Here is a 72,089-nt window from a genome sequence, read left to right on the forward strand (position 1 = left end):
ACCTTATCTGTATATATCCTGTTCAGATATCTCACTGGAAACACCTGAAGAAGGTTATCAAATTGCTGCTGATCTCGTAGCTTTCTTGAATATTAAACACTGCTATCTCTTGTTCTCACTTTATGGACATTTTGTTTTCAATTCGTCTAAATTATAGGTGACAAATATTTAAGGCTCATATCTAGTGCAATCGAAAAGGCTTTAAAGGTATCTGCGCCTCTCTGAAAAGTCATGTTTTGTTTTTAGCATTCGTATGTTGTTTATTAGTGCTGATTGATTATATATTAAATGGAGATTGTATTCTGAAACCCTTTTCAGCTTAAGGGAAGTGCTGACAATAGAAGACAACATGTGCATGGTTGCAGTTTGGTACGAGCAAGGAAGTTTTACGGTTACCATCCCACGGAGGAGCTATTTGTAAAAATATACTTGTATCCTGATGGTTCTACTTTTGTTGAGATTGGTTTTATTTTCTTTATTGTGGAAGGACCTTGACATAGTAAAGATATTACCCGCACGAAGTTGCTCGCGTTGCTAAACTCCTTTTGGTATCCAAGAAAACTTGTGTTGTGGCTCTTTGGGCTTTTGATTGTTTCATGAATATTATCGTTTGATGTTTGCTTGCATAATTGTTGGATTGACGGTATATATAATACACTGAATATGCACTACTGATTATTTGAACCACACTGAGTATGAACCCCCCTTGTTCTGCTAATGTCGGTCTTAAACATCTTTCTACTGGATTATTTGACTGTTGCTGTTCACCAGTATGATTTAATTTTTAATGTTTTACTCGAGGTTGCTTACTTGTGCAATATTTATATTTTTCAACTGAAGTCTGAAACTACTTGTTTGCAGGATGGTGCAATATTGGATAAAAGTTTCCAGCCGTATGAATCACATATTCCTTACCTGCTTCAGTTTATGGTTAGGAAAATTATTATCTTGATAGTTCATGTTGTCTATATAGGCAAAGATAGAGTAGTAACTTGTAGAATTGGTGCTATCTTCTTTATACCATGAAACTGGGCAAAAGAAGTAGATGATTCCTATAATAATTTTGTAAATTTTGTAGATCGACCACAACTTATATGGAATGGGTCAGCTACACGTATCAAAGGTGAAATTCCGCCATCCTTTACCTGATGGTTTCACCCCGAAAAGGGATCACTCTGATGACCAGAGTCAAACTGTTATAGCGAAGATTACCAATGCTTCTGCTAACTCTCAGGTCCCGTTCCTAACCAATTTAATTACTTATATGCATACTGAGGGTTCTTATCATCTGCTATGCTTGTAAATTCTGATAATCATTATTATTATAATAATTTAGCTGTGGGAAATTTCCTTTAGGCAGACCCAACTAGTGATGCATTTCTGGATTCTCCAATCTGGATATCTTCCACAATTCCCAGTGGGTGGATGTGGCCTTATCCTACAGAGCATTGTGGCTCGTTTGATAAAGGTCTTGACCTCATTAAGCGTCAAAGCATTTGTCAGCTTGAGGGAGATGCGATTGTGGATGGTGCGCCTGATTTAGTGATACTCGTGCAATAGAAATGTTCTGGTATCATTATATATGAGATGAAGTTTACATGGTATTCTGGTTGTTTAATGTGCAGAGATATTGAATCAACAGCTGAAGGTATACTCATCTATGTCTCAGACTCGACCGGATGTGAAAATGGTTCAATCACTCATACCAATTTGGGAGGTATGTTGCTGTAATCTAGTCTCTCAAATGTGTGAAGGTTTGCTTTCTCTATCTTTTTAATAAAAGAACTTTCCCGATATAGGAGGAGTATGAAAGAACTGGTCTGCATGAAGCGACAATATCTCCTGATCCTAGCAAGCCACTTCCTGAACACGTGTTGCAGACTTTTTCACACGGACACGAACTCGAGAGTGCATTCTGGAATATGTGCAGGAAAACTGATACGGCATCATCCTATCAAAATACTCCATCAGCAGAGGCTGAAAATTTCATGCTCTCTGTAAGATCTTTAACTGATGTCGTCAACTTGGTCGACTCAGGAGAACGAGTGAGTTCCAGCTTTCCTGCTGGCGAATCTTCGAAGTGTCCTGAAGAAGTTAATGAAAACTCTCCCGCAGAAGCTGGAAGATCGCCATGCAAACAGGGTCAGGGTGAACATGAACTGGTACCAGGTAATGAGGGATTGCCAACATCTGAAATGGCTGAGGCCTCAGATTCTAAGGTAACCTCTCATGGTTTTGGATGTTCTTACCCTCAAATATTTGTATCATAATTTGCTAGATGTGGTTTTTTAAAACCAATCTCTATGTCTTAAGCATGCATAATATCATTTTCATTTCCAGATAACAGATATGGAAACCCTTGAAATTTTGAGGTGGCTTGCTTCTTCTCAAGCAGCAAATGACTTAGACACAGATGACGAATTTGTCCAGGAGTTGGTTCTTAGTCCCTTTATTCCCAAAGAGAAAATAGACAGAGTCTTAGAAAATGCTAGTTTGGATCATGAGAGCGAATCCCAAAAAGAATGTCAAGACATACTTGATTCAGTTGACCACATGGCTTATGATGAGGATTTCAAAGATCGAATGGCCGCATCCACTGTTTGTAGCTCTCTGTGCCAGACGTCGTCAGAAAATACCATTCCTCAAGTAGATGGTTCACATGATGATAACCTAGTTGATCATGTTGGTAATACAAATGAAGAAAAGATGAGCAATGAATTAGAAGGACCTTCATACCAGGTACCCGAACAAAAAGGTGCGCACCTCGATAGTAAGTTGAAAAAGACCAAAACGTTATGGGGATCCTTACCTTTTTCCAATGAAGAAAAGTTGGACAATGATTCAGAGTGTTCTAACTCTGCTGATTCATGTGCTGACAAGATACATCATACCACTTCCCATTCTTCATCTGGAAATAAAATTGACAAACTCTGTGAAATATCCACAACCAATAATAGTACACCTATTTCCAGTTTGAAAGAAGGAAAAGAGCTCATTGGAAGTTCCCTAAGGGACTTAATGAGGAAAAAGCGACGCACCGGAATTCAGCCATGTGGGACTTCTGGAGCAAAAAAGATTCTTTCGTCAAAGGACCTTAAAGCGGAGGCATATCTCTGTCCAAAGAAGCTACAATTTCATGCGGTGCATGATAAAGAACCAGTTCCAACTCATGGGAGGAGTTCATTTCCTTCAACATGCTCATCAGAGGTATTGTTCCGAGACTTGTGCAATTTTTTAGTTGTACTCATATATTACTCAAGGAATATGTGCCCCACATTAGAGTGAATCGTGAATCTTTGGTTATTAGGTGAGACCAAGTGATAAGGTGCATGTAGGAGCTTCTGCTGTAAGTGGAGTCTTTAGTTTCTCAGATCCCTGTCCTTTGCCACACGGTTCCAGCTCAAGATCTGTGGATGATTATAACCCGGGCGATTTCCCAACATCACGGCGGGTAACTGGAGTCAGATTTAACACTTGCGAAAATCCAATTACTGCAGTGGATGTGAATCTGGCGCAGGTTGACAATCATGCCAGTGTTGAACAGGAGAGACCTACCTGTTTGTCAATACATGATAGTTCACAATACAGATCCCTTCAAAGTAAAGGAGGGCCTTCTGAAGGGATCTTAAGCAAGAAACCCTGTATGATAGATGAGATTAAAGGCTTATCAGACGACCTGTCATATCAAGGTTTGATATAAACAATATATCTTTTACTGCAAAGGGGCTTCTACCTGTTCTATCATGCTTGATTTGTGTATGTGTGTGGAAATTTAGGATTACAAGTGTTTTCATGTTACTCTTGGACTGTGTGCTAAAATTAATACCCTGCATATAGTCGATGCTTTCTTCAGCTTTTTACTTGTTGTTCACCGCGTGGATTTAAGTGAACAAGATTGGAGATCTTCAACAAAAGATTGCTCATCTTCCATCTCGACACATATTGGAACTGGTGCTCATGTAGGACATTGATGGTCGCATTGCAGTCTCCATTATCCTCTATTGTTTGTCAGTTTCCTAATAAAATTGAGGAAGATGAAACCAAACTCAATTAACTTTCTAGCCAACTCTTCCACCAAATTTGTCTAGTCAGATACACGTCTCCTTCTATCTAGAGCGTGGTTGTGTTTTCTTCTCCATGGCCCATCTGTTTGGTTCTAAATCTTTGTCTAAAATCCCATACCTGGGTGTGATGGTGAGGTCTCTGTGTTGGATACTTCACTCGTACCTGTATTGTTGTTACATAGCTTTTCTTGCTTTCTTTCATCTTTTTACCTGTTTACAGCTGGGTTTCTCCCTTTTTTTTCAGGGTACTGCCAGGAGAAGAAAGAAGATCAGTGCAAGTCTGTTATAAATTTTCATCAGGAAACTGTTACCGGTGTTCCTACTCTTTACCAGAATGATGGTTCAGTCTTATACTTGCTGACAACTGTATTTTCGCCACCTTCTGTGGATAATGTGCAAAGTTGGCTTTCGCATCTGCAACCGCAAAATGCTGCAGATGACAAACCAGGTATGAAGACTATCTATGAGCAGCTCATCTCAGTTGGAAGGTCAACTCCCGTGATCTAAGTTTTTTCCCTCGGAATTTAGGTACCCTGGAGACAAATGTCCAATTATCACTGCCAGAATCATCTTCAGAACACAGTGATGGTCATGGATTTTCACAGGAGGAAAACGATACCCAGGAAAATGAGAAAATGTTGCCCGAGTCCCCAAAACCCCATGAGTTACGTAGGATAAACACACAAGGGTTTCCGGCTGGTGTTTGTCATGAGAAATCACGTGAACCAGAAATCGTGTTGTGTGCGGAACCATTTCTGGATCCATCAAGGAAAGAAGACTCTCCATCCCTTAAGACAGAAACTGTTGCCTGTCATCCAAATGAAACATGTCTTGAACAAAGTAACTTAAAAGAAAAAGAACACACGGAAACCTGGCAAGATGTCTCTCAGATTTCAGGCCCAGATAGAAGGTCGAAGCTTACTCCTCTCAGCCAAACTGGATTTCGGGATCCTGCTAGTGTTGGTGCTGGGCAGCAGCTAACTTTATTGAGCATAGAGGTATTATTTATTTTGTCATTTGCATTCTACCTTTTTAACGCGTACTTTTGTATAGCATCTAGAATATGAGTTACGTGTTTTTGGGGTGATGAGACCTCTATCCTTGAAGATGAGGATGGCTACTAAGTTTTATTCAGTATTAAAAATGTAAAGTTACAGAGGAGCCTCCTTTTTATGAAGGCTGTTGTAGCATATCATCCCTGAAAACTTCGGCTGCTGGCAGCTAGTATTACTTACTGGAGTATCATGTCTGGAGACGGACCATTTGCACAATATATTTTGTTTTGCAGTGTTCACTTGCTCCAAGTTTTGATTTTGTTCTGGTTAACAGATTCACACGGAATCAAGAGGAGATCTTCGGCCGGATCCTCGGTTTGATGCCGTCAATGTTATTTCTCTTGCGATTCAGGAGGATAATGATCATGTTCCTGAAGCTTTTGTGCTCTTGAGATCTAACATTCGGGAATCATTTAGGAGGTCAGTAATTCTACTTACAGATGTGCATTAAATTATTTTGACAGGTCTGAAATATCTCATCTTAGGTTTTTATAAATCTGATTGTTGTTTTCTTAATCTTTAATGGGTCTCTTGCTACTGTAGGAATCTTGATGGAATATCTGGCTGTAAGGTGGTAACTGTCTCTGACGAGAAACTCTTGTTCCACCATTTCGTGAAAATAATTAGATTCTATGATCCAGATGTTTTGTTGGGTTGGGAAATTCAAGGTGGTTCGATTGGTTATTTAGCTGAAAGGGCCGCACACTTTGGTTTAGGTCTATTGAGTAGCATATCAAGGATGCCTACTCCTCATAATAAAACTGCATCTGGAAATTCAGCTTCTCCTGCAAAAGAGATACCAGATAATTTGCTACCTGAAGCCCCGATGTCTGAGATGATTGTTCTCGAGGATGCAATAATTGATGATGAATGGGGTCGCACTCATGCCAGTGGTGTGCATGTGGATGGAAGAATTGTTCTAAATTTTTGGCGGCTGATGCGAGGAGATATCAAGCTTAATATGTATACCATTGAGGCTGTAGCTGAGGCAGTGTTGAGGCGCAAAATTCCATCCATTCCTTTCAGAATATTGGCACAGTGGTTTTCAAGTGGTCCTGGACGAGCGAGATTTCGTTGCATTGAGTATGTCTTAGGAAGAGCAAAGCTGAACCTTGAGATAATGAATAAGCATGATTTGGTAAGTGAACGGTTTGGTCGCAGAATAGACCCAACAAAACATACTGAAATATGAAACTAATAATGCTATAGTTGTCTTAGCTATATTAAATTACTTCTAGACCCATGTGTTCAGTTTTTGTACTTTGCAGATAAATCGAACATCAGAGCTTGCTCGCGTTTTCGGCATTGACTTTTTCTCGGTTCTTTCTCGAGGTTCCCAGTATCGTGTTGAATCTATGCTTCTGCGATTAGCACATACACAGAACTACCTTGCCATCTCGCCGGGGAACCTACAGGTTTTCTGCCTTCTCATCATAAGTCTGTTTATTGTATCATGTGGGTTTCATTTCAGGGTGAACTCTGGTTCAGTCATGCCAAATCTACCCCAGTTTCTTCTTGTAAATTTTTTTTTCACTAAAATGGAATACTGGGTGTATTCCAAGACAGTTCGCTTTACAAAGCACATATTGAGAACTATCGATGAAAGCTTTTACACTAGCAGTGTATAAATTGCCAATATTTCTTAAATTTGGATTCAGTGTGCAATGTAAATGTTACTTGGGATTGGCTGATCAAGTCGAATTTTTATCAGGTAGCTTCCCAACCTGCAATGGAGTGTCTACCTCTTGTAATGGAACCTGAATCTGGTTTTTATGCGGATCCAGTTGTTGTTTTGGATTTTCAATCTCTTTATCCATCTATGATAATTGCATATAACCTCTGCTTCTCGACATGCCTTGGTAAAGTCATTCCTTCCAAAGAAAATACACTTGGTGTCAGCAAGTATGTGCCAGATCCCCAACTCTTGGCAAATTTGAAAGATCAAATAATGCTTACTCCTAATGGCGTCATGTATGTAACTTCAAAGGTATGTTTTCACACATGGTTCATCTTGGTCTTCTCTCCAACAATTTAGTTGCCAGTGTAGTCTTGGTGGTATTATGGGTTACACTTGATACTATTTATTCACGGTACAGATCCGGAAAGGTGTACTACCCCGTCTGTTGGAGGAAATTTTATCAACTAGAATTATGGTGAAACAAGGAATGAAGAAGTTGACACCTTCACAACAAGTTCTGTCTAGGGTGAGTAGTACTCACCGACCTTGATTTTTCTCCTTCAAGTTTGCCACTAATGATGTAATTTTATTGATGTCATTTCATCTCACTTTGGACCTTGGCCGAAAGATATGTGCCAATTGCTGCAGCGGGGTTCGCCCAGGCTCTCCACAAGCCTTAGCCGCTCTTATTTAAAGTTGTCGGCATGAATTTTGAGTTCTAAGCTGATGGAGTAATTTCATCTTTTCTTGACAGATATTTAATGCAAGACAGCTTGCTCTGAAGCTTATTGCCAACGTAACTTATGGTTATACAGCGGCTGGCTTTAGTGGCCGCATGCCATGTGCTGAGCTTGCTGATAGTATCGTACAATGTGGTCGTAGAACTCTGGAGACAGCCATTTCTTTTGTAAATGCACATGAAGAATGGAAAGGCCGAGTAATATATGGTGATACTGACAGGTATTGGAACATCTGATAGGAATTTATGTACTTGTGTGAATTTCCAGACTACTTGTAGGTAGTAAACGATGTACAGTGCTTTTTTCTTGGCACATTCAACTACGTAAATCCCAATTAAGATAGGTAGTTTTTATGGTCTATCATCTGCGGATATTCTATCACTTCTATCTCGTACTTCACACCATATGTTGTTTAATTCCTTGACATAATGATATCCATTTTCTTGCAGCCTGTTTGTTCTCCTTAAAGGACGATCAGCAAAGGAAGCTCTCTTAATTGGACAAGAAATTGCATCTGTTATTACGTCAATGAATCCATATCCTGTCGCATTGAAAATGGAGAAGGTTTATCATCCCTGTTTTCTTCTTACAAAGAAACGGTATGTTGGGTACAGCTATGAGAGCCCAGCCCAAACTGAACCTTCTTTCGATGCTAAAGGTATTGAGACTGTCAGGAGAGATGGTTGTGGAGTAGTATCAAAGACATTAGAACAGTCACTAAGACTTTATTTTGAACAACAGGACATATTTAAGGTAATAGTTAATTTTTATGTCAGTTCAGCACTTGTGCTTATGATGTGTGATCTCCTACACCAGTAAAATAGCAACAGCAACATCTTTCCTGCAGTTATTTTGATTATGATCCATGAGATCTGTAAGCTAATTTCGATTTTTGTTCTTTCTTTTTTGGTGTGATACCCCTCAGGTTAAAGTATATTTACAGCGTCAATGGACACGTATTCTGAGTGGTAGGATTTCTCTTCAAGATTTTGTGTTTGCAAAGGAGGTCCGCTTGGGTACATACAGTACTAGGGCCTCTTCCCTTCCTCCAGCTGCAATTGTTGCCATGAAAGCAATGAGAGTCGATCCTAGAGCAGAACCGCGGTATGCTGAACGGATACCTTATGTCGTAATCCATGGGGAGCCAGGAGCACGTCTTGTCGATATGGTTGTAGATCCGTTGGATCTCTTGCAGCTCGATTCTCCTTTCAGATTAAACGATCTTTATTATATCACCAAACAGATAATCCCCGCTCTACAACGAATTTTTGGACTTGTGGGTGCAGACTTACACCAGTGGTTTCTGGAGATGCCACGTCCAGCTAGGCCGACAACTAGTAAACGCCAGAACCATGCACCAGACGGACAAAGAAACAGAATAGATTACTATTATCTCTCCAAACATTGTATCCTTTGTGGAGATTTAGTTCAAGCATCAACTCGTTTGTGTGAAAAGTGCTCTCGGAAAGGACCAGCTGTGGCCGCTGCTGTGACAGGCAGAACCTCGAAGCTAGAGAGGGATATCCAACACCTTGCTGCAGTAAGTTAATTCTTTATCTCTTGTACATGATGATAGAAATTACAGTTGACAGTTGAGCTTGGTGGGGAATTGGACGGAAGTGATCTCCTTGTCTGATATACTCAGGCCTAGCCTAAATCTACTCTCAGGTAGAAAGCCTCAACTCTCAACCCAAGCATGCCACATTGGCTTTGGCACGAAATGAAATTTTCCCTTGTTGGTTTAGAGTTGAGACCTGTTACCTGATCATGGCCATTATAGGATTTCTATGTTAGCTCTTAAATGGCTGGACTTCTCAGGGTTGTACTTTGTACATCAATGTGCATTAGTGATGTCAAACCTGAGAGCGTGCCGGCTGTTGGTTGCAGTTTTTCCTTGTGTTATAACTTTCAGATGTGTACGGGTGTTGTACAACAGATATGTGGCCATTGTGGAGGTGGAGACTGGATCATAGAAAGTGGAGTGAAGTGTACATCGCTTGCATGCTCAGTATTCTACGAGAGACGTAAAGTACAGAAAGAACTTAATGCTGTTTCTACTGTTGCCACTGAGGTTGGTTTCTACCCTAGTTGCATGGTGGAGTGGTTTTGACCTAAGTCAGTCTCCTAGAGATGGTAAATAACTCAATTATTCAGCTTGTTGTCGATATATATTTTTTCTGTTCATCTCATGTATAGTTAGTTTTATGTACAGTACGCCAGTATACGTTTGCTTTATCATAAACCTTCATTCTTACAAATGCATGTAAAGTTTTACGAGTGCAGCTAAATTGACATGGTTGTATGAAATAGTGATAGATTACATCTTACTGTCAGCAGTCTGGATAAAGATATCTTCTTATTTGTCTCTATGTCTCCCTTGCAATATGAATCTGCCTTATAGGAGGAGAAAAAAAACATTCAGGGTGTTGCTGAATGTAAATCTCTACTCTCCAGTACTGTGATGTTTGATATATGAATACTAAGAAACTTACCGTGTCAACCATATTAATTATAATTGTTTTGGGCATCGAGGCCGGACGTAGGATCCTGAGAGCATTTCGGGTGGTCAAGGTCTTAAAATAGCATGCTGGATTTAAGACTTTTGCCACCAAAATTCAACTACAACACCAGGATCAAGGTAAATTAGAGAAATGACAACATGGCTAGGTGGGGATGAAAGAGGAAAGTCTAGATTAAATCTTCTCCACCATCACCTTTATAAGTCCACATCTTCATATTAAATTTGCCTCAATCAAGGCCTGGGGCATGTGGGTTTTAATTGAGGCCTATCATTTTTCTCGTCGAACCTAGAGAAGGTGGAATGGGGTGTCACAAAATACAAAATTACCTTTTACGCTAAATTAAATAACATAAAATTGGTTAAAAAGACCAAAATCAATAATTTCTGGGTGAAACAGAGTTGTAAGTTTTGATACTTTTTATATGGACAGGAATCAAAAAAAAATTATATGGACAGGAATCAAAAAAATACTATTCAATTATCCATTATGAATATTTCACCCAGAAAAATAATAATTAAGAAAAATTGTTTACCTAAAATATCCTTTAGACTAAATTGTTTGATTTCCACAAACTAAATACTTCTGTTGTGCCGACGAACACAATCAGGATAGTTAGTCTGTTCAAAAATTTAAGAGGAATTGTTAACCCTATGGACCTATACTGTGTGACACCGACATATGTTTTCAGAGGTGCGTTGGTGAGACAATAAGATAGCCCGACCACGATGGTGGTAATATTGATGATTTTGGCTTAGTTTTTGATGATTAATTTTGGATGTAGGAGTTTCTATGCGGTTGTGGTGGAATTTTAGGGAGCGAAAGGATGTGGAAAGGATCATCCTTTTCTCCTGTTACTGTCCGTTCATCACTTCTAGGTTTCCCTTCTCGTTTTGGGGGTTTGGGATTATAGCCACGTGAAATTTTAATTGATCAATTTAGTACATTATGGTTGCAGATTAAAATGGTCAGTTGATCAATTAATTAGATAAAGTAATGACTAATGTACATAAAACTTTGATACTGAAATGATTTTAAATACAGTAGCCAGCAACTAGTCCCAACGCCACGCCTGTAAGAGAACTACTTTTATCGTTCTTAATTTTCACCTTGTATTTTTGGGTACATTACTAACCTTTTTTTTAATGACATCACAGATTAAATCAAAATCTTGCGGATTATGTCAGGAAAACATATTTTCTTCAGGATGTATCAGGTTTCATCTTGTACATTTCTGAAAAAAAAAATTTACTTAGGATGTATCTGGATTCATCCTGTACATTTTTGACAAAAATATATTTTCTTCAACACGAAACCAGGTACATTCTGAATATTTCTAAAAGGATCATACAAATAACACCATATTATGAATTGAGTAAATTTTTATATAAACTCATACTGCAATTGAGATACATGTAAATAAAAACTGCAAAGATAAAGGTTTACAAGCAAAAAACCTAAAACAAACTACATCTATAGTTTTATTTATTTATTTTTGCATGACAACCTGGTGCTAAAAAAATAAACGAATCAAAATAGTCCTAACTAGTTCTCGTAGTTGTTCACATCATGTTAATTCTGCGCGCGCTCTTGATCCACCAAGAATGTCCACAGGATGCTTTATTTCATACTTGATTCACCAAAAACCTTCACACCATCTTTATTCTTTGTTCTTGATTCATTAACATTTTCGTCCCACTTTTGCTTCATGCAATCATTCATACTGGTTATTTTAAACCTGGATGAAATCATTCTTATCAAATGGACTAGTAGTAACACAAAATGAAACCAGTTTCATCCAGAAATAATAAGGGTAGACAAAGGTATCATTCAGTGGAAACACATGACGAAATCAGTTTCATCTACTTATAGCACATGATGAAATCAGTTTCATCCAGTTTAAAATTATGCTTCACCCAGTGATAATATATGATGAAACTCTGTTTCATCCAGTACCAACATAAAATGAAACCAGCTTATCCACGAAAACACATGATGAAATTAGTTTCACCCAACAATCAAACATGGTGTATAAAGGTTTCATCCAACGAAAATACCTAAAGAAATCAGTTTCGTCTAGTAATAGAAAATTATGAAATCAATTTAAAATCAATGGGACAAATATTATACCATACAAACCAATGACACATATGAGTTCAAGCTACATCCATGTATAGCATACATCATATAATTTCTTTCTAACTAAACCTCGATGGATCCAATTTCATCATAGTTTAATTGGCTTAGATAGAACAATTTCATATGAAACCAATTTCATATCATATGTTAAGACCGTTGTAAACCTAGATGAATGAATCCAGTTTTACCCTAGTTTAAATGGGTTAGAGAAATCAATTTCATATGAAGCCATGACATGAAAGAGAGAGTTATATATATAATTAAATGAAACCAATATCGTAATCATAGAAAAAGAATTTCAGAGAAAACTAAAAATTAATAGGTACGAATAGTAATTACCTTCTTCATTGCGGTGATTAAGAAAAAAATTGATTGGGGTTTTTGATTTTTCTTCTTTGATTTGATCAAAATGTGCGTCGATGGTGGAGAAACAAAAGGTGGCGATGGTGGAGAACGGTGGAGCATATTTTCTGTTCGTAAAGAAAGGTAAGAGATGGTGGAGAAAAGGGAAGATCTTGTCGATGGTTTTGAGGTAGGAGAAGCAGTAGGTATTACTACGGGTATATTAAAAAAAGTTCAGGGATACTACCATCAGTTGCACATTAAAATAGTTTCTGTCCATTTCACCCAACACAAATCCTACCCGTCCATAAGAACCAGGTTTTGTACCTTTTTGGTCAAATTGCCCATTTTCTGATTAAATAATTCTGCCTATCTAAAAAAAAATACAAAACTTATATTATTTTTACTAACAATCTCTCGTTAAGACCTAATTTTGTTTCCAATTTCCATGATAATCAAAAACTTAAACATAATCACAAAACAATTCAATTCTCTATTTTTTGGGTTTTCAAATGATATTTCGGCGACAAATAATTCGAACGATTGTGTTAATTCCCTTTAATCCGTTCTTTTAAAAGGGATTCATCAATGATTTAACTATGAATCTTTAAAATTTCTCATCATTTTTTCTGAAACTCAACCAAAATCGGTTGGTATAAACATTAACATAAACCGATTATTGTTGATATTTCCCTGAGTCGGCAGATATGGTACACCTATATAAACCGATTATGGGTTGGTGTGATAAACATCATACGTCAATGCATATACCGACAATTTCATCAACCATGTTTGAATTTTTGCACAAACCATGAAATTGTTATCTTTATATTATAGAGCATGAAAATACGAGTTTGACGTAAAAAGAATGAGGTCATTCCGACATTAGACGAAAAAATTATGAGCATACCGGTCGAATAAATACCCAGACTTACAATCAGTTGACGTGGTCATATATGTAAACTGATTCTAGAAAAAAAAACAGAAAAACTCTTGAATTTTACAACCGGTCTATGTTCGAAGCCTTATACACCGATTCCTAGAATCCGTTTACGAGTGCATGAATATATACCGACTCTGGGTTGAGTTTTTTTCAAAAAAAATCAAATTATTTTTTCATGTTTTGACGATGAATTAAGACTAGTACAACCGTTGCCACGATTGGAGGGCCGACCGAAGAAGAATCTGAAGATGGCTTTGTCTGCGACTACTTTTGTCCCGTTTCAAAAAAAAATGATATTTTCACCACGTTTCAGAAAAGTGATACATTCGCCCCGTTTCAGAAAAAGTAAAACTTTCGCCCCGTTTCAGAAAAGTGATACTTTCGCCCCGTTTCATAAAAAGTGAAACTTTCGCCCCCTTTCAGAAAAGTGATACTTTCACCCCGTTTCAGAAAAGTGATACTTTCGGCCCGTTACAAAATATGGTTGCATGATGTGTTATGCATCCTTTGTGGTGGTTTGCATAATGGCTATGCATTCGGTTTTTCGAGAATTGTACCTAAAGTGAAAGTATCATTTTTCTTGAGACGGAGGGAGTACATCGTTTTATTAGTTGTAACGAAAATCTAGTTGATGCATAAACCAAAATATGGCTACATAAAGTATTATGTATCCTTTGTGGTGGTTTGCATAATGGATATACATTTAATTTTCTAAAATTCTGCCTAAAATGATAAATATCTCTGAATTCTTCGTAAAAACTCAAAATTTGATATTGTTGTTTGTACTCATTGCATATATTTTTATATAAACTTTTCAACGAGATAAAATTTGTAAAATTACAAGGCATGAATTTTTAGATATGTTATATTAAAGTTTGCTTTCCAATTATACCCCTAAAAATTAGGATAATAAGTAATTAGACTAAAAAGGAGGGATAATTGTGTCAAGTGAAAAAGACTAACCATGGACACCAAATCCAATCTTTTTGTATCAATTGATCACTTACAATTTACAAAAAAGTATAAAGGTCCTCCCTCACTTCGCTCGTCGGCCCAATCAGTAGATTTCTAGGTTAGCAAGATTAAACATCAAATAATTATCCGAACTAACACTAATTAATTAGAGATAAACTAGGTATTAAGAAAAATAATTGGCTAAGGAGTTTTATGAAATTACTTCCTGATGACCATTTTTTTGTCTTTTATTGATACGCCTCAAATAAAAGGCATATGCATAAAACTGGGAAAGAAAATAAAAAGGGAAATAAGATACAATTAAAATACATATAAACTGCAGTAGTAAAACCATATCCATGGAGGAAGAGATATGGTAATGTGTTATACATGTATATGTTGTCTCATTAACACCTTGACAAAGGAAAAGAAGTAAAATACAATAAGCCCGATAATCTAAAACTAAAAGTTGTTAAAACTATACAATACAAGAAAAAGGGAAACCAAAAACCCTAGTCCACTATTAGCTAGGAGCAAAAAAAATCAACTAGGGAGGAGCAAACTATCAATTATTGCTACTCCAGTCGAACATAATTGAAACTGAAAAGCTGAAAAAGAAGGATAAAAACTATTTAAACTGACGTTGCAAAGCTGAAAAAACTGTACAAGAGTGCCAAAAAATAACATACATACCTAAGATTTTAAATATGAGTTTAAGGTCACACTAATATATATGCTAACTGAACAAACATAAATTTATTGGTTTTACCTATTTCTCACGCCCTACTTTCTCTAAATCCTATCCCAACTACGCCCTTACTTGTAAAATGGTACTGATCTATGCCTTTCTTTGATAAAAATAAGGATTTTGGTCATGGGGGACGAATTTATATACTAACAGTCATGATCTAAATTTGGCTAGGCAGCTGAAGCCCGCAACTTTTTTTACCTTTCCTTAACTATATTTTTTGTTGTGAAGACATTGGAATACTTATTATATTCTAACATGTTTTGCATTTAAAACTGTAAATTTATGGTTTTATAGAAACTCCCTGACTATAGAGTATAACAAACATGTTATTGAAGAGTTCAACTTCTTTTTTTTTTTGTTTTTTTTTTTTTGCATGAATATATCTAATGCTTGAATTTTCTAGTAATATATGGAGTTTTATCAGTTATCAATTACCCGTTTAATCTTCTTATTTCTTTACAACAGGGAAAAGTTATCGGCAATTAAGGGAAGAATACAAAATCATATTTTTGTTTACCATTTTTCCGTTATTCACCCATAAATTTGTTCCTGTGTGAACTAAAAATTAGCTAACTACCAACCCTATATAGTTAAAATCACAAAATCCAGTGCGGACAACTGTCCATACTAGACCCTTAATAGCTGCGTGCCTGATAAAAGCATAACTATTCCGGATACGTGAGGCTTATTAGAATTGTCTACTGTAAACGGATTTCCAAATATTTTATTGAAACGTATAAAAGGAAATCAATAGGCTTGTCTGTTAAAGGATGATAAGTATGAAAACTCTCAAGGGGATAAAGAAACTCTTAGGCCGTAAAGGACACTCTCTAAGGGAATCAAGCGCGTAGAACCACGTTGGTTTCATAGACGTATAAGAGCATGACTGAATATGAACCATGAGGGTTAATTCGGTCTCGACTAAAGTCCAATCCAAATTCTGATAGTAAGATAATGTACATAGTGGTTTAATACAGTACAATATTCAGACCTTGATGAGGTCTCGGGGCCTTCCTGCTAGTGCATTTTTCCTCGTCAAAAAAATTCTAGTGTCTTATGTTATTTTATCTTTCATTATATTTTTTATCATTATAATATAGGAATATCACAAGTAGTACGTAAGCAATATAGATAGTCTAAGCCATTATTGATTAACATCATACGAGATTCGTTCTTGTTGAATTCGTATCTCGAAAGATATGTTAAAAGTATTGTGCTTTTTAAAATTCGTATCTTGTAAAGTTCGGGTACATACTAGATTGATCTTGGATATTGATTTTTGATATCTTCGAAGAACTCTTCTACAGAATCAGGTACACAAAACTTTGATCTATACATATTGATTGTGGAAGAGAATGAGAGAAACTCTATATACTGGGTTGATCTTGGATATTGATTTTTGAGATCTTCCAAGAACTCTTCTACACAATCAGGTATACGGACCTTTAGTCTATACATATTGATTGTGGAAGAAAAAGAGAGTAACTCTATATAAAACCTTGTCCAAGGGACTTCACAGTTGACATACTTATGGTTGTATTAGGTTTTGTTCATATATGTTGTTGAACGTCGAAGTTGATGTTGTACTTGGTACCCTCTCATTTTCATTTAGTGTTACGGTAAAGGGGAAGGATAGACAAGACAATTCATCTGGTAAAGGAGATTCAACAGATTTAAGGGGATATTTTGGATTTAACTCCACAATTGGTCACAACTATCGGAAGATTTATCCAGAAGAGTAAGAACTATTCTAACCTCCAAGGTTCCTGGAAATAAATTAGAACTATCGGGTATTAGATAAACTACAAGGATAACTGGAAGCACTATATTGCGACTAAAGGAATTGTATAGATAAAAGAAGAGTGGAAATTTTATTCCCTCCGGTAGTGGAGACGCTTGTTGTAACAAGAACCCCAAGACGTCAGTAGAGGATAGCGATAAAATTTTGACGTGTTGGGGGTTCAAAGATCACCTCTCATAGAACATCATAATCAATATTAGCCCTATGCTGGGTATGTAGTGAACGGTAAAGGTGGCGCAGAAGGAGAGGATTATATCATATGTGGATAAGTTCCCTATTGTGCGTCATCTAGCGGTTAACAAGAATTTTAGTATAAATATGATTATTTGGAATAATACTGATGTATATATTCAAGACATTAGGGGATTTAAATGGTTTGTGCATATGGTGGTCACTACTGAGTGTCAAGATCATTGGGTATTGTTCACAGTTTATGCCGGCCGAAAAAGAAACCTACGAAAGAGAGTATGGGATGAGGTGAAAGTTGTTACCGATATTCAGAACTCTCCTTATGATGCGTGGTGGACTTCAATTCTCTTTTATATGTTCATGAGAAAAAAGGTAAAAAAACACACTAAGATTTAACTAAGTGGAAGAGGTGAGAAAGTTGGTGAACAACTGTTCTCTTATATATGGTGGTACAAATGAGCCCGTCTACATTTGGAATAATCTCAGAACTGGTGTTGTTAATATTAAAGAGAGGTTAGATAGTGTTTTAATGAATAAATTTTAGAGGGATTACATTCATAATGCTCGAGTTTTTTTATCTCCCTTATTTAATTCTGATCAGAACCATATTAATAGATACTAATCCTGTTAGAAAGTTCATCGGAAGACGTTTTCGCTATGAGAATGGACACACGATTGTGGATTTAAAAATTTGGTTGACTATTTGGAATAACCCTATCTTTGGTAATGTTTTCAATAAAAGTTTGTGTTTAAAATTAGAAATGTTCAGTTTACAATGCAAAGGTTGACCGAAGGAAACTTGAATACTAAGTTTTTCCATTTAACAACTCTTATTAGGAGAAATAGAAACAAAACTCTATGATTAAAGAATGAGCAAGGAAAGTGGCTTACTAATGTAAAAGATATTCAGAATTGTATTGTGAACCATTTTTTTTTTCTATTTCGAAGAGATGAACCATTTTAGTTCTTTATTCTGGGACCATGGGTGGGAAGAAAAAGTTTGAGACTGAGATATATGGTATTATCCCTGAGGTTATCACCATAGTGTAAAATATGGCTCTTAATTGTTAGAATGATCAGTAAGGAGGAAATCAAGCTTGTTATTAAGCAATTAGGACCTTTAAAATCCATGCACCGGATATCTTTTAAGGAGTGTTCTGTCGTAAATATTGGAATATTATAGGCTATTCTGTGATAACTATTGTTAAAGATTTTTCTTATGATCCCGGAGGTTTACAATCCTAGAAAATAATGAGTTAATGCCCATAAGTATGTGTATCTTTAATTACAAATGATAGCTAACATTCTAGCCAATATATTCAAAGTGTTATTTCTTATTGCCAGCATGCTTTTGTCCCAGGTTTATCTACTTTTTATGTCATTATTCCGACTAATGAAGTTTTTTATCCTATCAAAAAGGTGGGTACAAGTTTGGATGGATTTAAAATTGGATTTTGATAAAGATTATGATAGGATTAGGTGGACTTTTTTGTACAAAATTATTGAATTTCTTTGCTTTGATGATCAATGGATTAAAATGATATATGCATGTACGTTTGTCATGTACAAGGATGTACAATGACAGGATAAACACTTGATTCGGAGAATCAAGTTTCTCTGCTCTTGCGAACATCCTAAAAGTCGAGTGAACGATTAGTTTTTGATTAAAATTGGATTAGGTTTCTATTACAGCTTCCTAGCTTATATACTTTCCACTCTAATATCTAACGACCATAATCTTCCAGGTGGTTATATCTCAACCGCCCACTACAACTTACTACTAACTAGCACTCTCTAACTACTAAATACCAATATTACTAAAGACACATACATATACGATAAGGGGCACCGTCTCCATATAGTGGGTACATGACATTCCCTTCTCCTTCGAAACATCCTTGTCCTCAAGGATGAGTGGCGAGTCGGTAACTCCGGTTACGCAAAATTGTTTTAGAGCCTGGCGGTGCAGCTGTGAAGACTTGAAGCCACTGTTGTATTGTCCACTATCTCCTTTTAGTTGTGAAACCATATACAAGAGCCAAAACCGATGTGATGGAACAAGTGAGACACCCTTGGTAACTGATAACTCTTGTGTAAAGTCTTGAATAAGAAGTGCTGCTCCCTTGCCAGCTAAAGTAAAAATATAATTCTCCAAATACTTCCCACGTCGTACTCCTCCCTTGACCTGTACAGTGCTTATCACCCCATCAGCGAGTCTGACATGGATTCCTACTATCCAAACAAGTGCACCAACGAGACAGATATGCCCTTTCCCCATTAGATAAGACAGTCCACTCATAAAATTGTAACAAAGAAGGTAGCGAGTGGAATTGCATATGTATAGACTTATCTGTTGATCGCCACAAGAATACCAGCCACAGTGTAATAAGGTGTATAGAGATATCCAGCTCGTATGCTTAACCATACAGAAAAGTCTACCTGCAGCAGCCAAGTACCAACCGAGAAATCTCATGAGGCGTGCTGTAATTTGATTATGGACGTCAGGTTTGCAGAACAGAATGCTCTTAGAAGTCCGTTTTTTGTCAAAGGACACCACAGAGACAAAAATCATATCAGTCCAGCTAACATTTCTCACACTCCACCACCCAGTTGGAATCAATTTGAATTTCCACCTCAAGAACTCGAACCGAGACAGCACGTCTAGAATCTGAACTAGGTTGAGTAAGACTTGAGTTTCCATCAGTCTTTCAGAAAACTCTAACTGGATATTGCTAGTCAGTGGTTTATACCCCATAAACCATAGTGGATAGCTCATAATATCGCCATCAGGTTGCAAATCAAGCAATCTACACTTCAGTAATAAGAGAAAAAAATTTGCTCCACTATTAGTAAGCAATTTGCTGTTTAGTAACAACACACAGCTTGCAGGTTGTTTAACGATAGAAATATGATGGTGCACTTGACAGAAACTACGAGAGAGAATAAGTGAATTGTTGAACATATGCGGCTGTGCATAATTATTGCTGAAAATGAAAACTGCATAGCAACCACAACCCCAAAAAATTTCTCTCGCTGCTCCCCTCTTCACAGACAAGCCACTCTTAAGTTGTAACCAAAAGTGGTTCTCATTTCCACTAATACAAGGGACAATAGATCTACGTAATCCCAGTAATGTAATGAAAATCAGAACATATCCATAACCATTTTCTGTACCTCGTAAATAGAAATGGAACAAGGGAAAAGGTAGTACCTTCCATAATACACCCATTATGTCTCCTTTAGCATCATTCTGAATTAATTTAGCCCAGAGGGTATGTTCCTGTGGTAGCCTTCTATAATATAATTCATCCGACATCTCCGTTAACACCACATGCCACCATAGACTATTTGTTTGCGATATTTTCAGCCTGCCGTCACCATAGTCGCATTCTTTAACTGGCACAAATACAATCATATATATAAACTGCAATGCTGATTCATACCCAATATCAAATCTGTAAGAGAGTGAGAGAAATTTCAGTGCTTGTCCTGCGACAGTAAACATGCCCACAATCTCTATATCAACATTACTCTTGGTTATAGTCCCCTTGCCATCGGAAATGACAACTTGAGAATCAAGGTTACGACCAACGGCAGGATCAAAACTAACTACATAGCCGTGACTATTTGCTTCCCGTGTATGGTAGTCATGCGTCATAAGTCTTGCACTTTTAAAAAATTTAATTTTGCACAAAAATTTGGTCTCAGAGTAACCGCCAACGACAAAGCACGTAACTGACGTAAAGCCCGTGATAAACCAATCAACACCACTATCACCCTTCTGAGCCAGCATACACACAATACAATACATAAACTGAACTTTCTGGTACCCTAGTCCTAAATCCATCTCATAAATATAATCCATTGAAGTTTACCCAGTAAGAATAGTCGTACAAGAACAAGAATACCTTTCCAGAAGTTCAATTTCTTTCCCACGATCGAATACTCCACAGGTAAAGTTGGAACAAGGGTAAGAAGAAACAAACAGTATCCATTTGAGACACACATTATCCAAGAGAAGCATTTTACCCATTTTAGCCAACACTAATAAAACTGAATCAGAAAACAATGAATCGGATTCAAAACCATACTTATTAAGCTCCTGGATAAATTTTCCTTTGTAGTAAGCCATTGAAACTGAACCCACATTAAAAATGAATAAACCAGAAATAAATACCCAACTAATAAAGAATCTATAACCATTATCAAATAAAAAATACCCCTTAATGAGTTTCCATCCTTTCCCGCGATCAAACACACTACCGCTAGAATCACTAATAAGGGAAAGACATACATCATTGTAAAGAATCTTACACATTTGGAGCTGCAAGAGGTAATCAAATATAACACCCAATAAATTCGAAACTGCACTCTCAGGAAATTTATCAAACAACAGGCCTGCAATATTAGTAACACCATCTCTATCTAATATACCCACAATTGATTCACCAACCAACCAATCTAACCGATACCCAGGTTTGGGAAACAAGTCATGAAAAGAATTGCCATTGTAGTTGGCCATTAAAATAGAATAAACAGATAATGCAAACGAACATGAAGTATCCAAACCAAATTCAGAAATTCCGAAATAAGAAAAACTTTTGATGATTTTGAGTTCTTTTCCTGGATCAAATATGATATGAGAAGCATCAAAGAGAAGAGTAATACATTGCTTACCAATTAGTTTACTGTTAGTAATGACCTTTTTCTTCGAGCATTCAGGTTCCGCAACCTCAGAACTCATAATTTCTTTAGATTGAAAATTCAAAGCATCAAGCAAATCGTCCTCTACGTCGAAGAAAAACGAAGGAATAAGAAATTCGAAGTCTAGACAATCACCATCTTCTTCAGTTTCAACAAAGAAATATTAGGGTATCAACTCTAGTTCGAGAGAATCCTTTTCTTCGTCAACACCAGGAGGAGTTAATTTGATTTCCTCAGATGGAGAAACAATGAAATCACCAATTGAGTCTATGTCGATCTTAAAAACCCATTTAAATCCTTATCTGAATCGGTTTTAGACCAAGAATTTGAAGTCGAATCTGAATGGTGATGTGATGCAGATGGTTGTTGTAGATCGATTCCAAACAGATTTAGAATAACATTCATTTTGGTACTAAAAGATCTAATCTCAGATTTGATTTCAGTGATCGAATCTGTGTGTTGATTTACGGTAGTTAAGATTTCTTGAAGTTTTTCTGTGGTAGCCATGGTTACAGGTTCCAGGATTAGAATCTGATACTAATTGTCATGTACAAGGATGTACAATGACAGGATAAACACTTGATTCGGAGAATCAAGTTTCTCTGCTCTTGCGAACAGCCTAAAAATCGAGTGAACGATTAGTTTTTGATTAAAATTGGATTAGGTTTATATTACAGCTTCCTATCTTATATAGCTAGCTTTCCACTCTAATATATAACGACCATAATCTGCCTGGCGGTTATATCTCAACCGCCCACTACAACTTACTACTAACTAGCACTCTCTAACTACTAAATACCAATATTACTAAAGACACATACATATACGATAAGGGGCACCGTCTCCATATAATGGGTACATGGCAATATTCTCTCTGTCCTCTTAAGTTCTTATTAATGAGTTTTACACTCAACAATGTAGTACCTCTAGGGTTTTAAGACAAGGGGAACTTATGTCCCCTTATATTTTTTTATTATGGCTCTCGAGGTGTTTTCGAGGATTATTTAGAAGCATATTTCTATGAAAAATTGTCATATTTTAGTGTTTCTATAAGAGACCTTAAGGTTTTAAAGTGTTTGAATGCTGGTGTTAATGGTGGATTTTTGACAAGGAAAAAGACTTGTGAATTCCCATCTAAACCTGTATCAAAGACGCATCTACAAAAATATGTTTGCTAGGGCTCCACCCAACTGGACTCTCAGTATTCTATATATATTTAATATATTTACGGAGCGTTTCAGTATTTATATTGTACTTGTATTTATTTCGAATCTACATTGATTCGGCTCATAGATGGATTGATCACTAGTATAGAGCAACCTGTTCCAAGTTGCAATAATTCCATAGTTGAATTCCTTCAAATCGTTCCATATATCAATATTTAGATTCCCGTTTTGTAATATTGAACTTGTCTCAACTTTCAAGTCGTAAAACTTCCACGATTGAATTCTTTGAAGTTGTTCGACATACATATCAATGGAAACTTCCTTCAGCTTAGAACCTCCTTCCCAGCATGGACCTTCTTCCGATGCACTAGATCCGTCCCCAACACCAAATATATCTTTACATGCCGGCGCTTGGTAAAATATTGGACATTGTCTCAAGTCGCATAACTTCCATGGATAAATTACTTGAACATGTTCTATACGCACTTCATGTTCAAATTCTTATCTGAACAACATTGATGTTTTACCATATTCAAAATAAAAGTAACATCCAAGTACGATCTTGTCCATGGTGCTAACCTAATGTCAATTCTAAGATTCACGCGAAGCTAGATATCTCCAAGCATGCCCAGATACCAAAGCATGCCACGACGTTAGAAAATTCTCAAGGAAAGACACCCACGGCGTTAGCACATACTAGCGCCACCAATCAACATGAAGCTAGAAATCTCCAAGTAGTGGGTCAAGTACATAACTTCATGGAACTGGGCTTCCTAAGGTTCCAGAGCCATACTTTCACGGAGTTGAGACTTCCCTCAACACCAAGGCATGTCACAACATGTCGTAAAACTATCATATTGCTAGCAACATCCTATACTAGCCTATTGTCTCTGTACGGCTCGAGCCTGATCTATCTAGTTGGAATCCTGAGTCATAAATATTTTACGTAAGAATCTCTTAGCCGAGATCACACAAAGCACCATCATTGGATACTTATATCATCCCTGAGCATCACAACATGGTCAGGTGATTATGATATCATCATCACAACTCAATGCTCAAGCCATGAGAATATGGTTTATTATCAGGCTTACTAAAATACAAGTCATTTCAAAGACTCAATATCATTACACTAAGATTTGTTAATTAGCCTATTTAGAGTTGAACATATATACGTAAAACATCAAATCTATGGCTGCGAATATAAAACATAGTCTATGACTCCACTATTTCCAACGAGATATCAAAATATCACATGGGGGATTTTCATGGGTACTGGTCTGGTGGTGTATATCAATATGCTCCGTGGAAACACCCCATGATGAGAAAGAAAAAAGTAGTGGTGATGCTTAAGGGATGTTATATGAGTAATAAAGTGATGATCTAGAGGTTTCCCTAACATAGAGTATATAACTTCACCATTACCTCCAAGATCTCCATTTCTCATTTCCTTAACTACCTCTACTACTTACGAGGAATCAATGTGTATTATAAGTATATGGCTTCGTCTATTCTTAATGGACATCTCGGAACGAACGTATGTTTAGGGCCTTAACCTTCACAAAATAGTTTAAACAACTTCATACTGCAAATATATCACCACCATGATTCCTCAACACTTTCTTCTTTCTTATCCTAAGATCAACACTAGTCCTTCCTATGACCGAAGCAAAGCTGGAGCGACCATCTCTTGGTTTAGTTGGGCCTTGTACGATTTTGATCTCTCGAACCTAAAATACTTAAAAATATATTTACTCTAGTTAGAAAATTTAGATAAAAATAACTGGTGATGGTATGATTTTAATTAATGACACTCACTCTAATACTCTTAACTTTAAACAACTTCCATCTAGATAAGTTTGTAGATATTCTGGGCAGAATCATAATTTAGGAAAATCTTCTCTCATTATGTCCACAAACATCAGTAAAAGGGATGTTATAGGTATGGATAAAACTTGGTGGGTGAGGTTTAACCCTGAGCCGCATAAGTATCTTAACATAGTGGGGCAGACTTAATTATCATTGTTTCTTTGGTATTACTGATAAAATTTATATTAGACCGCAGGAATGGAAAAGTAGTGTTTTGAATTTTGTTGGTAAATCCAATTTCTAAAGTTTGTTGATAATCCTGTTTGTAACCTTGTTATGAACTCTCTCTAAAGTTACCCTCTAAGATGATTATAAGAGGGATTTCCTCTAAAGAGATATTAAAATAAAGCAAAGAAGTCATTTTATTGGCCGAGACAAGGTCTGCTCCGCAAAGAGGTGGGCTTGGTCATCAAGATCTTACTAAGAATAATCTTTATCTTCTTAGCAATATGGGTTGGAGAATTGTTAAGTTAGTTGTATATATCTATGATAACCACCTATACAAGAGGTACCTGCTTGTCCTCTATTTGGTTATTTTATTGGAATTATGCAACTTACAAAGTATTATTACTTGTAAATTCAACAAAATTTTGGGTGAAATTGATGTTAAAAAGTATACACATGGAGAAATTCCGATCAATAATGAGTTATTCATGCATCAGCGGGTAAGTAGTACATGTCATTAATTATAATCGTCAGCTGATTAATAATGACCGATTTTATCCGCAATTGAATGCCATGAAACTGAGAAAAAAAATTATGCGCCATAAAAGTTAAATTGTTGTGTTACTACTATAGGCGTAAGTTGGATTTATAAACAAAATAATAAACTATGAATTTGATATTTTGGATGAAGAATATGCGCTTTCTTAGTTGCTTAAGGTTAAGTATTTTAAAAGTGATTGTTTTATAGGAGTATGGTACTAAAACTAGGTATGCAAGTTGGAAGAGTATTATGTTAGGTAGGAACAAGTTGGAAGAAATAGTCTTAAGGGGTATGCGGGTAAGAGGGGTTCCATCATTTTTGGAGGAACAAGTGGCTCAGAAATGTTCATGTTAATTTTTTTATTCCAGCTAAAAAAATTACAGATCCAAATTTGTTGGTGGGTGATGTTTTTGATCATGGATGATACGAAGGATTGGAAACTTAAAGGATGCTTCTGATATTTTTCCTAATGATGTATCGCATGACATTAAATCTATTTTAATTACATTGTCAGACTTTGTGAGCGACAAAAAAGTCTAGCCTTTCTCACAGTCTGGAAATGTTACTGTTAAGAGTGCATATTTCCAATTGTGTAAAAATAAATCCTCAATGGTTTTTAATAAGGCTTTAAGGTTTATCAGTAATCTAACTTGTTCTCAAAATAATTAGGTTTTTTACCTGGATGTTGGTTTTAAACATATTGAATGTTAGGGAAAGATTGTACGTAGAAAACTTTTCTGATGTTTATTTTTGCAAGCTTTGTGATACGGATTTTGAAAACCTCTTCAATTAGTTCTTTAATTACAAAATGGTTTCATCAGTGTGACAATTTATGGAAAATGGATGGGATATAAAGATTGAGTTGTAGCCATTCTCTAGATAATGGTTCAAGATACAACGCACCAAGGTTCCTTAAAATTATTGTGTTAGTTGGCAGTGCCTTTTTCGTATAACTTCGAGAAATATTTAGTTTGCAACAGTTGAATTTTTATTTAAAAATTAGAAAGATCTATTGTAGGTACATTGTTCGAAAGATTTTAAGGAGTACAAGGACTATTTGAGTGTTTTTTCTCAAAAAACTAAAACTAAGGAGACTCGCAAACATAAGATTTATGTTAACTGGTTTATATCTGGTATAAGTTTTTCTAGATTAAATACTGAAAGTTCTTATGATGGAAATTATAATATAGGTTCGAGATAATTTACCATAGGAGAGGATGGTAAATTCTTGACTTTCCATGCCAAGTATCTCCATAACTATGGCAACAATATGGTTGAGTCGTGTGCTATCAAGGAGGGGCTGCTGCAACAGGGTGATCCAGATGAAGCTATTACTATTTATTTCTTTTATGAAGCTTGAGATGAAAAACGACTCAACAGTGGTGATCCAGATGTGCAACGGGGTCATTTATTCATCTTGGTAATTTGGAGATGCGTTTTAGGGATATTCATATGTTGGTTGAAGCCTTTGAGAGTGTGAGTTTGAAGAACAAATACATGGAGGAAAATAAGGTAGCTGACACACTTGTTTAAGTTGTGTTATTAAAGAATAATTAGGAAACAAATTAGTATTCCTCCACGTATGATATTGAGAATGCTTTAAATTTAAACTTAATGGAATGACTTGCTGGGGTTTGGTAAGCCAATGTTCGAGATAGTGTAACCTTTTCCATTTTTTTTTGTTATTATTCATATTGTCCTTAGGCTCGCTAAAATACAAGTTATCCAAAAACTCAGTATCATTACATTAAGATTTGTAGCTAATCATCCTATTCAGAGTTGGACACTTAGACGTAACTCATCATAGTTATGGCTTATCCAAGATAAAAGGTAGTCCGCGAATCCCATATTTCCATCGAGATATCAAGATATGTCACATATGGAGATCTCCATGGGTATTGGTATGGTGGTTTACAACAACGTGTAGCGTGGAAACACCCCATGATGAGAAAGCAACAAGTAGTGGTGACGGTTAAGGGAAGTTAGAAGAGTGGTGGAGTAATGGTATACATTGTTCCCTGACATAGCGTATATGACTTCATCATTACCTCTGCGATATACACTTATACTTTCCTTCACTACCTCCACTACTTACGAGGAGTCAATGTATATTATAAATAAATGTCTTCATATATTCTCAATTAAAGGACATCTCAGAACGATCTTATGTTCATAGCCTCAACCTTCACACAATAGTTAAAGAAACTTCATACTGCAAATACATCACCACCGTGATTCCTCAATATTCTCTACTTTCCTCTCTAAGATCAACTGTTTTCCTTCCGTTTTGACCGAAGCATGGCTGGAACAACCATCTCTTGGTTTAGGCCGACCTTGTACAATTTTGATTTCTTGAACTTAAGTTACTTATATAGTACATTTTTTTACCACAGTTACAAAATTTAGATACAAACAACTGGTGGTAGTTTGATTTTCCTTGATGGTAATCACTCTCATACTCTTAATTTTAAACAACTGCCATCTAGATAAATATGCAGGTGCTCTGGGTAAAACTGTAATTTAGGAAAATCTTCTCTCATTATGTCCATAAAAATTAATTAAAGGGATGATAAAAGTATGGATATCACGTGGTGGGTGAAGTTTAACCCTGAGCCTGATAAGTATCTTGGGGTTTCTATGCAGTTAGGCATGCTTAATTCTCATTGTTTCTCTGAATTATTGATAGAATTGATAATATAACATAGGGATGCAAATATAATACTTTGTGTTTTGTTGGTAAGTCTAATTTGCTTAAGGTTGGTGATAATCCTATTTGTAACGATATGATGAACTCTGTCAAGTTACCCTCTTAGTTGATTAGACATATTGATAAGTTTAAGAGGGATTTTCTTAGAAGAGATACTAAAAGGAAGCAAAGAAGTCATTTTGTTGGTTGGGACAAGGTCTAATCCGCAAATAATAGTGGTGGGCTTGGTTTGCAAGATATGGCTAAGAATAATCTTGCTCTTCTTATCAAGATGGCTTGGAGAATTATAAAGATGACGAGTATGTGGATTCCAAGTTGCATAAGGCTAAGTATTTTAAGAGTGAGAGTTTTGTGGAAGTGTGGTACTAAAACTAGGCATGCTAGTTCGAAGGGTATTATGTTAGGTAGGAATATAACGAGAGATAATCTTAGGTAGTCTTCGGGGTAAAGGGAATCCCATCATTATTATTGTCTCAAATATGTTGGTGGGTGATACTGTTGATCATGATAGGAAGGTTATATTGGAAACTTGAGGATGGATATGATACTCTTCCTAATGATATGATGCATGATATTAAATCTATTCCAATTCCCTTGTTAGACTCTGGGTCGTTAAGAGTGCATATTTTCAGCTGTGTAAACAAAAGCCTCACTTTGTTTTTAATAAGGCTTGGAGGTTCATCTGTAATCTCACTTGTCCTGAAAATAATTAATTAGGTTTTTTATCTGGATGTTGGTTTTAAAACAGATTGATTGTTGAGGAAAAATTATACAAGAAAAACTTGTGTGATGATCCTTCTTGAACGCTTTGTAATATGGACTTTAAAAACCTCTTCCATTTGTTATTTAGTTGCAAAATGGTTGCACCAATTTGGAAATTCATGGAAAACCTATGGGACATAAAGATTGCATTATATATATTCTCTACAGAATGATTCAAAAGGCAGTGCACCAAGGTTCGTTAGAATGATTTTGTTAATTGGTAGTCACTTTTTTATATAACTTTTGTGGAATATTTGGTTAACACTAATTCTATTTTTATTTAAGAATTCAAAAGTTCAATTGCATGTATATTTTTCGGAAAAATTGAAAGTTCAACTGCAGGCATTTTTTTCTGGAAACTTTTAAGATGTATAAGAAATATTTGAGTATTGTTGCTCCGAAAGCTAAAACTAAAGAGACTCAAAAATATATATATATATATATATATATATATATATATATATATATATATATATATATATATATATATATTTTTATTGACTAGTTTATGTCAAGTGTATGTTTTGCTAGGTTAAATACTGAAAATGCTTATGATGGAAATTATAATATAGGTGTGAGAAAAGCTATCAAATGAGAGGATGGTGAATTCTTGGCTTGCCATGCCAAGTATCTCCATAACATTAGCATAAACATGGATGAGTTGTGTGCTGTCATGGTCGGGTTGCCGCATGCCATCTATCATGTTTGTTTTTTCTCCCCGATATTCTTAAGCTTGTGTTGAAAAGCGACCCAACAGTAGGCGATCCAGATATGCAACATGGTCGTTTCTCCATCTTGGTATTTTGAAGATGCGTCTTAGGGATATTCAAATGTTTAGTTGAGACCTTTGGGAATGCGGGTTTGAAGCACAAATATAGGAAGGACAATGGGGTTGCTGATACACTTGTTAATGGTGTTGTTAGTAAATAATAATTAGGAAAGAAATTGGTATTTTCTGTATATGGTTTCCGGATGCTTTAAAGCTAACAAGGCGAACCAGTTACGAGGGTACTTCCGGTAGGCTATAGGTTTTAGCTTTCAGATTCATTGATTTGCCCATACTTTATGAACGGTGAAATTGACACGGATCGGATGACAAAATGACTGAATAGATGGCTTTAATTAGTACAAGTAAAAATAGGTCTCATTGATGCACTTATATTCGTCCCCCGAATTACAGTTGTTCGGATCACCGCCTAGCATTTGGTGTAGAATGAGAGAGGGAATTCGGAGATTCCGTCGATCAGCGGCATACAAAGACTTCTCTGAAAGATTAGATTGATAAGTAAGTTCCGGCAAGCTTCACTACTATTGGGCTGGCCCATCTAATCAATTAATATATGTATGGTCTCGCATATCTTGCTCATCTGACATGGCATGAATGACCCAACCTGCATTCAGGAAAGAGTAATGCTTTAAAAAAGATATGATTCATTAAGTGAAAGACTCTAACCGAATAGTTAGAGATGCCGCAAGCAAAGATCATATAGCCTAATTGACTGCAAGTAGACTTAGTGGGATGACTTTCCCATGTTTGTTAAAGCCAATGTTCGAGATAGTGTAACCTTTTCCACCTAGAAAAAACCTTCTTTTTTTTTTATTCGACACCATTGAGACTATTCCCCTTAGCAAACCCAACCAACTAGACTATCCCCACTGCTAATCTAGTGATCATCTCAACAACATGATTTTCATCTCACTTGGAGAGTAGAAAATAGGGGGTCCAACCGTCCCTACTGGGAATCAATTCCATACCTTTCACACAAATTATAGGCAAACAAAGATGTGTTATCTGTTGTACTAAATTGTGAAACATAAACTTGTCTTCTTGTATTCTTGGGTGAGTCTACACCTACTGCTGGATTATCCCGAGTGAGACAAACTTCTGGTGAACACCAGGAAAAAACAGTAGGGGGCTGCTAAATGATGGATCCCACATCCTTTTTACCTCACGCTGGATTACCAGTGGGGATAATCCTGCGATATCATATTAGACATATTCCTATGCACATGCCAAAAAAAACCTGTTTAACATACCATTGGCATGGCAAATGAGTTGCGCCACTATGGGAAAACCATTGCAACAGAGTTTCTACCGATCGTTATTATTGACAGCGCTGGAGATATTATGAATAACGCTGGCGCCATCAAACCCATCGCTCAATATAAATAATATCCCCAACGATATTATGATTATCGATAAGTAATTATTTTGCAACGACTATTTCCCCTTGTTGGTTTCTATATGTACGCCATTGTACATCTTCAAGTTACTCACACATACTTCTGTATATATTTCACCAATTACTCTATCTCTATTCTCAATTTTAAATTTCATAGTCATCAATGGCGATATCCAATGAAGATAGGATTGCTATTATGAATCGGTTTAGATTACAACAAGAAATGCATCAAAGGAGGTTGAAAGAACTTGACAATGAGAAAGATGAAGATAATAAACTAATCGACACTTTGATGCTCGTACATACAAGCCAAATACCTAGAGTTTCAGAGCCACAATGAGTATTCTCTAGAAGATATATGTAACGAGGGAGGGAATTTTACCACCAGAAGCTGATGCACGATTATTTTCTTCCCAATTGTATGTACTCTGATCAAGATTTACAACGTCGATTCTCCATGCCTCGACATCTGGTGAAAAATATTATTGAAGGTCTTTGTCGAGTAGGACCTCAATTTAATTATCAGTTTGATGCACTGAATATTAGAGGTCATAGTCCTGAACAAAAAGTTACTTCGACTTCAAGGATTCTAGGTTATGGCAGGCCAGCGGATACGAACGGTGAGTACCTTCGTATGGGTAAAGCAACTTCATTCACTTGTATTTGTTTTATGAAGTAATAGTTAATCATTTTGGTCCAATATATTTACGAAAACCAACCGAGGAAGACGTTGGATAAATATGGAGGGAGAATGAGAACAGGGGATTCCAAGGAATACTAGGTAGTCTTGATTGTATGCAATGGGTATGTCAAGGATGCCCTATTTATTGGGCCGGTCAATATAATGATCATTATCCAAAACCAACCGCTATCCTTGAAGCTGCTACTTCTAATGATTGTTGAATATAACACGTTTTTTTTTTGTCTTCCGGGTTCACAAAATGATATTAATATTTTGCACAAGTCGCCTCTGTTTGAAGATATGAAGTATGGATTTGCACAAGTCGCCTTTGTTTCATGATCAGCGGGCATCAGTACACTCATGGGTATTATCTTGCGGATGGTATCTACCCAAAATGTCCCACCTTGGTTCAATGCTACGGTCAGCCTCCTGCCGGTCCATTGAGCCGTTCATACCGGCATTTTAACACTCGCCAAATGGAAGTGAGGAAGGATGTGGAACGCGCTTTTGGAATTTTCAAGAGGGAGTTCGATATCATTTTTCGGCCATATCGTGGGTTGAGTGCTCATGAAATGCACACGACTATGCTTACTTTCATAATTCTTCATAACACGGTCATTCAGGAAACCCGTCACGATAAGGAGTGGATTAACTATGAAGATGAAGATTCGAGGCCTGAGATTTAACCACAAAGGGGCGTGCCTGCAAGAAATTATGCTCAAATGACTAATTACATTTAGAACCAGAATTTGTATGACAGTTTAAGAGATGATCTGAGAGTGAATCTTTGGACAGAGCGTGGAAGAGAGTGAATCTTTGGGCATAACTTATTTTAGTTTAATTATTAAGTTATGTATTTTAGTTTAATTATTAATTTATTTATTTTATTTTAAGTTAATCAGCGAAACTTATTTAAGTAGACTGTAACAACATTTCGAATTAATTAACTTTTCATTTCAAACTAATATTAAGTAGAATGAACAACAACATATTAAATTAAAATGCAATAATTCAACTTAAAACTTAAATTAATACATCAATCATCTACGGGAACTACTACATCGAACTCATCCTCATCATCATCACCACTAGGTTGGTTGTTAATAAATCCAGCTTGTTGTTCAATCTGTGCTTGAATCCTGTCAAATTCGATTTGGCACACATGTTTGTGCTGAGGGTTTATAGTTGAAGTGTTAGTTTGAAGAATGTTATGCTTGTCATAGTCAAACCCAAATTTTTCTTGAGAAAGACGACTTTTATCACTCTCCCTGTTTTGAAATTTCCTATCAACTGCTCTTTGCTTCTCGATGGACTTTTGATATTCTATAAATTCCGCCATGTTAAATTCATTGGAACTTCCTCCTTCTTGAGCTAATTTTATAGTCAGTCTTGTATTGTTCCTCCCTGGAAGTTTTCTCTTACCACCATCATCATTGAGAACTAAGTTCATATTTGGGTTTCTTGGGGTATCAGGTGAAGAATTTGATGGACTTGGTGAAAATGGTGAAGAATTTGGTGTTGAGGGAGAAGAATTGCATGGTGACCTTTCAAGTACTTGTTGATTAGTTGTTAACAATTCTGAATTATATTTGTTCAACACCTTCAAAATATGATAACAACTTCCGAAACCGAACTGTTTTCCATGTTTTCGCTGCCAATCTGTACGAACCTGTCTTTCAAAATCACCATCCACAAGACCAGTCTCCCGGCCTCCTCTCTTGGCTTGCATTATTAATCCAGCATAAGCAGCTAGTTTCTTGTTGATTATAATGAAGCATTCTGCCAACCCTTTTGCATCACGATAATTGATGTTCATGGTTTGTGCTTCATATTTATGAAATATGTTTTCCCACATGGTGTTACCATGTTGTTGTGCACCATCGATACAATCTTGGGTAAAATAAAAATATAACTGTTAGAACATTGCTCGGTCGAACTTACAAGTGTTAATATATCAAGCTTGTTGTCAAATTTAGTTGTCAAAACTATATCTTGATTTCTAGTCTACAATTAGTTAAGTCCCGGTCTAGGATAGAGGTAGTTGAGAAACAAACCAGTCATCATTTGCGTTCTACCGTTTGAAGTCGCAGATCAACCAAAGCTTTTGGAGAACTTCATCAATAAAAGGTAAGTGAAGACTGAACCACCTATTTCTCAAGTTATATTCACCTTTCTATCCTTGAGACGATTGTCACACAACTAATTAGACTAGCTTTCATAGACAAGAATTTTGAGTCGAGAACTAATTATTTAGTTTACGAATTTCTCGGAACATAATGACTAAGATTAATGAATATTTGTTCATGCCTGATCAATTTCGGTGGAGAACAATTTATTGTTCGAAATCAAATCATGATTCAAGTTTATCATTCGGAAATAACCTGGAACATTGACAAGTGTCATTGATGTTATTTGGAAATGTTTTTAATTTATTTAGAGAAATATAGAACTACTATATTCGGAAGACAAGACAGTATTATCAGTCTTACAAACTGAGATAACTGTTATATGTCTGAATCCGTATTACATGTATTCATACACGTAGCGGAGTAGCTATATATCGACTTACAGATTTGTGTGATACGCATATTCGTATGCACATCATGGGAAAACCTGCTTGTTTCGTGATTCAGATAGGTTCGTATATTCGTATACAAACCATTTTGGAATTGTGGTGAGGGAAACGGGTTTAAGTATTCAAACCGGTATGCGAACCAATACATTTATATGTTCTTGAACCATTTTAGTACCTAAGCCGGTACGCATACTGAAAAGATTATGTGAACTCCGGAACCGGTAAATTCTTAAGGTTTCCAAGCCGGTTCGCAAATTGAAAAATTTCTGTGAACTCCGGAACTCAGTTTTGCACCTAGGTTTGCAAACAGGTACGTGAACTGAAAAATTTATGTCATCTTCGGAACTCGGTTTTGCTCATAAGTTTGCAAACCGTTCCGCGTATCATGACTTAGTCTATTCACGAACGACTCATGTATTTATACTTTGTGCATTTACAAATTAGGTCGATGCGTTTAAATTATTTCTACGAGATGATTTGCATTTGATCAATTCTCTAATAAATATTAAACTTGTTTGATCACATGATTGTGGCTCAAGATTAATGTCTTTGTGTTAATGAAAATGAGTGTTAAGCTTTTAAGTTCAAACCGGCTAGTTTCGGCTAACCATGTTAGACATAGTCCTTGTACACGGTTCGGTTACGGCTTACCTAACCAGAGTGTATATCTTGTTATGTGAATAAGATTCAAAGTTTTCATCTAGCAGTGAATATTGTTTGCTTGGTTCCAAAGCTATCTTAGCTGAAACCTAAAGAAACCTATGCTTTGAAGTCTATATAAGGGGAACTCTTGGAAATTGGGATCTTCGAATCCCAACACTACTTTTTGGTGTGTCCTGGTTGTATCTAGAGTCGTCCTCTCTAGAAACCCTTTTAGGATTTAGCGACTATCAAAGACTTCATTGGGATTCGTGAAGCCATGTCCAATTGTATTTTATCTTGACAACTTGAGTATCCTGATCTTGTTTGATTGTTGATTTATCAATTGAACAAAATAGATAGAAATCACAAAGTTCTCTTCGTCTCAACTTTGTGATTCCACAAGTTTTATACTTGTGGGGTGAATAATAATCTAGGCTGCACTTCGGGTTCCATAAGTCCGGATTTTGAGGATAGCCAGACTTTTGTCAAGTTGCTATCGATTTCCAGCACCTGGATCTTACGTTTGATCTGATCATCCGTTTCGATCGTAAATCAGGAAATCAATTATATAGGCTTAATCCGTGGGACGCAGATTTGGTTTAAAGTCTTCAATTGAGTTGAAGCAACTTTTAATTGGTGTGACGTCATCTAAGGAAATCAATTGCGTGGAGTCCTGCTGGGATTCAAGAGGCCTAAGGAGCGCGGTTGTACCTGAATCAGTAGAAGGCTGAGTTCGGGCTCAACTTTATTCCAGACCGAAGTTAATCTGGACTAGGTCTCACGGTTTAATATAGTTTGGTGTTCAATCTGGACTAAGTCCCGCGGTTTTTCTACATTTGCGGTTTCCTCGTTAACAAAATTTCTGGTTTCTGTGTTATTTCTTTTTCCGCATTATATTGTTTATCTTTATAATTGAAATATCACAGGTTGTGCATTGATCAATCAGAGTAGATACGTCCGACCTAGTTTGTTGGATACGACTTGATTGATCCTTGGACATTGGTCTTTGGTACCGTAACTCTCTTTGTGATTAGGTTCACAGATTCAATTCTGTAAACGTTCTAATTGCAAGAGAGATAGAGATATAACTCTAAGACACTTTCCTTGATTGAGTTTTAACTCTCGGAGTGGTGTTGAGTTTGTCCATACAGATTGCCTACGAAAAAGTTGGTGGTGTATTTTGGTACTCCTAGTGTTTTCAATTGGTATCAGAGCAGACAAACACGTTAACACTTAATAAGTTTGTGTTTGAAGCAGTCTGACTATATAGACAGGAGTGCAATCTCGATAAACGTACCGCCAATGTTCGATGACTTAAATTACTTAGGCATATCCATAAATTAATGGGTGTATATATGACAAAATCTGATGTTTGGCATGTACATAGGAACGGGCCTTAAGGTTGTTGATTATCTTCTCGGGATTAAAGTGATAATAAACAGACGTTTGGCGAACGCTGTCAATATCCCCACCATAAGTTGGATTCCATTTTATCAAGAATGGTATGATAGTCATAGACCAACTTTCGCTTTTCTTTATCACCCTTCACAGTGACATGAGTGTAACATCATCAAGCTTACCTTGTGATCCAAAGGCTGAGCTGAGTAAAATCGCACATGTCAACCTGACCAAGCATAGGAGCTTTCTCTAATTTTGGACAATATAGATGGCCATAACTATACTGACCCTAGAAATAGTAGGGAGTCATCTCTAAAAACCACAAATATACGGATCTTGGCTCATTGAGAAAATTTGCAGACAAAATGACAGCCTGTAAGCATAATAAACAAGGACATAGACCAGTTTGTATATAAGCAAGTGGGTACGTATCCCACATCCTCAAGCAAAATGAGTGGGAAAATCGTGACAATTTACCATTAATACTATTGATTGCCACGTTATGTTCTATTGTCCAATGCTGATCCCTAAACTTTGATTTCGAACTATGTTGGTTCCCAAACAACTGTACTGAGAAACAGAAAACAAACGCAAGTAACCGGTAATATTGATTTAGAGAGTTAAAAATACAACTGGTGACACCCAGATTCACATGGCTGCTAATAGGGGTACCTGTTTGCTTGGGGGTGTACCATTCTAAAGGTATAAGTATATGGAATTTGGTACACTCCCAAGGAAACCGGTCCCCTCTGTTAGCAATCTTGCAAATTCAAGACAGGTAAGAGTTTTTACAGCATCAAGAAAACTGACCAAAGACATGATGTTGCAATGCAAGCACAAATATTCAATTTCATGAATGTTCACCTCCTTTTCTTCCACAGATTAAGACAACAACACATCCAAACAGACTCCTGTTTTATTGAGAAGCCCACAATTTCCAAAGCAAGGAAAATTGCTGACCTAGCACTTCCTTTCCAGCTCTGATCTCTGCAGAACATGACAACCTCTAGTCAACTAATCTCTACTGGCTTTAAAACCTCTAAACAAAACAAAACAAAACAGAACAAAACAGAACAGAACCCTTGTATTAAAACATAATAATATAAAACAAATAACATGAAAACAACAGCTCTTGAAGAGCTTTCCTACTCCCTTCCTCAAGTCAGGTTTTGATACCCCAAGTTTTCCATAAACAGGTTGATAACCCTATAAAGTAAAGGTGATAAAAAGAACCTGCAATACCCATTTCATGAAAACAGATAAAAATAACAAGAAAAGAAAGAAATCCTAGCCATGTAAGTTTCCTGTTGATTCTGTCGTATTTGCTGTCATGACCCCATAAATAAAAAAAGAGGAGAAAACCCACCATTGTTCACAAAAATGACAACCAATTTTCATTTTTCTTTTCAAATCATAGGACACAAAAAGCATTAGAGAAGAAGGATTTATGTTGACAGGAAGAAGATACTTGAGGGAAATTTGATTGGTACTCTCTCAATATTTGATCTGCCTTCAATAATGGTGTCTCTTCAGTCATGGCGCAATTAAAGCTACTTTCTTCTTCTTCTCTGCCAACTTTCACAAGGTAAAAAAGCAAAAAATGCATATTGCAGTTGGTAACAACAAACAACTACTCACATGGGTTTTGGTTATGTTGAATAAAATCCCTGTTCACAAAGAATGACATAAATTCTTACTGCATGTGTTCTAAGTATAACCCCTCTTGTACCAACTCCATCAAAGTGACCACAATATATACCCATCTTAAATTTGTGTTTTGACTTGTAGAAAAAGCAGGAATTTCAAAGTACAGTCATTAATAGAGTGATTAACTATGTACTAGGAAAAACTTCACAAACAAGTACTCATTTCTTGAGAATCTCTATTGTTTCGGGAATTCATCAACACTTTATTGTTTGAGTTGTCACACTTGCTATATCTTTTTAATGGGGAATGATGAATTTTCATTATCTGTTTATCTGTATTTCTTCTTCTGCTAATGAACAAGAACTTTTGAGAAACATCCATCATATAAGATGAGAAGATGAAGACTAGAAAGCAGAGATAGGTACCTGGAAAAGGCCAGTTTGTCTGTGATATCTTGTTTTCATTGGTGTGGCATTGCCCTACCCAACACAACTATTCTCTTTAAAGGAATATTTGAGATCTACTAATTTGATTTTCTAAGTACTTTTTGAAGTAAAAGCCCACTTGCATTTTGTACCTGTAGTGATGAAACTTATGCTATTGGGATGACTGATTGACAGGGACTTCAACATCCGTCAGTGTTACTTAAAATCAGTATAACACTATACTGCTCTGTATCTGCTAGAGTATGAGTGTTATTGGAGATGGACTATTCAGTTCAGTATCTTTCTTTGTTTCCAGATCCTGATTCCTCAGCTAATTTGTATCACAGTTTCAATGTTTAAGCTTGTGGAAGAAGACTTGGAATTTCGAAGGATATGGCAGGGTCATTTGCCACCATCATAGGAAGTGCTGCAGGAGGAGTTCTACTGGTTCTGATAGTAGCTGGCTTACTATGGTATTGGTTACATTACAGGAAGTTATCGAATAAGAACTCAGAGAGTTCTTCAGATCCATCTGCTCTAGGTAAGGTTCTTTCTGATAGTAGCATGAAGAGTTTCAGCTGGCACGCTTTATCCTAACACTGTTTTTCTGGTAATCAAAATTTTACAGTGGAATGGAACAGAGGAGGATCAGTTTCAGTGGGAGGTCCCGCACTATATGGACCACAGGGAGCAAGACAATTCAAACTTGAAGAATTGGATCAAGCAACTAAGAAATTCAGCGAAACCAATTTTATCGGAGTTGGAAGTTTTGGTTTGGTTTATACGGGTTTGCTCCATGATGGAACTTTTGCTGTAGTCAAAAGACGATCTGGTGCTCCTCGACAGGAATTTGTGGAAGAGGTAATACTCAATTCCTCAAATACAGACTAGCAACAGTTAGGATATCTAGTCTTTGGTTATGAACTTATGGTGAGATCCCTCCTTTAAAGATTGTCAGTAGAATTAAATAGCAAAATAAGGCCGAACCTGAATGTACCAGTAATAGTTGCGGTAACTTGACGAATTTCCAGAGTAGTTTAACAAAGGAGGAAATCACTTCCACTCGAGGCATTACTTAGAATGCAAAGTTGAAATCTGTACATAACATAACATTCTACACATTTGACCAAACAGGTGTGCTACCTCTCGGACATTCAACACCGTAACCTTGTTACTCTCCTCGGCTACTGTCAGGAAGATGGTTCTCAAATGTTAGTTTACGAATACTTGCCAAACGATAGTGTTTGTAGTCATTTATACGGTAAGTGTCAATACATGAATCTGTTTAACAATAGTCATCACATGATACATGTCACATAACTTCTTGCTCGACAGATAATAATGGGCAAGAATCAACGACAAAACTAGAGTTCAAGCAAAGGCTTTCAATTGCTCTGGGAGCAGCTAAAGGTACGCTCCTAATGTGAATATCTGAACTTCCTAACAAAGGGATTTAGATAAATGTGGTTGTGTATTTAGTTTCTACTTGAATCCATATGTGCAGGTTTATGTCATTTGCACTCACTGAAACCGCCTTTAGTACACAAGAACTTCAGAACAGCAAATGTCCTAGTCGACGAGAATTTCATTCCTAAAATTGCAGATGCGGGGATTTTAAGACTACTGGAAAAAATTGAAGAGGCTGGCCCTTCATCAGGAACCGCTAATGAGAATGCTTTCCGAGATCCAGAGTAACTTCATCTCTACTTCTTTATGCTCGTATAAGAAATAAGACTCTTTTTGTTAGTCAATTCTGAAAACCTTTTGTTCAGGATTGAAGAATCAAGACTCCTCTCTGAATCGGGCGATGTATACAGCTTTGGAGTATTTCTTTTAGAGCTTATAAGTGGACAGGAAGTTTCAAAGATTAGCTTCTCAGCACCTGGTGAAAGCTTGATAAAATGGGTAAGTAACCATTTTCAAATGAGAGGATTTGTTATATTTCTCCGTACTATATCTTACTCAGAATGTAAACCTGCTGTTTTCACCTATTACCTAGATACCTGTACTCTATATCTTGCTAAGTTTTTACCAGAATACCTATGTGTTCCAAAAATGTATAAATGCGGTACTGACTGGATCCTTGCCCCAACTTTCTCAAGGTTGAATCCCGTCTGGGATTGAATAGCCTTGTGGACAATCGGCTAACCAGCAACTTCACTTCGGAGGGAATGAAAGATCTGATTAGGCTCACAATAGGTTGCCTAAATAAAATTGGAAGATGGCGACCGAAGATGGATATGGTTGTGAGAGAGCTTGACCGGATTCTCGAAAAGGAAATGACACGGACAACAGTTATGGGCACAGGTATTACTACAGTAGTTACTCCTGGGAGCGAATTGTTTACTTCAAAATAAACAATGAAGAAACTGAAGAAGCAATCTTTAACGAAGGAAATGATATTGGAATGACTGCAATCGAGGAATGGTAAGGCTTCATCAATGATGAAAAAGGTGGAAAAGAATACATTACTTCTAAATTCTTGAGGCCAAAATTCTGTTATATATACTGTAAGGAAGCTTGCTTCAACTTACTCTATTGGCAAGGATGAAAAAACTGGTTCCCCTTAAGGCTGGGGTGTATAATACTATTTGATTACTACAAATGATGCATAACAGATGTTCTTAATCCATGAACAAGTTACATGGTACTTCACCATGCATATTTTCATGTTAGCAATTGAAGTTATCAGCACAGAAACAAGAAGAAAGAAAATGCAAATCATGATAACAATGGGTATGAAGATGAAGCACAAAAATATTTTCAAGCAACTTTGAATCCAAATAATACCATCAAATATCATAGACTGTAGAGCAGATATTTGACAGCAGCATTCAAATATCATATACTGTAGAGCAGATATTTGACGTGCACCATTCCATGCGTTTCATATAAACCGCGTAATCAAATCCAGAGAAAAGAGGGAAAAAGCTAACAGATAGATAAGAACCTATTTTCATATATCAATATAATCCTTCATGATTGGGTTACTCTTCTCCAAGTAAGCATTCCTCTTCCAATTTTCTACAGCTTTCTCAACTGCAGACTTTGCTTGCCGTACTTCTTCTGCAGAGAACTTGTGTTCAATAATTCCCAAAGGTCCTGGTTGCAGTACACCTACTACAGTCTCCATTTCTTGCTCTACCTGCCTATAAAAGGATCCCCCGCCAAATTAGCTAACTGATTTGATAAGTAATCACTGAACATATTAAAGCTCTAATGGATAAAGACACACACGTACAACATGAGTCCAGTTATCAAACTGTGGCTTTAAGCAAATAAATATCCGATTCAATGCATGCAGATTGTTTGCTAAAATGTTTAACACGACCGAATAAGTTTTTTTCCCCTTTTTCATCGATTAATATGTTCGAGTGTTAAGAATTCAACAAACTAAATCAAAATTGAAGAGAAAATTATCAATAAACTTTAGATTTAGGTGATTCTGATAAAAGGCCGGATGGTAAAATATATGAAATCAACAATGGGATTAAGAGAAAACAGTACGGCGTTTATTTAAAAAAAAAAAAAAAAAAGAAGATGATGAGATTAAGAGTTACCCATAAATGGGTAGCACCTGAAAAGCCTTGAAATCGGTCTGAAATTCGTAAAACGTGAGAAAGGTGCTGACATTCTTGATTCTTCTCTTCTCTGCTTTGTATCTAGGGGTAAAGAGAAGGAGGATGGTGAGAAACTAATGAAGTTCTCCAACGAGGACCTTTCTTTGCTAAAGAAAATTGTTTAGGCGCCCACCGACAAGTCTCAAGCAACCCATGAACCGGAAATGATACCCGCCTAACGAACAACCCTTAAGGGTCCGTTTGGCAAGGCATGCATTATGCATTTGAAAGAACGGTAAAAGACGAAAAAAAGAATAAAAAGAGACCGAAATTAGAGTGAAAGATTAAAGAAGAAAATTAAGATACCTGTTGGACAGCATCAGGGTGCATAGCTGTAGCTGCAATGTCCTAATCAGTTGGATCAACTTGAGGGTCATTTTGTTGATGACTAACAGATGCTTGAGCTGAATCATCAGTAGTCTGAATAGGCAAAGCTTGATTACTGTCTACATGATCCTCAGAAATAACCAAAGTATTAGTGAAAGTTCTCTTGCGTATAACAAAGATTTTACAACCACAAGTGCTAACAGTACAGATCATCTTAGAAATGCGAGGAATAGCTCGGTCTGCTGGTGCTAAAGAAGAGTCTGATTGAGAATCAGTGGCTGTAAAGTACGAAACATGCTTACCATCGTAAGGTCCAAGTTGTTGTGAAGCTGAATGTTGATGTAAAATTGGACGTTTCTGATGACCGTGATCAAGAAACAATCTAGCAATCTCTTGAGAACTTCTCTCCAGTAGAGCAACAGGTTCAACTTGAGGACCAAAATTTCTAACAGCTGATTCCATATTAATTCTTTTAGTTTTGCGACTATTGCAAAGTTTAGCATCATGGTCAAGAACCTTTCATTCAGGATAAAGATTGTATGGTTGTTCTTCAAAAAAGAAACTCACCAAATGAGATACTCCTGCAGCATTGACAACATGAATTTATTTAATCAGTGGAGTGGTCACTCTGATCACAACTGAAGCTCTAAACTTATTGGAGGTAGTAGGAGTTACACATCAAGTTGTACTATAACTGTATCTCCAACAATATTATCAAAAAGCTTAAGAATTTCTGAATAAGTGAATTCAGGTAGGAGGTATTTAAACTCAAGACCAAAGGGAGAGGTTTTGAAGTTAATTTTTTGGTAAGGGAAAGAGGGATGCCAGTCATGAAGAACTATGAGATAACCATCAAAATTCCAGTCTCCTTCAAACAAAATAGCATTTTTATCTTCATCAGTAGTAAATCTTATGGCAAAAATATTAGTTCTAGTGATCTAACCATAAGTTGCCAGTGATCATTTCTCTGTAGATGAGACCCAATAAACTTGGCTGCTTTTTCAGCATCCTGCCAAACCATAATTCCAGGTGCAAATAACTTACCAGGAAGACAAATTTTACAATCCTTAATAGCTAGAGATAAAGCAGTAGCAGAATGAGTAATAAATCGAGCTTTAGCAGGGCTATCCTATAAGTTGATGTCTTCCATTTGAGAAGAGATATTATGGATATAATCCGACATTATGATAAATGGAAGGGTGAACAGGGTAGAGGAATTTATGATTGTGAAAATCAAATCATGAACTGGTAAAGTATATAAAGAGAAGTTTAAGTATATGGGTGTCAAAAAACTGTAAAGATAGTTGATGAGTATTGAAAAGGGATAAAGGGAAAACTGAACAGATGTCAAAGTTACAAGATATGATGTGTGATGATGAAATTGAAAGTAACAATAACCAATCTGATAAAACCAGACAAGAATAAAGATTAATACCCACACAAGATACAAAATCAAAAATTAGTGGAAGGGATCGAGGGTTGACTAAGGTTGACTTTTCAATTGACTTTTTTATTTTCTTTATGAAAATTCTTTCTTGGAATTGTCGGGGTTTTGGTAACCCTTCTACTAGGGATTATCTGCCCTATTGTATTCAAAAACATGACCCTGATATTTTCTTTTTGTCAGAAACGAAAACAGTAGATTCAAAAATGCATTTTTACTTATAACAATATAGTTATCCTAATTTCTGGTATGTTCCACCTGTGGGTCAGTCTGGTGGTATTTCTTTGGCCTGGAAAAATGGTGTTGACCTTGAAATCATGCATATATCTAGGCATAATGTTCATGCTATCATTCATACTCATTCACATAATTTGGATTTCCTGTTAAGCTGTATGTATGGTTCAAATAATCCCCTGGAATGTCAAGAACAATGACATTACATGCTTGATATGCAGCCTTTTGTAGATTTACCTTGGATTTTGATGGGAGACTTGAACTTCACTATGTCAAACTCCGAAATTCATAGTTTTTCTCAGCATTCTCATCAACATTCTAGTATGATTAGGCCTATTATTCAACAACTGGGCCTTATAGATTTGAGCTTTACTGGATCTTCTACAACTTGGTCAAATCGTAGACAGGGTACTGATTATACAGCTGTTAGGCTTGATAGAGGCTTGGAAATATTTCTTGGATAAATTCTTATTCAACAGCTCATCTCATTCACATACCACCTGCATCTTCAGACATTCTCATATTCTTTTATATACATCATCAGGTACGGCTAAAAAGTAATTTCCTTTTCGACTTCAAAGATACTGGTATTCTATTGCTTTTTGTGCTGACATTATAAATAAAAGCTGGTATCACCAAGTCTTGGGTTCTCCATCTTATTAGCTTTCGTCTAAACTAAATTATATAAAACATCATCTTCAACTTTGAAAGAAAATGACTTTTGGTAGTATAGAAACTCAAATTCAGTCTATTCAAAACCTTCTTGATCAATGCTACAACAGAAATATGCCAACCTGTGACCCTGAAGTAGTTAATTTTACCCAATCCCTTTAGAAATGGTTAGATATTCAAAAAGATTTTTATATGCAAAAATCGGGTGCTCATTCTTATGATGCGGATAGAAATACTTCTTATTTTCACTCTAAAGCCAACTTTAACAGAAAAAGAAGTCATATTTTTGCTATTCAAGACTCTCTTGGTATTTGGCATGATTCGATATTTGATATTGTGAACACTTTACTTAATCATTTTCGGCAATCTCAAAATCCACTAAGCCAGCTTCAGATAATTCTATTTTGTCAGAATTTCAAAATTGTATTACAGATAAAGAAAACAGTTTGCTTCTGCAACTTCCATCAAAATAAGAAATCAAGGATGTTGTCTTTCAAATCAAGCCATGGTCATCACCCGAGAATGATGGTTTTCAGGCAGCTTTGTATCAACAATGTTGGTCTACAGTTGGAAAAAGGGTAACTTCTATAGTCCAACACTTATTTACTCATAAACACATGCTTAAATCCATCAACCATACATACCAAATACTTATACCCAAAATTTTACACCCTCAAACTCCTAATTTGACTACAGATCAATTAGTCTTTGTAATGTAAGTTACAAGATTATTTCAAAGCTTATTTCAAATAGGCTCAAACCTTTGATAACTAAACTCATTGCCCCTACCCAATGTGTTTATGTTCCTGGAAGACACATCCAAAATAATATCATTATAGCACATGAGTTATTTCATTCAATGAAACAGAAAAGAAAAGGTAAAGTCTCTTATATTGGTCTGAAGTTAGACATGTCAAAGGCATTTGATCGCCTTGAATGGCCTTTTTTGTTTGACATTCTTCATCGACTTGGTTTTTATCATGATTGGATACAACTAATTCAGGAATGTATAACAACTAAGGAAGTATCTCTCCTTATCAATGGAAGTCCTACTGCCTCTTTTTCTCCTACTAGAGGAATTCGACAAGGTGATCCACTGTTACCTTATCTATTCCTCATATTTACGGAAGATTTCTCCAAAATAATTCAGAATCGGATCCACACAGGTCATCTGAAAGGATTCAAGGTAACCAAAAACAACCCTCAAAATAAGTCATCTATTTTTCGCAGATGATTGTTAGTTATTCTTAGAAGCTTATCCTCATCATCTTCGTCGACTTCAAGATATTCTTTAACAATTTAACACTGCTTCAGGTCAGGTTATCAACTTACAAAAGTCAATAATTTTTTTTAGTAATAATGTTACTCCTTCTTTCAAAATCACCATTGTTAATATCATTCAAACGAAGATTATGGGCTTGGGAGATAAATACTTGGGTATACCCTTATTGATGCATAGATCGAAAACTAAAAATTGTCAATCTATTTTGGAAAACATGAATCTCAAACTACAGGGTTGGTCAAGCAAACTCATCAATCAGGCCGAGACTACTCAACTAAACTCTGTGTTAAGCATAATGGTATGTACCATATGCATTTCTCAAGTTACCAGAGACCACAATACATCAAATGGATAAAATTCAGAGGGATTACTGGTGGGATAAAAAGAAGCGTTTCATTGCCTGGAATAAGGTACGCTTTCCGATAAGACATGGAGGTTTAGGTCTAAAATACTTATACCATTACAATTCTGCTCTTTTAGCCAAACTCGCATGAAACATGATTCATTCATCAATTGATCTGTGGGTTCAACTTCTTACCAGTAAATATTTCCTTTACATGATTAGAAGCATGAGCCTCCCCCTAATTGTGAAAATACAAGTTGGATATGGCAGAGCATTATGCATGGATTAAAGATTATTTATAGATTTGGAAAATGGAAAATAGGAAATGGCTCTGCTGTCAATAATTGGAAACATAACTTGATCCCCTGTGAGAATGAACCTTTATATAAGTGGAATGACCTAAACACAAACGAATATAAAATGGTTTATGAGTTTATTCATTTGGGGACAATGGAATCTAGATCTTTTAACAAATATTTTTACTTCGTAACAAGTTGATTATATCTTAATAATTCCCCTGGTATTACAAACTCGGGATACTCTCATCTGGCCTCTCACATCAACTGGAGTGTTTACAACAAAATCAGCTTACCATTATCTTTGTGAAATTGATTTACATGACTCTGCTTTATCTTCCTTCAATAAGACTTTTTGGTTGAAATTTTGGAAACTAAAGATGAAAAAGCGGGGGTACAACAACCACACCAAATATTTTGATTAGCAATCTGTATGGACTGCCTCTAATATACTTATAAGAGAATCAAATAGACTCAAACTTAATAAAGTATATCAAAGAGTTATATCTCTCTTTCTCGATTAAATTCTTACTCAAGCAAATAGAAATCTGCGAGTCTAATTGAATACAAGAGAAATCACTTGAACGGTACCAAAGGCCAATGTACAAGTATCAATCAATGTAAATCAACAACCAATGGTTGGATATTCTAATTGATTGATTCAAACGCACAACCTGTGATATTCCAATTATATAACAAAATATAATGCAGAAAATAAAAACACAGACACCAAAAGTTTTGTTAACGAGGAAACAGCAAATGCAGAAAAACCTCGGGACCTAGTCCAGATTGAACACACATTGTATTAAGCCGCTACAGACACTGGCCTACTACAAACTAACTTCGGTCTGGACTGTAGTTGAACCCCAATCAATCTCACACTGATCCAAGGTATAGTTTTGCTCCTACGTCTCTGATCCCAGCAGGATACTACGCACTTGATTCCCTTAGCTGATCTCACCCACAACTAAGAGTTTCTACGACCCAAAGTCGAAGACTTTAATAAACAAATATGTATCACACGGAAAAGTCTACGCTAATAGATAAATCTGTCTCCCACGGAAATACCTACAGTTTTGTTCTGTCTTTTGATAAATCAAGGTGAACATGAACCAATTGATAAACCAGACTTATATTCCCGAAGAACAGCTCAGTATTATCAATCACCTCACAATAATCTTAATCGACGCGGCGAAAGAAGATATTATGGAATCACAAACGATGAGACGAAGATGTTTGTGATTACTTTTATATCTTGCCTATCGGATATATCAATTTCAAGCCAATCGTTACGATTGTACTCAATACGATGGAAACAGCAAGATCGGATCACACAACTACGAGAAAGTAGTATTGGTCTGGCTTCACAATCCCAATGAAGTCTTCAAGTCTTTAACCTACAGGGTCTCGGTAGAAACCTAATGTTAAAGGAGAATCGACTCTATCTTATATAACTAGTATCACACAAGAGGTGTAGGGATTAGGTTTCCCAGTTGCTAGAGTTCTCCCTTATATAGTCTTTCAAATCAGGGTTTGCAATCAATGTTAGCTTAGTAACAAAGCATTCAGTATTCACCGTTAGATGAAAATCTAATTAGATTCAAGATGATATCTTTCAAACGTTAGATCGATAACTTAGCTTGTTACACACAAATGAAATGCACGATTTTAGGTTTGTGTAACCATACCCAAACAAGTACATTCGTTGGTTCAATAGTAGTTAACCAAATGGTTAGCCATATGAGCACTTTCATATCAACCATATTCTTCTTTACCGTAACTAGTTCAAATGACTCAAATGAACTAGTTAGAGAGTTGTTCAATTGCTTAGATCTTATAGAAGTATACAAGACACAATGGAAGAAAAAACGATTTGATTCACTCGAATCGATTCATGAAATTTATAGCCACGGTTTGCAAACTTGTATTCCTTAGTTTATATAAGTATAAGTTCACGAATAATCGCTTTTAGAAAATAACCAACCTAAGTACGCGGACCCAGAATAAGTTTGTAAATGGTTTACAAACTCCAACAGATATTCTCGGGACGAGAACCTCCGACAGTTCGCGGACTGGGTTCGCGGACTCTGTTCCGGTTTTCCTGATCAGCAAAGTACGCATACTTTGTGATAGACACATTTTTATGTCTAATTTGTCCTCAATGTTCTGTATTGTTGTTACTCGATTTCGTACTTATTATGGTGTTTTATGTGTTTGTAGGTATTTTTGGGAAATAAACATTTTTGGAAAATTCGGCTCGGAAAGTTGCTCGGGTACCCCCCGGAAAAGTACTAAAGGAACCCTCATTTTGGATAAGGGCACCCCCAGGCACCCCAACTGTTAAAGGCGCCCATACTCTGGATTGGGGGCAACCATCATCTTCCTCATTTGAAACTGAATTTTGGCGGGAAACTTGTTTCTCACCTGCATAAATTTTTGTTAGAGATTTGAGGACATTTTAGAGAGACTCAATGGCTGATAGAATTGTTGGGATGATGTGACTGGTCTTAACAGACATGGTATGGCTTATTTTGTCGGATAAAATTGGCTAGATTCTCGTGTTGAAGAAGACAGAGGCGTACGTGCATGGGAAGATATTCTCCGTTAAACTCATGGGTATTTGTTCAGATTTTCTCTTGTTTTGGATATATACCAGCCTGTTATACTACAACGGGGTTGGTAAGTGCTTTTAATTCGATCAAAGAGGAAGATATACGGAATCTCGTGAAACAGGGGAAGAAAATATTCCCGAGAATATTTTTCTTCAATACTGAGTAATGGAAGATTTGCTGGAGTTATGGAGGATTATTTTCGATTCTGGGAGGCTATTTAAGGTGTACGTAGAGAAGCAGAGGAGATACAGAGAGTTTGGGGGAGATTACAGAGCTGTGAAAGTCGAGTTGCAGAAGAATCACCATTTCTGCTGTTGTGAAGAACACCAAGAACATTAGGCGCGCAACAGCAGTCGTTTCTCAAAAGTGGAAACGACACACAGGCGAGGGTCGAGAATCAGCGACAATACTCTGTTCTATCGTTCTTTTCAGTTTGTAACGCTTATAACTGTTGAAAACCCGGTTTCTAATAGTTTTTCTCCATTTCATCTTTGTAAACACCCTTTGAGCAATAAAAATGAATTTTGAGTGTGTTTCCAACATGATGATGAGCTAATTCTCCCACAACCAAGGCAATGAGGATGCTATTCACGCATGAATAATGGGTAACTATTTCATTTTCTCTAATTTTTAATTATAATTCACTCAATCACTGCTCTTGCAGAGTTTTTAAATGTTTACATAATTTTCTTAATTACTTGTGATCCAATTTGATAGATTATACTTTGTTTAATCAATTGATAGTCTATGCTTGGGGAATACAATTAATATTTGACAATATGTTTGATTAATTGTGAATTAAGAAATAAGGGACTTAAAAGATAATTAGAGTTTTGGATTATTTTCCATAATTTATTCATGTGTGATAGTGGAATTAGTGTCTTGGTTATTCCTAATAATCTTGAATTAAGTTTTGTTTGTTTTTAAATTTCATTAAATCTAAAATCTTTGCTTTCACAAGTCTTAGAGTTTGAATCATATATTAATACAACAACAATTGAAAATCTCATCAATTTTTGGCGTCGCCGACGCGGACTTGTCTTTAGGCTAGAGTTTTTAGATTTTTTTTTTTTAGGTTTTTATTTGTTTTTCATTTTCATTTTATTTTTTCTTCTTTACGTTTCTGGGTTTTTGTTTTTTCCTTACAAATTTTGGAATTTGGAGCGAAAGAAAAATTTGCCAAAGCTTTTGGTGAATACTTAAAGATTTGGAGTAAAAGCAAAGCGAAAGGAGCGAAAGAAAAGGAGAATAAAAATTAATTAAAAAAAGAGAGAGAGAGAGAAAGACAATTTTTTATTTTTTATAGAATTTCCTTTAGATTATTTGTTTTCTTTTGCACTTTATTTTTGGACTTTGGACTGTGGACTTTTGGACTTTTTTTTTTTTAAACCCTACGGAAGGGTAGTTTAAATATCAACTGTTTGCAGAGAAGGACGGCGATTACGATATCGCCTCGGCCTCTCGGATTCGTACATGACATAAGAGTCGTGGCCCGAGTCGACTTCAGCGATTCATCCCCCGTTTGGTACGGGAGGTAAGCTTGTCGAAACACTCGCGAATCTCCTGTCAGCGAGTTACTGTATTCCTTCGTTTGCATATATGCTGAGGACTTGAAAACGGCTGCTTTAATTTCCTAGTAAAGGGCAAGGACTGGCCATACAAGATAAGGGTTCGGATTTCATCACCGTTCCCTTCTTGCCCGCCTTAGGAAAACGAAACCAAACGCGAACCTAAGCCTAAAATTTGACTAGAATGAGACATGTAGGGTAATGAGCTTAATAGGAAAGTCATTCGAAAAATATTGGTTACTCTTTTAAGCATGCTTCAAAGTTCATGATGGTTTCTGTGAGTTGAATACGTCGCCTTGTAACGCCGGTGAGGCATTGGGTATCAAAGCTCCATTGAGCTTCCCTCGTCTCGATTCAACTTACTTAAACTCAGATTGATTCCAGAGGGGTTTGCTTAAATTGTAACGAATTCCCTTTCGAAGGATTACAAGATGGTCTAGAAACAATCTAAGTGGAGCCATCATGCTTTTTGTTTGCTAGAAATCTTTAGGTTTGCTTTGGTGGAGTCAGCCTGCTTTGTGTTTGCATAGAACTTCCCTTCCTTTTAGGATTTCTTTCTTTTTTTTTTTGTTTTTCTAGTGTATGCCCAAGGTTATTAAAGAGTGGGCTTGGAAAAGAAACACTCTAGGTCGTTTGATTAGTGATAAACCTAGTATTTCTTCTTGTGAAGGCGGGGAGCTCGAAGACTCTTCTTTTGAGAGCCATGTTTTTCAGAAACTTCAGTTTTGAGAATCTGTCTCTTCGTGAGGAAAATATCCCTAGTACTTCAACTGTGCCAGCGATGGCAACTTTGAAAGATTACATGTTCCCAACTAGGTCCACCCGAGCTTCGTGCATTAAATTTCCAGCCACTACGGATAATTTCGAGATAAAACCTAGTATTCTTCAGATGATCCCTATATTCTTAGGGAAAGATGAGGAGAACCCTTATTTTCATATTAGGGACTTTGAGGAAATTTGTGGGACAATTAGAATAAAAGACCTTACTGATGAAGTCTTGAAACTTAAGATGTTTCCCTTTTCCTTAAGAGATAAAGCCAAGACCTGGCTGAAAAACCTACCATCTGAATCCATTGAAACATGGCAGGAACTTATTGCTGATTTCTATATGAAATTCTACCCCAAGCATAAAACTGCGTCTGTTAGGAAGAAAATTAGTGCTAGTGTGCAACAAGAGGGAAAGTCTCTTTGTAAGTTCTTAGAGAGATTCAATGATCTCCTATCCCAGTGTCCTCACCATGGATTTGATAAGATGAAACTCATAGAAATTATTTATGATGGTTTAGACTATTCAACCAAAGACATGGTTGAGTCTATGTGCGCTGGTGAGTGCACTAGTAAAAGTGTTGATGATGCTTTTACCTTCTTAGGAGCTGTCGCTGAAAAATCCCAACAGTGGGAGTCTTGTGTTGAACCCCCCAAAAGACTCCTGGTCAGTAGAAGTAGCACCAATGTGGTAGATACAAGCTTTGGGCCTGATGCTAAGTTTGATGCTTTGTCTAGAAGGTTAGAAGCTTTGGAATTGAATCATCCTAAACATAGGTCTCTTGTTAAACCTGATGATAGGTTTAAAGCCTCTCAAGTGTCTAGTTGTGGTGTAGAACCCAATAACTCGTTTTGGGAAGGCCAGGTTAGTGAAGAGCAAGCCCATGCTATTTATAACAATGCTAAGTTTGAGAACCGCCAGAAGTTTGACCCATACTCAGAGATTTACAACCCTGGTTGGAGAAACCATCCTAATTTTTCTTGGTTTAAGGGTCAGAATCAAGGACAGTCTAGTAATTCTCAGCCTCCCCCAGGTTTTGGTTATGCTAAGAACTCTTCAGGTCAACCCCAGTTTCATAATGAGAAAAAGATCTCCACCATAGAAGAAACCCTTACCATGTTAGCAAAGAACCATGAGATGTTATCAAAGAACCACTGTGGTTTTCAAGAAGAAACCAGGCAGAATTTTAAGAATAATTCCCAGTCTCTTGCTAACTTAGAACTTCAAGTCAGCCAAATCTAAGTTTCTTAGTGAAAGAGAAGATGGAAGATTCCCTAGTCAAACTGATCCTAACCCTAAAGGAAAGAAATCGTACAATCATGTGAATTCTATAACAACCCTTAGGAGTGGAAAGAAAGTTGACAATAAGGTTGCCATGCCTGATAGTGAACATGATGTAGTTCACCCTTTTGAGCCAGAAAATGAGGAGACTGATAGAGTCTCCAAAGAGACCAATGAGGGTCATGCTGAGCCCGGCTTTGTTCCCAGAGCCCCGTTCCCCCAGCTGCTAGTTCCAACTAAGAGGGAGTCCAACTTTAATGATATATTGGAGGTTTTTAAGCAGGTTACTATCAACCTCCCATTGTTAGATGCGATTAAGCAGATTCCCACTTATGCCAAGTTTCTTAAGGATATGTGTACGCGGAAGCGAAAACTTAGTTTCCATAAGAAATCCTTCCTAGCTAGTCATGTGAGTTCAATTATTCAGAATACCACTACTCCTAAGTATAAAGACCCAGGGTCCCCTACTATTTCTTGCATAATAGGTAAATACCGTGCCGAGAAAGCTTTGCTTGACTTAGGAGCCAGTGTGAACTTACTGCCATACCATGTGTACCTTAAGCTATGACTTGGTGAGATGAAACCTACCCAGATGATACTTCAGTTAGTTGATAGGTCTGTTAAAATTCCCTGTGGTGTGATCGAGGACGTTCTTATTGAGGTCAACAAGTTTATTTATTCAGTGGATTTTTTTATCCTAGATACCCAACTTGTCCCTGACCCAGAGAACCAAATACCAGTGATTTTAGGTCGCCCGTTTTTACCTACATCCAATGCGATCATTAACTGTCGAAATGGTATTATGAATTTGTCTTTTGGTAATATGACTATTGAGCTGAACATTTTTAATATTAGTAAGCTACCCTCTGAACTAGATGAATCGAACATATAAGAGGTGAACATGATAGGAACATTAGTCGAGGAGTCATTACCAAATACTTTGTTAGAAGATCCATTAGAGAAATGCCTAGCCCACTTTGGGATTGATTTTGATGATGACGATGTGATTAATGAGGTGAATCCTTTGTTAGATTCAATCCCTTTGATAGACACTAGTAATGGCTGGAAACCTAAGTTCGAACCTCTACCCGTTTCTGAGTCTACCCTAGTTCCTTCGTTAGAAAAACCTCCTAAGTTGGACCTTAAACCATTACCAGATTCCTTGAAGTATGTGTTTTTGGGCCCATCTGAAACTTTACCTGCGATTATAGCATCTGACTTGGATAATGATCAGGAAAGTAGGATAGTGACTGTCCTTCAGAATAACAAGGAAACTTTAGGGTGATAGCAGACATTAAGGGTATAAGTCCTACTGATTGTATGCATCAGATCTATTTAGAGAGTGACACCAAACCTTCTAGGGAGATGCAATGTCGACTGAACCCTAATATAAAAGAAGTAGTTTGAACCGAGGTTCTTAAACTGTTAGATGCAGGCATTATCTACCCCATTTCAGACAGTAAGTGGGTCATCCCCGTTCAGGTTTTTCCCAAAAAATACGGTATTACTGTAGTCCAGAATGATAACAATGAGTTAATCCCAACCCGGGTGACCACGGGTTGGCGTGTCTGTATTGACTATAGGAAATTGAACAAGGTCACTAGGAAGGACCACTTTCCCCTTCCCTTCATCGACCAAATGCTAGAGAGATTAGCTGGACGTAGCCATTATTGCTCTTTAGATGGATACTGCGGTTATAATCAGATTGTCATAGCCCCAGAAGACCAAGAGAAAACCACTTTTACCTGTCCTTTTGGTACCTTTGCGCATAGACGCATGCCTTTTGGGCTATGTAATGCCCCTGCAACCTTTCAACGTTGTATGCTGAGCATATTTTCTGACATGGTAGAACGGTTCTTAGAGGTCTTTATGGATGATTTTTCAGTGTTTGGTTCGTCTTTCGATGAGTGCTTGCATCATTTGTCATTAGTTTTGACTAGATGTAAGAAAAAGAATTTAGTGCTTAATTGGGAGAAATGTCACTTCATGGTTCGTTCAGGAATTGTTCTAGGGCATATCGTATCTTCGAAGGGTATAGAGGTAGACAAATCCAAAGTTGACCTTATTAAAACTTTACAGGTCCCAAAAACCGTAAGAGATATTAGGTCATTCTTAGGGCATGCAGGTTTTTATCGTCGATTCATTAAATATTTTAGCTTAATTTCTAGACCTCTTTGCAATTTGCTTGCAAAAGACGTTAAGTTTGTCTTTGATGATGCTTGTTTAGAGGCTTTTGAGAATCTTAAGAATTTACTCATTACCGCCCCCGTAGTCCAGGCACCCAACTGGAGCCTACCCTTTGAGATCATGTGTGATGCTTCAAATTATGCTATTGTTGTTGTGCTAGGTCAGCGAGAAAATAAGTTACTTCATGTGATTTACTATGATAGCAAAACTCTAAATGATGCCCAGTTGAACTATACCACTACGGAGAAGGAACTATTAGCTATTGTGTTTGCCTTAGACAAGTTTATATCCTACCTCTTAGGTTAAGGTCATAATCTTTACTGATCATGCTGCTTTGAAGTATCTTCTTTCCAAGAAGGATACTAAATTTATATTGATTAGATGGATCCTATTGTTGCAGGAATTTTCCTTAGACATTAGAGATAAAAAAAGGTGCAGAAAATGTAGTAGCAGACCACTTTTCTAGGCTTGTTGTGGATACCCTTAATGCTTCTCCTCCTATTAGGGATAGTTTCACTGATGCACAACTGTTCCTTGTTACCCAAGCACCTTGGTATGCGAATATAGTGAATTATCTTGTTATTGATCGAATGCCCCAACATCGGGGCAAACAAGATCGTTCTAGGGTTTTAGACAAGGTGAAGCACTTCTTTTGGGATGATCCTTATTTGTTTAAGTATTGTCCAGACCAGATTATTAGGAGATGTATACCTGAGAATGACCAGTCCAGTATTATTTCCTTTTGTCATGATCATGCTTGTGGGGGTCACTTTAGTGCTAAGAAGACTGCTGCTAAAATATTGCAGTATGAATTCTATTGGCCTTCGTTGTTTAAAGACTCCCACAGTTACTGTGTTACTTGTGAACGTTGCCAGAAATTAGGAACCATTTCCCGTAGGAATATGATGCCCTTGAACCCTATTTTAGTTGTTGATGTCTTTGATGTATGGGGTATTGACTTTATGGGTCCATTTCCTAATTCTTTTGGTAACTTATACATCCTTGTCGCTGTGGACTATGTCTCTAAGTGGATTGAGGCGGTTGCGTGTAAGACTAATGACCATAGGGTTGTGATTGAGTTCTTGAAAAATAATATACTTACACGTTTTGGTACACCGCGAGCTATAATTAGTGATGGAGGGTCGCACTTTTGTAATGGACCTGATAGACGCATTTATGTGTCTAATATATCCCAATTGTATACATTGTTAGTACCCATTTTTGTGCTTATTATGTTGTTTTATTTATTTGTAGGAGTTTTTGGAAAAATAATCCCTTGCGGCGAAATGGGCTCAAAAATGTGGCATTTGGACCTCCGTTGATAGTATACCGGAAGCGCCCCAGAAGTGGACCGGAAGTACCCCAGAAATACCTCGGAGGAACCTCGAAAAAGTGCGGAAAACATCCCAGAAAAATTACTAAAGGCACCCATGTTTTGGTTATTTCCACCCCAAGAAGTCTATTTCAACCCCACTTGCTATTTGCACCCCTGAACTGGATAGGGGAAGGTCTTCAACAAAATTCAAATTCTTTTTTTTGGCGGGAAATTTTTCCTCTTCCGTGGCAGAATTTCGTTCGAGATTTTGATGGATCTGTTGGGAGATTAAAGAGCTGAAACTTAATGGGTATATGTTATATTAGTATAAGAAGATATTATGGTGGTTGGGATCGATCAACTTTGGCCAGAAAATCAATTCCCGATCAAAACAGGAGAGAAGAATATCGGTTTCATTTTTGGAAAGAAAATCACGTAAAAGATGCTGCATGGTTGTGGAGTTAAGACCAGATACTTTCCTAGGTTGCGTATCAATCAGTTTCTGAAGATTTTCAAGGAAATTAACGTACACAGAGAAAGAAATAAGAAATTATTCTCAAAAATAATTTTCTTCACTGTGAAGATTTTTGAGGAGTTATGGCGAGATTAAATGAGGCTTAGGAGTATAAATAGGCTCTATGGGTCGACTAGAATGGGTGTCGAGAGTTTGGGGTCGAGAGGAGAGCTCAGGAGGCGTGAATCAAGAGTTTTCAGAACTCTGTTGCTGCTGCTCCTGCTGCTCGTGAAGAACAGGGAAACGGCGACGGTTTATTCATCCGTCGTAACAGTTTCTTCAACTGGATTGCAACATTTATCTTCATTGTAACAGTTCCTTCATCCTCGTTTGCAACATTTATCTTTAGATTTGTAACGATTATCTTCAGCATAACAGTTGAGACTTGAAACAGTCGGTCTGTAACGCAAATGCGCTGTTGCATATTTCCTGTTTCATTGTTTTCTCTTCTTGTAAATTCCATTTGAGCTTAATAAAATATTTTGAGAGGTATTTCACCATGATGAGATAAACCCCAACACTGGGGCGATGGAGGAAGCCTTAATTCATCTATGTGGTAATTTTATTTAATTCTATATTTACTTTTTGCACCAATTTTAATTGAATTAAGATTTTAATTAATTATTTGTGATTTCATTTGATGGTTTATGCTTAGTCCTAGGGATTTTTGATATGCCATGCTTAAGAAATACAAGTAATATTTTATAAAATCTACTTTGGCAAAGAATAGAGTTAATATTCATTTTGTTTTGAATTATAATTGCCTAGAATTAATTTCTGAACCATTTAAGAAATGAATTTGGCCGAATCCTAAACCCCAGTAACTCTCTACCAATTTGTCAATATTTGTATATATATTTATTAAGTCTAAAAAATTATCCTTCACAAGTCCGAGAGTTTGAACCTCATTACTACAACCCACATTAAATCTTAAATCATTTTGGCGCCGCCGACGCGGAATTGTGTTTAGGTAGAATTTTTTTTATTTTTTAGATTTATTTTTCTTTGTTCTTTTTTACGTTCTTTGGGTATTTGTCTATGTGATACAGGTTTTGAGGCTTGGATCGAAAAGAAAAAGAAGAAGAAGAAGTTGTCAAAGATTTTTGGCGATTCATAAAGACTAGGAGCAAAGCTTAAAGCAAAAAGAACGGAACGAAGACGAAGGACTTTTTTTTATTATTATTATTTAGATATTTTTTTTTTTTTAGAAACTGTAATTAAAGTTTTTATTTTTGTAATCTTTTATTTTTGGACATTTATTTTCCGGACATTGAACATTGGACATTTTTTTAACCCTACAGAAGGGTATTATTATTAAAAAAAAAAAATTATTATATAAACTGTGTGCAGGGAAGGACGACGATTACTATATCGTCTCGGCCCCTCGGGTTCGCACACGACATAAGAGTCGTGGCCCGAGTCGACGACAACGGTTCATCGCCCGTCTGGTACGGGAGGTAAGTCCAATCGAAACACCCGCGAATCTCCTGCAAGCGGGTTACTGTATTCCTTAAGGTGATTCATTGATTGAGGACGAATTTGGACTATTTTTAAATTTCTAGTAAAGGGCAAGGCCTGGCCAATACAAGATAAGGGTTCGGATTTCATCACCGCTCCCTTCTTGCCCGCCTTAGGAAAACGAAACCTAACGCGAACCCAAGCTTAAAATTTGGAATAGAACGAGACCGATAGGGTAACGAGCTTAATAGGAAACTCGTTCGAAAAATATTGGTTGCTCTTTAAGAACACTCCAAAGTTCATGATGGTTTCTGTAAGTTGAATGCGTGACTGCGCCGCCTTGTGATAGCGGTGAGGCCTTGGGTATCAAAGCTCCACTGAGTTTCCCTCGCCTCAATTCAACTTACTTTGACTCGGATTGATTCCAGAGGGGTTTGCTCAAATTGCAACGAATTACCTTTCGAAAGATAGAAGCTGGTCTAGAAACAATCTAAGTGGAGCCATCATGCTTTTTGTTTGCTAGAAATCTTTAGGTTTGCTTTGTGGAGTCGAGTCGGCCTTGTTTGTGATTGTATAGAATCCCTCTGTAGTTTATATTTCTTCGGTGATGAATCCTTTTGAGGAGACGCCACCTGCGATGACGTTGCGAGAATATATGTCTAGAAATTCTCGTTATCAAGAGACGTCTTCGGAAATGACTCTTGGTGAATATGTGCGTGGGCAGCGATATATGGATACTCCAACTTTTATTGAGGAATCACCTCTAACGATCTATGAGAAATATTATAAACATAGACCATGTAGTTTGGAACAAAGATTGAGAATTCTTGAATTTCAAAAATTGTATCATGATGATGAGGATAGTGATGATGAAGAATCTGAAATATGTAGGCAGAGTAATCAGGAATTTGATTCTCCAATTGAGCCTTATAATGATAATGTTATTTCTAGTTCAAATCCAAATAATTTTAATAATTATTCACCTATTCAAAAGGACGAGGATTTGACTAGAGATACCACAGTTTTAGACGATGATTACGAAGCCGATAATGGTCTAGAGGAACGAGTTTATTCTGAGAATATTGTTTTAGAGTCTAGCGATTTAGAAACATTAGTCTTAGACGAAGAACATGAACTCGTAGAGATTTTAAATATGAGTAAAGATGCACCACCTGATAATAACTTAGAAGAATCAATTGACCATTTTCAAGAATCTAATGATCCAGAAATTAGGGAGATTGTGACTAGTCTAGCTAGAGACACTGAAAACTCTAAGTTTGGGGGTGATTATCACCTTCCTAGTGCCTTACCTTTAACTCTTAGAAAGGTCCCTCACTTGGGGCTTGACATATGTGCCTCAACCATTTTACAAGATTACCTTCATACTCGTTTTCCCGAAACTAATGATGTCCAGGAAGAAGTTCAGTCGTTAGAAACCCATCCTCTGGTTGATGTGGTTTGCCCAGGCTATGATCCCCAGATTGACTTTGTTTTCCCACCAAATAGTTTTCTTCCAACTGTGGGAACGTTTATATTCCAAATGTGTCGAATATTAAGTTGTGAGACTAAACCTAAATGCCTTAGGAAATTAGAATCGATACATTTGCTTAAGAATGACCACTATTCTCACTGTGGTCAATTTTGTAAGTCATATCTGATTGACTTAGAGGATCCGCAATTATTTAGGTTATTACTTTGTGATTCCAAGTTCTTATTTGAGTTTTTCCAGACTCTAGGACCTAATAATTTGGATCCAACCTATGAAGAAACGCAACCAATGAAAATATTCTATTTAGACCCTTTCATAGAACCTGAACCTGAACCACAATTAGCGATAGTTATCAGGAAACTAGGTAAGGGCATGCTAGTGTTGTTCATTTCGTTGGTTCACTGTAGTTTTCTTTTGTCAGCTCTTTTTGGTTTTAAAGACCCACAGTTATTCCGGCTACTGTTATACGGTTCGAGTTGACTAAACCTTTCCTATGTCTGGCTGAAGACTTTAAACTTAGCACTTCTTGGGAGGTAACCCAATCTCATGCAACACGGTAATATCTTTCCTTAACTCTTTCGCTTCAAATGGTAACAGTTTCTCCTTGTTCATGCTTTTAGTTTCATCTTTAGAACATTGAGGACAATGTTAGATTTAAGTTTGGGGGTATGGGAGAAACTTTTTAGTTGCAATAAATAAACTCCAGAGCCTAGAAATTTATGCCTATTAAGGATAGCACTAACCAATCTAAGTGGATGGAAACATTTTTGTTTTAGGAGCTGAGGAACCAATCTGACTAGATGGAAACATCTATAGAGTCTATTCATAAAAGCACAGAGCTCAGGTGTTAGAAATAACATGATAGTTTCGCCATATCTCGTCGAGTCCTTTTCACTTTCTATTTTTAGTTTTCTTTTGTTTCAAGTGATTTGGTGGGGCACACGATTCAAGTTGTTACCTTTGCTAGGGTGAAATAGAGTGACTGAGTTACCCAAAAAAAAAAAAAAAGACCGGACCAGTTAGACCAACCGGAATAAGTATTAACACTTGGATAGCAATATGCGTGTGTTCTCCCTGTTTCCGTCGCCTAAGCAAGCGTGGAATGCAGGACCCGTGGGAACTATCATGTAATCTGCTGACAAGAAGCATGCGCTTGGATCCAAAAGATCTATTCATGCCGTTAAGTTTAAAAAAAATAAAAATGGTTATTGTTATGTGTAGTCAACAGCTGGTTCCCTTGTATTTGCCAGTTTGTTGATCTAGATTTAAGTTATTGACCACTGGTTCCCTTGTATATGTCAGTGTGTTAATATTAGTCAGACCGGTATCTCAGTAATTTAGGTTAGGTTCACCTTGACAGAGGCCTTCAGACAGATATGGGAAACACCGTTCGCTTTTCAACCATCTACATTTTTCTTTTTCCATCTTCTTAATCTTTTCATGTGATTAGTCTGACTCCGAGTATGATGTCCATCGTGAAACTATCTTAGTAGAGCTCTGTCACTTATATGAATTTTAGTATGCTTGAGTGCAAACTCGTATACATCAATTGGAATTTCGCGTCAGGGTACTTCCTCCTGTAATTAATAAGTATGCCAACCAAGGAGGTTCTTTAGTGCTTTCCAAGATTTTTCGTAGATAGCTAGGGTCTGGAGTATTGGTTTTTGTGGGTACACCTCTGATAAACTCACCCGAGATTAACTCGGTCACTTTTCAAGAATAAATTTTGCTCGAGGACTAGCAAATAATAAGTTTGGGGGTATTTGATAGACGCATTTATGTGTCTATTTTCATCTCTTTTGTGTATTTTGTTAGTACCCATTTTTTCTTATTGTGGTGTTTTTATGTTTGTTTAGGTGTTTTTGGAGCACTTCTTGGGAGGTAACCCAATCTCATGCAACCCGGTAATATCCTTCCTTCACTCTTTTGCTTCAAATAGTAACTGTCTCTCCTTGTTCATGCTTTTAATTTCATCTTTAGAACATTGAGGACAATGTTAGATTTAAGTTTGGGGGTATGGGAGAAACTTTTTAGTTGCAATAAATAAACTCCAGAGCCTAGAAATTTACGCCTATTAAGGATAGCACTAACCAATCTAAGTGGATGGAAACATTTTTGGTTTAGGAGCCGAGGAACCAATCTGACTAGATGGAAACATCTATAGAGTCTATTCATAAAAGCACAGAGCTCAGGTGTTAGAAATAACATGATAGTTTCGCCATATCTCGTCGAGTCCTTTTCACTTTCTATTTTTAGTTTTCTTTTGTTTCAAGTGATTTGGTGGGGCACACGATTCAAGTTGTTACCTTTGCTAGGGTGAAATAGAGTGACTGAGTTACCTTTTCCAAAAAAAAAAAAAAAAAAAAAAAAAAAAAAAAAAAAAAAAAAAAAAAAAAAAAAAAAAAAAAAAAAAAAAAAAAAAAAAAGACCGGACCAGTTAGACCAATCGGAATAAGTATTAACACTTGGATAGCAATATGCGTGTGTTCTCCCTGTTTCCGTCGCCTAAGCAAGCGTGGAATGCATGACCCGTGGGAACTATCGTGTAATCTGCTGACAAGAAGCATGCGCTTGGATCCAAAAGATCTATTCATGCCGTTAAGTTTAAAAAAAAAAATGGTTATTGTTATGTGTAGTCAACTGCTGGTTCCCTTGTATTTGCCAGTTTGTTGATCTAGATTTAAGTTATCGACCACTGGTTCCCTTGTATATGCCAGTGTGTTAATATTAGTCAGACCGGTATCTCAGTAATTTAGGTTAGGTTCACCTTGACAGAGGCCTTCAGACAGATATGGGAAACATCGTTCGCTTTTCAACCATCTACATTTTTCTTTTTCCATCTTCTTAATCTTTTCATGTGATTAGTATGACTCCGAGTATGATGTCCATCGTGAAACTATCTTAGTAGAGCTCTGTCACTTATATGAATTTTAGTATGCTTGAGTGCAAACTCGTATACAACAATTGGAATTTCGCGTCAGGGTACTTCCTCTTATAATTAATAAGTATGCCAACCAAGGAGGTTTTTTAGTGCTTTCCAAGATTTTTCGTAGATAGCTGGGGTCTGGAGTATTGGTTTTTGTGGGTACACCTCTGATAAACCCACACGAGATTAACTCGGTCACTTTTCAAGAATAAAATTTGCTCGAGGACTAGCAAATAATAAGTTTGGGGGTATTTGATAGACGCATTTATGTGTCTAATATAACCCAATTGTATACATTGTTAGTACCCATTTTTGTGCTTATTATGTTGTTTTATTTATTTGTAGGAGTTTTTGGAAAAATAATCCCTTGCGGTGAAATGGGCTCAAAAATGTGGCATTTGGACCTCCGTTGATAGTATACCGGAAGCGCCCCAGAAGTGGACCGGAAGTACCCCAGAAATACCTCGGAGGAACCTCGAAAAAGTGCGGAAAACATCCCAGAAAAATTACTAAAGGCACCCATGTTTTGGTTATTTCCACCCCAAGAAGTCTATTCCAACCCCACTTGCTATTTGCACCCCTGAACTGGATAGGGGAAGGTCTTCAACAAAATTCAAATTCTTTTTTTTTGGCGGGAAATTTTTCCTCTTCCCTGGCAGAATTTCGTTCGAGATTTTGATGGATCTGTTGGGAGATTAAAGAGCTGAAACTTAATGGGTATATGTTATATTAGTATAAGAAGATATTATGGTGGTTGGGATCGATCAACTTTGGCCAGAAAATCAATTCCCGATCAAAACAGGAGAGAAGAATATCGGTTTCATTTTTGGAAAGAAAATCACGTAAAAGATGCTGCATGGTTGTGGAGTTAAGACCAGATACTTTCCTAGGTTGCGTATCAATCAGTTTCTGAAGATTTTCAAGGAAATTAACGTACACAGAGAAAGAAATAAGAAATTATTCTCAAAAATAATTTTCTTCACTGTGAAGATTTTTGAGGAGTTATGGCGAGATTAAATGAGGCTTAGGAGTATAAATAGGCTCTATGGGTCGACTAGAATGGGTGTCGAGAGTTTGGGGTCGAGAGGAGAGATCAGGAGGCGTGAATCAAGAGTTTTCAGAACTCTGTTGCTGCTGCTCCTGCTGCTCGTGAAGAACAGGGAAACGGCGACGGTTTATTCATCCGTCGTAACAGTTTCTTCAACTGGATTGCAACATTTATCTTCATTGTAACAGTTCCTTCATCCTCGTTTGCAACATTTATCTTTAGATTTGTAACGATTATCTTCAGCATAACAGTTGAGACTTGAAACAGTCGGTCTGTAACGCAAATGCGCCGTTGCATATTTCCTGTTTCATTGTTTTCTCTTCTTGTAAATTCCATTTGAGCTTAATAAAATATTTTGAGAGGTATTTCCCCATGATGAGCTAAACCCCAACACTGGGGCGATGGAGGAAGCCTTAATTCATCTATGTGGTAATTTTATTTAATTCTATATTTACTTTTTGCACCAATTTTAATTGAATTAAGATTTTAATTAATTATTTGTGATTTCATTTGATGGTTTATGCTTAGTCCTAGGGATTTTTGATAAGCCATGCTTAAGAAATACAAGTAATATTTTATAAAATCTACTTTGGCAAAGAATAGAGTTAATATTCATTTTGTTTTGAATTATAATTGCCTAGAATTAATTTCTGAACCATTTAAGAAATGAATTTGGCCGAATCCTAAGCCCCAGTACCTCTCGACCATTGTGACAAATATTGTGTATATATTTTTATTTTTAAATCTTTACAAGTCCGAGCAACGAACTTTTACTACCACTTTCAAAACTACAACAGGACCTTTTAGGCTTTTGATGAAGAAATATGGTATTATACATAACGTAGCTACCCCATATCATCCACAGACTAGTGGTCAGGTAGAGGTTTCCAATAGGGAGATAAAGCGTATATTAGAGAAAACAGTTAATCCTAATCGGAAAGACTGGTCGTCTAGGCTTACTGATGCCTTATGGGCTTACCGTACTGCGTTTAAGACTCCCATTGGAATGTCGCCTTATTGGCTTGTGTATGGCAATGCATGTCATTTACCTGTTGAGTTAGAACATAAAGCTTATTGGGCTGTTAAGTAGCTAAAGTTTTCACTTGACAAGGCAGGAGCCCATATGAATTCGTATAAATGCTTACGATAGTGCGAAGGAGTATAAGAACAAAATAAAACTTGTGCATGATAGAAATATTTTAAGGAAGTCATTTTCTCCAGGTCAAAAAGTTCTTCTGTATGATATCCGCTTGCATCTTTTCCTTGGGAAGTTACATTCTCGGTGGACGGGTCCTTTTATTGTTTGCACTGTCTTTCCTCATGGAGCTGTTGAGATCGAGACACCAGATGGTAGTAGTTCTTGGAAGGTTAGCGTTCAGAGATTGAAACCCTTTTTAGAGCCCTTTCCTACAGGTGATGTTGAGGAGGTCCCTCTGGAGGACCCTGTTTACCCTTGATTGACCATCGAGGCGATTGTATGTGTATATTAGTTTTTGATTTCTCTCTTCACCCAGGTATTATCTTTCCGACTTCTCTCTTTACTGATTCCTCATGTTACTTTGATTTTTGATATTGCTCTTTCATTATAAACATTGAGGACATTGTTAGATTTAAGTTTGAGGGTGGGGAAGAAACTTTTTGTTAGCTTTTAGTTGCAATAAATAAACTCCAGAGCCTAGAAATTTATGCTTATTAAGGTTGGCACTAACCACTCTAAGTGGATGGGAACATCTTGGTTGTAGGAGTTGAGGAACCAATCTGATTAGATGGAAACATCTAAAGAGTCTATTCATAAAAGCACAGAGTTCAGGTGTTAGAATTAGGGGGAAAAAATGGTAGTTTCGCCATATCTCATTGAATCCTAATCCTTATGTTTTTATTTTTTTAAGTGATTCGGTGGGGCACACGATTCAAGTTGTTACCATTGCTAGGTTGAAATAGAGTGATTGAGATACCACAAAAAAAAATTGAGACCAGACCATCAGACCAACCGGAATAAATTCAATAAAGTCGACCACTGGTGCCCTTGTATATGCCAGTTGTGTTGACCTAGAGTTAGGTTTATCGACCACTGGTTCCCTTGTATTTTCCAGTTGTGTTGATATTAGTCAGACCGGTATCTCAGTCCATTAGGATAGGTTCATCTTGGCAGAGGCCTTCAGACAGATATGGGAAACACCGTTCACTTTAAACCATCTATTTTCTCTTTATCCATCTTCTTAATCTTTTCATGTGATTGGTTGACTCCGGTTATGATGTCTAGAAACTACCTGAGTAGAGCTCTGTCACTTATATATGAATTATAGTATTCTGAGTGCAAACTCGTGTACATCAATTGGAATTTCACATCAGGGTACTTCCTCCTATAGTCAATGTTTGTATGCCAACCACGGAGATTCTTTAGTGCCTTCCAAGGTTCTACGTCGATAGCTAGGGTCTGGAGTAATGGTTTTGTGGGTACACCTCTGGTAAATCCTCCCGAGACTATATCTCGGTCGCTAGGGCCACCTGGCGAGTTAGGATTTTATTTTTCTAGATTAGTTTTGCTCGAGGACTAGCAAATAATAAGTTTGGGGGTATTTGATAGACACATTTTTGTGTCTAATTTGTCCTCAATGTTCTGTATTGTTGGTACTCGATTTCGTACTTATTATGGTGTTTTATGTGTTTGTAGTTATTTTTGGGATATAAACATTTTTGGAAAATTCGAAAAGTTGCTCGGGACACCCCCGGAAAAGTACTAAAGGCACCCTCATTTTGGATAAGGGAATTCCCAGGCACCCCAGCTGTTAAAGGCGCCCATACTCTGGATAGGGGAAACCATCATCTTCCTCATTTGAAACTGAATTTTGGCGGGAAACTTGTTTCTCACCTGCAGAATTTTTTGTTCCAGATTTGAGGACATTTTAGAGAGACTCAATGGCTGAGAATTGTTGGGATGATGTGACTAGTCTTACCAGATTTTGTCGGATAAAATTGGCTAGATTCTCGTGTTGAAGAAGACAGAGGCGTACGTGCACGGGAAGATATTCTCCATTAAACTCATGGATATTTAGTCGGATTTTCTCTTGTTTTGGATATATACCAGCCTGTTATACTACAACGGGGTTGGTAAGTGCTTTCAATTCGATCAAAGAGGAAGATACACGGAATCTCGTGAAACAGGGGAAGAAAATATTCCAGAGAATATTTTTCTTCAATACTGAGTAATAGAAGATTTGCTGGAGTTATGGAGGATTATTTTCGATTCTTGGAGGCTATTTAAGGTGTACGTAGAGAAGCAGAGGAGATATGGAGTGATAGGGGAGCGAACAGAGGGTTGAGGATGGAGAAAAATCAAGTTGCAGAGATGAACCAGTTTTGCTGGTGAAGAAGAACACGAAGAACATTAGACCACAGAAGACAGTCGTATTGCTACAGTGCCAGCGATACTTCATATTTATCGTTCTCTGTAACAGTTTGGTTTGTAACAAATATAATTGTAACAAACCCGGTTTTACTTATTTCTCACATTTTCCATCATTTGTAAACACCTTTTTGAGCAATGAAAAATTCCTTTTAGTGTGTTTTCACCATGCGGAGCTAGACCCATCACTGGGACGACGGAGGAGGCTGTGTTTCGTTCATGTGGTAATTAAAATAATTATTTTCTAACTATTTGCATAGAATTTAATTGTTTTATGATTTCTATTAATTATTTGTTATTTTGTTTGATGTCGCATGCTTGGTTTTAATTACTTTTGATGCGTCATGCTCACAACTTACAACTAATGTTTTATGAAATCTACTTTGGCAAAGAATATAGTTATTGTTTCTTTTGTTTTGAGCTATAAATGTCTAAGATTAATTTATGAACCCCATGAACATGAAAAGCAGTGGAATCCCGAGTCCCAGTAAATTCTTCATCCCGTGACATATTTTATATATAATTTCTTATTTTTAGTATTTTTATATTTAAGCCTAGAATCAATTCTACAAAGCCCGACAGAACGACAACCTTCTTACCACTATATAAAATTCGATCACTTTGGTTCATGGAATAAGGACTTATACATATATGTGTTACCACAGAATGCTTATATCCAACAATGGTTATATAATCTAAACTCTCATTTCAATCATTGAAACATTCTTAGAGGACGTTATATAGTTGTTGTTCACAAACTATTTTTCGTCAAAGCCATTTTCAAGTAATTGAAACATAATATGACTTTCGTCACTAGGTAAAGATGAACTTGGCCAAAGCGAAAGCTTACGAACACATATTTCGAGAAATAGATAAGCGAGATAAACTCGGCTCGAAATAGCATATGTGTATAATCAAAGTCTATATAGAAAAACGACTTTTGTCTCAAGATAGGAGATAGAGTAGATGGACTTTTGAGTGATAGATAAGTTAAAGTCTCCACATACCTTTTAGTCGATGAAGTTCCACCAGTTCCTTGATTAGTTCTTTGTCTTGTATGATGATCGCCATGGAGTTCTTGAGCTCAACTACACTTTCTATCCTAGTTCGAGACTTAGCTATAGCAGACTAGAAATCAAGACTTATAGTTTTGATCACTAACATTGGAAAATATGCTTGAGATAGAAACGCATGCGAGTTCGACCGAGCAGTTCTCTAATAATCTCCCCCTTTGTCAATTTTAATGGCAAAACTATTAATACATGTGCAATATAAAAATAGATAAATAAACTTTTGTAGCTCATATTCCACATGCCTAATCTTCAACATTACTCAAAATATTCGTCACTTCCAAGTACTCCAATGATTCCAAAGGTTGTAAGTTTAGCATCATCGTTGTTGAAGATCCGTAGCTATAACAATGAGAAACAATAATTTTCAATCATTGTTACACAATGTCATAGTATTATTACACAACATCAAAGTTCAATTGTATCACAACTTCGACAACAATATTATGGTGATATGTATCACTCCCCCTTAGTCAATATCTCACATGGAAACTACTCCCCCTTATATAATGATCCGAAAACCATATGTATTTGTAGTGTGAACTACACATTAATTCTCCCCCTTTTTGTCAATAAAATTGGCAAAGGTACGAAAACGGGATCCTAATGAAAATTTCCATAGAGACACTTCATGACAAAAAGCAAGCACATATCAACTTATTTAGATGCAATCATAAAGTCGAAGCTAAATGCTTTCATCAAGGAGTTTATAAAGATACAAGATAAACTCTATAATATTCCACAGCCGCACTCCCCACAAAGATTTGGCAATTAAGCACAAGTTCAATTAAGAACTCTTCCCCATAAAATGTCATTCCCGAAAGAACAACAAGAGCGACCTTAATTTCAAGAGAAAAGAAGGATTTCTTTGGACATAACAAATCACATACGAATATGAATCTGAATCCAAAAAATACTCAATTAAATTAACCACAAGAAAATCCATGATTAATCTAATCGGAAATGCTCAACATAAGAGAACCTACGGAGCCTCACAGTATATACATAAAATACGGATCAAGGAAGACCAATACTGCGGAGTAGACAAGGACTCATTCTAGTTTTCATCACTATTTGCACAATGACATACAATAGACATATTCCTCGTAAACAAAAGTTCATCATATCTTCCATCAAAAACATGACATAATAAGCTTCAAACTTTTGTAATGTCAAAAGCTCATTAATTCTTTTATCAATACATGCATATCGACATACGAAAGACTTAACTTCTGACAAAGTATGGGACAATCATAGTTCACGAACGCAAACACACATATCCCATAAAAAATTGCAATATATAAAACCATAAAGATTAATAATGCAAAAATCATATTCCAAACGATTTTAGAATTTAAACAAATAAACCTAAAAACATGAAGATGAAAACGTTGGACATAGCTATGTGTAATCACAATAATGGCTATTCCAAACTCTAGTTATTCTTCTAAATAAAAAAAGAAAGCAAAATTCTCATAAGAAGATTTACTAGATAAATAACTCTTTAGAGAACATGATCCTAAAAACGCTAAACCCGGTCAGCAACTAGAGATTGAACATAGACGAGCTCATCAGTTTCTTTCTTCAGTTCGTTTTTCAGAAAATCAAGATTCCTTGTTGCAATTCTGAGTTGTTCACGTACGACCTCAAAATCTCGAAGAAGATTTCCTACCAGTTGTGATGACATCTGAACTGGTAGTTTGTTTTCATGATCAACGACATGATAGCATGTTATGAAAACTGGATTCTTGTGAAACTCGATAGTCTTGCCCTTCTTGACTTCATCATCTTTGTTGCTTCCATCCATTGTGCACAAAAAAAATTCAGCAGAACCTTTTGAACTTACAGAACAATGTATCAAGAGATGACACATATGTGTATATAAAGGAGTTCCATGGAAAACCCTAGGAAAACTTGTATACGTCCTTGTGGGTCTGGTATTCGTGCACATGTGGTCACAACCTTGATATGTGACCAAGGGAATAGAGGAGCCCAATTTAGACTGCTTCTTGAGAACTCAAGAGACATTCTAAGCAAAGGATGAAATTCTTATGTCGAAAATAATAGTTGTGAAACAACTACTTGGAGGAAGGACAATTAAACAAGGATTTTTTCTCAAAAGAGGATGATCAGAATTATCTTCATAAGGAAGGAGTGGAGTGAGGCTCAACACATTTTAAGATCATCAAATACAATAAAAGAAGAAAGAAAATATCATACAACCTCGACGGCATTCTCAAGATACACTTCTTGAGAACTATGAGAATCCTTCTTTGACTATAGGAAGGATGCTACATTGAGCAGTCATGTTGTATTTACATGAGCATTTTGCTCATCAACATTGACTTCTTTTTTCTCTCCTTCAAGAGGATTTACAGAAAAATCACTCGACTTAGTTGAAGGAGTTTTATCAAGAGAGGAACAAGGACTACCTGAGCCAGCTGCTTTCCTTGTCTTCTTGATGCTCCGTTTGAGTCTGTTTATGCTGATCTTAAGCTCCGAGACTCGATTATTGATATGAATAAAATCTGGAGCAGGTGCCTTAGATCCGCAGCCTTCTTCAGAGAGAGAAAAAGAACTCAACCTTTCTTTCTTTCCCCTATGCCTTTTTCTCTTTTAATAGTTATTTAAGAAGTCAGTTGTCCTTATGCCGTTCTTCCTTCTACAATTGTAGGAATTTTTTGTTTCAAAAGCACAATTAAGAAAAGACTTATTACAGTATTTTTCTTGATGGTTGACAATGCCTTTTACTCCAACAACATGAGGTACCGGTTTAATGACTTCTTTAGACATCCATGCAAGAATGTTGTGAAGTGTTTCATTCCTCAAACGAAAACGACATATTCGCTCAGGATGTCCTTTATTTCCGCAATAATAGCAGTTAAAGGAATTTCTCTTGACCGTTCTCGTGTCAGTAGATTTAGAAGGAGCAAGATACTTGTTTCTAAGAACATTACAAGCTGCAAAAGGTTTTTCACTTGAAGAGTTATCATTCGCTTTAACGAAAATGATCTTACTAGTTTTTGGAGCGTCTATTCCTTTATAGCCCAGACCACATGTATCACGATGTTCTTTACATGCTCCAAGCATAGAAGATAATTTTGTAGAGCTAGAATTGAATCTACTTAGACTCTCTTCCAGTGATTTCACTTTATCAACAGCTGCAGCAAGGTCGGTCTCCAAGGATTTTTCTTTGGAGAGAAGACCGAGTTCTTTGTCACTAAAACATTTTTGTTGAGAGTCATATCTTGCTTCAGATTCTACAAGTCTTTCTTTCAACACAAAGAGATTTCGAAGAAGATTATCACATTCAGACCCTTTTGAACGTACATATTCTTCTCGATCGGTAGATTGTAAGAGTTTATATCCACAATCATATCCTTTAAAGAGTTTTCTCAATTTTCTGTTTTCTTGACAAAGAGGAGCCATGTATTTACTCAAGCAAGTTGTTGACTTCTTTTCTTTTAAAGCACGGTCAAAAAGCTTGACATATTGAAAGACTTCCTCATCAAGACTTTGTCCTTCTTATGAATCACTGTCATCCGAAAGATCATCCAACTGTTCATCAAGAGATTTTTCCCAGTTAAATG

At 36.6% G+C, this 72,089-nt stretch overlaps 3 protein-coding genes and 2 long non-coding RNA genes across 7 annotated transcripts in view; 2 read left to right on the forward strand and 3 right to left on the reverse strand.

Annotated features, from left to right (window-relative positions):
* The window catches only part of LOC113349628 (DNA polymerase zeta catalytic subunit-like), a 10,471-nt gene extending 578 nt beyond the window's left edge, over positions 1–9,893 (forward strand). The window contains exons 3-24 of one of the 2 annotated variants that reach the window (XM_026593624.1): positions 1–53; positions 158–207; positions 319–431; positions 506–548; positions 862–930; positions 1,079–1,234; positions 1,357–1,528; positions 1,626–1,717; positions 1,800–2,219; positions 2,341–3,207; positions 3,308–3,689; positions 4,309–4,512; positions 4,593–5,062; positions 5,394–5,539; positions 5,663–6,257; positions 6,388–6,534; positions 6,831–7,106; positions 7,216–7,323; positions 7,552–7,757; positions 7,987–8,290; positions 8,463–9,077; positions 9,474–9,893. The exon at positions 1–53 is cut by the window's left edge and continues 5 nt beyond it. In XM_026593624.1, the coding sequence (XP_026449409.1) occupies positions 1–53; positions 158–207; positions 319–431; positions 506–548; positions 862–930; positions 1,079–1,234; positions 1,357–1,528; positions 1,626–1,717; positions 1,800–2,219; positions 2,341–3,207; positions 3,308–3,689; positions 4,309–4,512; positions 4,593–5,062; positions 5,394–5,539; positions 5,663–6,257; positions 6,388–6,534; positions 6,831–7,106; positions 7,216–7,323; positions 7,552–7,757; positions 7,987–8,290; positions 8,463–9,077; positions 9,474–9,647 (5,662 nt within the window). In that variant the 3' untranslated portion in view covers positions 9,648–9,893. Of the gene's footprint in view, positions 54–157; positions 208–318; positions 432–505; positions 549–861; positions 931–1,078; positions 1,235–1,356; positions 1,529–1,625; positions 1,718–1,799; positions 2,220–2,340; positions 3,208–3,307; positions 3,690–4,308; positions 4,513–4,592; positions 5,063–5,393; positions 5,540–5,662; positions 6,258–6,387; positions 6,535–6,830; positions 7,107–7,215; positions 7,324–7,551; positions 7,758–7,986; positions 8,291–8,462; positions 9,078–9,473 lie in introns of those variants that run through there. The other variant, XM_026593625.1, reaches the window with a different exon arrangement.
* Positions 9,894–18,890: 8,997 nt separating this feature from the next.
* Positions 18,891–21,040, reverse strand: LOC113349632. The gene is made up of 2 exons (XM_026593629.1): positions 20,387–21,040; positions 18,891–19,987 (listed from the first exon to the last, which is right to left on the reverse strand). Exons 1-2 carry the CDS (start codon positions 21,038–21,040, stop codon positions 18,977–18,979), a joined length of 1,665 nt encoding a protein of 554 aa, XP_026449414.1. The 3' UTR covers positions 18,891–18,976.
* A 16,109-nt stretch (positions 21,041–37,149) lies between these two features.
* LOC113349635 lies at positions 37,150–38,690 on the reverse strand. Its single transcript, XR_003360297.1, has 2 exons — positions 38,642–38,690; positions 37,150–37,556 (listed from the first exon to the last, which is right to left on the reverse strand). It is a non-coding gene; the product is annotated as an uncharacterized LOC113349635 (long non-coding RNA).
* On the forward strand, positions 37,650–41,273 carry LOC113349633 (putative serine/threonine-protein kinase). 2 transcript variants are annotated; one of them, XM_026593630.1, is made up of 8 exons: positions 37,650–38,154; positions 38,837–39,182; positions 39,270–39,502; positions 39,776–39,902; positions 39,977–40,051; positions 40,146–40,332; positions 40,414–40,546; positions 40,744–41,273. In XM_026593630.1, the coding sequence occupies exons 2-8, from the start codon at positions 39,035–39,037 to the stop codon at positions 40,996–40,998; spliced, it is 1,158 nt and encodes a 385-aa protein (XP_026449415.1). In that variant the 5' UTR covers positions 37,650–38,154; positions 38,837–39,034; the 3' UTR covers positions 40,999–41,273. The 2 variants fall into 2 exon arrangements, with proteins under 2 accessions (XP_026449415.1, XP_026449416.1); XM_026593631.1 differs by having other exon boundaries at positions 38,989–39,182.
* Positions 41,274–41,380: 107 nt separating this feature from the next.
* Positions 41,381–42,408, reverse strand: LOC113349634. The gene is made up of 2 exons (XR_003360296.1): positions 42,219–42,408; positions 41,381–41,790 (listed from the first exon to the last, which is right to left on the reverse strand). It is a non-coding gene; the product is annotated as an uncharacterized LOC113349634 (long non-coding RNA).
* Positions 42,409–72,089: the final 29,681 nt, after the last annotated feature.

Source organism: Papaver somniferum, chromosome 2 (genome assembly GCF_003573695.1).
Source record: "Papaver somniferum cultivar HN1 chromosome 2, ASM357369v1, whole genome shotgun sequence".
Lineage (NCBI taxonomy): Eukaryota > Viridiplantae > Streptophyta > Magnoliopsida > Ranunculales > Papaveraceae > Papaver > Papaver somniferum.

Bases quoted from the DNA above. Each gene is read 5' to 3' on its own strand.
- LOC113349632 (XM_026593629.1), bottom strand. From the start codon at position 21,040: ATGGATTATATTTATGAGATGGATTTAGGACTAGGGTACCAGAAAGTT. The intron at 19,988-20,386 runs GTACTACCTTTT...TTATTACTGAAG, and splicing joins TAATGGGTGTATTATGGAAG to TGTAGATTGCTTGATTTGCA.
- LOC113349633 (XM_026593630.1), top strand. From the start codon at position 39,035: ATGGCAGGGTCATTTGCCACCATCATAGGAAGTGCTGCAGGAGGAGTT. The intron at 39,503-39,775 runs GTAATACTCAAT...TTGACCAAACAG, and splicing joins GACAGGAATTTGTGGAAGAG to GTGTGCTACCTCTCGGACAT. The intron at 40,052-40,145 runs GTACGCTCCTAA...CCATATGTGCAG, and splicing joins TGCTCTGGGAGCAGCTAAAG to GTTTATGTCATTTGCACTCA.